The 59054-nt window shown below is 37.8% G+C and overlaps 2 protein-coding genes across 2 annotated transcripts; one reads left to right on the top strand and one right to left on the bottom strand.

The window, feature by feature from the left end:
* Positions 1-14251: 14251 nt before the first annotated feature.
* LOC102514814 (disintegrin and metalloproteinase domain-containing protein 20) lies at positions 14252-25094 on the top strand. Its single transcript, XM_032482291.1, has one exon. It carries the CDS (start codon positions 14671-14673, stop codon positions 16927-16929), a length of 2259 nt encoding a protein of 752 aa, XP_032338182.1. The 5' UTR covers positions 14252-14670; the 3' UTR covers positions 16930-25094.
* Positions 25095-34087: 8993 nt separating this feature from the next.
* Positions 34088-37050, bottom strand: LOC102515085 (disintegrin and metalloproteinase domain-containing protein 21). Its single transcript, XM_032482293.1, has one exon. It carries the CDS (start codon positions 36706-36708, stop codon positions 34552-34554), a length of 2157 nt encoding a protein of 718 aa, XP_032338184.1. The 5' UTR covers positions 36709-37050; the 3' UTR covers positions 34088-34551.
* Between the last annotated feature and the right edge of the window lie 22004 nt (positions 37051-59054).

Raw genomic sequence — 59054 nt, 5'->3', positions numbered from 1 at the left:
TTCTTCTGATTTCCTCTATCATTTCTACTTAAGATGTTACAAAGGGAGCCTATACCTTTTAATGCTCTGTCTCAGTTATTATGCCACACACTTTCCCTTGTACCTGGGTAAAGGGTGTAGACACAGCTAGTATAATGAAAGCAGTGGAACACTTTTCCAGGCTTTCCTGCTGAGACCAATTTTATCTTAAATAGAACTAAATACTAAGGAAAAGCATAAGCACAAGACATTTAATTTTGGAAGTTAAGTGCCTGCTTATCTTTCAGTTAAATGCACAGAACCAAGAATATTTACCTTTAATCAGACTTTCTAAAATAATGAACTGTGGGTCATTGGACAATGATGATGCAATGTCCTCTCTTTCCAAAGACATTTTCTTTAAATCAGTGAATATTTTGTAATCCTCTATTTCCTGTTTTATGTTCTAAGGATATTTTCTTGAGTAGGGACTCTGTTCAAAACAGCAATACTCTGATTAAAAAAAAAAAAAAAGACAAGACATTGAGGCAAGGAAAAAGGGTGGGACTAGAATTACCATGTAAAGAATTGTTAATGTGAGGGAAGGACTCTGCCACTTGGAGCAGGGCCACTGAGCTTTCTCCATAGCTCGTAAACTCAGCAGAGAAGAGCACACTCATGTTGACAGTGGCAATGTTTTTCTTCTTACGACATTTCCCTAATTTGCAGTCACAGTTGAGGGTCGAATAATTGACACAGCTCCTCATACATATCTTGCCTAGACCACACAAAGTGCTGTTTTTTTACTTTTCCAGTAACAACTATATCCCTCCCAAAGTAGTAGTCAGCTGCCCCATACTTGGTGCCCTTAATAGTGTTATCTGAATTATGGCATTGTGTTATTTTAGATTGGGAATTATTTCTATATATTCACACTGCACTCTTTCACACAAAATATTTGAAGGAAGACATCTTTTGTATATTGAATTTCCACACCACGTTGGCCACAACCATCTCCTTGCATGTTATTTGTTTTGTAGCATCTCGGGGGAAACTCCTTGCTGTTTAGCCAAAAATATATTAACACCATTTATTGTGACTGTTGCACGTTTGTGGTAACAGTAGGCAGTATCACCACAAGGCATCCCCTCCTGCACATGGAAACCTTCAGGGCTTCACCTTGAACTTCCATTGTACCAGTCAGGAAGGTCACATTCACTGATATGTGCCCTACGGAGCATTCCAGGAGAAGCAAACTTAATTTTCATAAAGCAAGGTCCAAAAGCACAGTGTGCCCAAGGTTTCAATTTACATTTAGAGCCGCAGCAAGGGCCCTTTCTGCAATGACATTCTGACCCACAGTCACACTCTTCTTTACCTTCTGCTACCTTGTTACCACATTGTTCCAACAAGATATTTTGAGAAGTTGGTGTATTCCTCAGGCAGACTCCCTTGTGGTTAAATGAGGTTAAAATGCCTTCCATAATGGCAGTTACTGAAAGCACTGCTATTTGTATGATAGGCACTCATGATGCAATGTTTTTTCCTACATAAACAGATTATGACATCTCAAGATTATGACCCAGTGCAAAATGAAAGAAATTAATTTCTCTTTGTGGAATTTATAAACTGCTGGCCCAAAATGAGGGTAGCATATTCCTGAGATCCAAGCCAGCCTAAATATATTAGAAAAATCCTTGTCCACAAACATGTTCAGAATCACATGGCAAGTAGGGATAAATATGAACACTTTTCATTCATTGAAATTGTCAAGAAGTTGACTTACGTCTTGTTGAACATTGGTAAAATTCCCCTGGTTCCAAATCTCGGTTCCAATTAAAGAAACATGAAGGCCTAGCTGTAGACAGATGGAATCTGTTACATCGATCACATTTAACATATTTTCTGTTGCCTTTGAGACATTCTCATTTGAGCAGTTGAAACCATTATTATCCACCATCACAAGCACACTCCACAAAGGGCCAATGGGTCTACCAGCCATGGGAATTTTGTGGCAGTTTTTAATTCTCTGCCTTTAACTCCAGCTTCTGACATTTATTTCCTCTTCTGTTAATCTGCCTGTCATGGGGATTGACCCTTGTTACTGTCTGTCTTATACAGTTGGGGTTCAAATAGGGTAGAGTCCTTAAGGGCTCAATTTCATAAGTGAGGCTATTTATCTGTGGCACCCTGGGAAAGGCCCCCAAATGCTGGACAACCAGGGGTTTAGGCGCCCTTCCACATAACCATGATAGTAGCAGTCATCCTGAAGGAAGGGCTGATTCTCATGGAAGGTGCCCTGCTCCATGTAGGTGTCTGGAAACCAAGAGCTTCCTAGGCTGTAGATGAATGACCTGGGTGGCTACAGGCCAGGCTCCGCGTCAGGGGTCTTTCAGGGAATCATCTTTTGGGCAGGCCCAAATATCAGTTGGGCTGGGTTTGTGAGGAGCCAGCAGAGGCCAGGAGCACGTGGAGCCTGAGCTGCAGGAGAGGGCCTGGCAGCGGGCACCTGGCCCATACCACTTCCACGATGCCGTCTTTTGGAGAGCCCTGGTGCAGCTATGTATCAGTGGTGCTAGGAAGGTGGGTGATGGAGACGAGTCTGAAAATCCTCTTCCGAGCTAAATCCTCTTCCGAGGTGGAAGCCCAGCCTCCTGGGTTCAGCGGCCGCCGTCCTGGCCCAGAGAAAGGGGGCGGTTCCTCAGTCTCCGTGGGTTGTAAGGACCTGGGGTTGGGGTTTCAGGGTCTGGAAGCTGGCCAGAGAGACTTAAGGGAAAAAGTAGAGTGAGAACAAGAGTGAACTGAGCAGGCATCTAAGCAGTTTGTAAGGGAGGAGTAAGAGGGTTTACAGTAGAGTAGAGACAGCAGCATAAAAGTTCTACTGGGGTGATGGGAATTAAATTCAGAAGCAAGAAATTTAGGGAAACTTAGCAATCTGGAAGAGGCTACGGAAATTGAGAGCCAAAGGCTGGTTCACTTCTTGGTGTTTATCCCCAAACAAAAAGGTGAAACTAAACTTTCGGTAACTTATTTCCACTGCGGGCTGATAAAAGTTTGCTAAAGCCAGCTGCTGGCTGTCCTTAAAAGGGGTATAATGCAAGTGGGTTTCCATGAGGAAGACTAAGAGGGTGTTGTTGCATTTTTGCTTAACTCCTGCATAAATAGGAAATAGGGTGTGTGTGTGTGTGTGTGTGTGTGTGTGTGTGTGTGAGAGAGCAAGCTAGTGCTAATACTCTAATACAATTTTTTAAACTTTAAAGTTTTACTTTAATAAAACAGCTTTATTACAATTTATATCATCTATAATAAATTGCATGTATTTAAAGTGTGTAGTTAGCAAAGTTTTGACATATGTGTACACCCCTGACACCGTCACCACAATCTGCTTATCCATTTTCCTGTTGATGGACATTTGGTTTGTTTATAGTTTGAGGCTATTAAAAATGAAGCCGCTATGAGCCTTCATGTATAAATCTTTGTATGGACCTGAGCTTTCTTTTCTCTTGGGTAAAAACTTAGGAGTAGAATGGCTGGATATATAGTAGTTGAATGTTTAACTTTTTAAGAACTTGCAGGACTATTTTCCAAAGTGGTCGTACCATTTTGCATTTCCATTGGTAGTGTATAAGAATTCTAATCCGTTTGTATACTAACCATCTGTTAGTATGGTCAGCCTTTTAAATTTTAGCCGTTCTAATGAGTGTGTAGTGATATCACATTGTGGCTTTAATTTTGCATCTTCCTTCGACTAGTGAGGGTGAGCGCCTTTCCTGTGCTTATTAGCCTTCAGTGTACCTTCTTTGGTAAAGCATGTGTTCAGATCGTTTTCCTGTTTCTTGAGGGGTTGTTTCTTTTCTTACTGAGTTTTGAATTTTTTATATATTCTGAGTAGTCCTTTAGCAAACATAGGTTTTGAAAATATTTTATCCCAATCTATGGCTGGTCTCCTCATTCTCTTAATAAAATATTTTAAAGAGAAGTTTGTAACTTTGATGAAGTCCAACTTAATCAATTTGTTCTTTTATGGACTTTGCATTCTCTGCTATATCTCAGAAGTCATTGCTTAAATGTTAAAAAGCTTTCTCCTATGTTTGCTTTCAGAAGTTTTATAGTTTTCAGTTTTACATGTTGGTCTGTGGTCTATTTTGGTCTAATTTTTTTTTAATGTGGTGCAAGATATGAAATTAAGTCCTTTTGTTTTGTTTTGCATTCAGTTGTTCCAGCACTGTATGTAAAAAGACTATCCTTTCTCCAGTGATTTAACTTTGCACATTTGTCAAAATCTGCCGTCCATATTCGTGAGGATCTAGTTCTAGTCTCTTTCTTCTGTTGATCTTTCTGTGTATCATTATACAAATACCCCACTGTTTTGTGTACAATAACTTTATAAGTCTTGAAATCAGATAGTGGTAGTCTTCCAACTTTTTCTTCTTTTTCAAAGTGGGTTTGGTTATTCTAGATCCTTTGCATTTCTATGTGAATTTTAGAATCAGTTTGCCAAATTCTACCAGAAAAACCTTGGATTGAACTGATCACTTTGGGAAAAATTGACATCTCAATGATATTAATTATTCAGATCAATGGATAAGATCACTCCACTTATTTAGGTTGATGTCAATTTCTGTCAGTGATGTTTACAGTTTTTAAGTTACGAGTCTCACAACTTTTGTCAATTATTAGTAAGTATTTAATTTTTTTGTGCTGGGTAATAGTATTCTTTAAAAAGTTTAATGTCTAATTGTTCATTGCTAGTATATAAAAATAGGATTGATTATTGCATATTCATCTTGAATCCTTTGTACTTGCTAAATTTATTAGTTCTAGTAGCTTTTTTTTTTTGTAGATTCCATCAGGTTTCTACATAGACATCTATAATGCTATCTCTAAATAAAGATAATTTAAAATATTCCTTTCTAATCTTGAATCCTTTTATTTCTTTTTCTTGCCTGATTGCACTGGCCAGAACATCTGGTACAATGTTGAATAGAGGTAGTGTCTACCTTGTCTGGTTTCTGATCTTAGGGGAAGATATTTGGACTTTTACCACTGGCTGTAGATTTTTACATAAATGCCCTTTATCATGTTGAAAGGTTACCTTCTATTGCCAGTTTTCTGAGAGTTATTGTTAGGAATGGATGTCGGATTTTGTCAAATGATTTTTTTGATCTGTTGATGTGATCATACATTACCAGGCTTTCTCCAGATTCTTGGAATACCATAGACATGAATACCATAGACATGAATATTGCTCCTACAAGATTCTTAGTCACGTAGTACTTTTTATTCTCTCCCTTGTGCGCAAGGGAGAGAGCGAAAGAGTGTTAACTCCCTAAGGACTTTTAGGGAAAGGCTTTTAAAGGCAGATTGAGGGAGGGGGCCACAGGGCACCTGATCAGCTTGTGCTCAATTCTCAGATTGGTTGGTATCAAAGTAAAGTTCTGAGCATCATCAGGCTTCTAGTTTCAGTTGGTCTGGGGTCTACCTGCTTGCAGTCTGCAGTTTTCCTCTGATGGGGGTCTGTTTCCTGCAAAAACAATTTAGGAATGTGTGTCAGGCCTTTATCTATATCTTTCAGGGAGCTAGAAGTTCTGTGATTCTGCTCTGTGGTTGATTTATAGCCCAGATTTTGTCCTCTGGAAACTATGTACATACTTCAGTGGAACAGAGAAAGAGTTAAGCTTTTACTCCTGTGAGTCTCTAGTTATTGTGTCAAAGACCCAAGCCTTCAGGCACTTTGTTTTACTGGGCTTCTTAGGCCTGTGTGCTCCAGGCCGTTCCCTCCATCCTTTTCTAAAATGGCTCTACTCCTGTCTTCCTGTCTCAATATGATTATTCATTTTCAGTTTGCTAATATGGTAACATACATTGATAGCTTTTCAGACCAGCCCAGTATCCGTAGGATAAACATCATTTGCTCATGATGTATTAGCCATTTTATATATTGTTGAGTTCATTTGCAAACATTTTGTTTAGGATTTTGCCATCTATGTTCATGAGGGACATTGGTCTGAATTTTTGTATCAATGTAATGTTTATATCTGACTTTCACATCAGGGCTGCAAAGAACTAATTGGGACGTATTTCCTCCTCTTCAGTTTTTTTGGAATGTTTGTATAAAATTGTTTTAATTACTATAGTTTTTGTAGTATGGTCTGAAGTCTGGGAGGGTTATGCCTCCAGCCTTGTTCTTTTTCTTCAGTGTTGCTTTGGCAGTTCTGGGTCTTTTGTGATTTTATGTAAATTTTAGGATTATCTGTTCTATTTCTGTGAAAAATGTCCTGGATAATTTGATAGGGATCGCATTAAATCTGTAGATTGCTTTGGGTAGTATGGCCATTTTTATAGTTCTCTACATGTAAGTCTTTTACCTCCTTGGTCAGGTTTATTCCGAAGTATTTTATTTTACTTTTGATAAGATTTTAAAAGCGATTATGTTTTTACTTTCCTTTTCTGATGTCTCATTGTCAGTGTAAGGAAATGCAACAGGTTTCTGTATGTTAATTGTGTCCTGCTACCTTGCTGGATTTATCAGTTCTAATCGTTTTTTGTGTGGAGTGTTTAGTTTTCTAGATGTAGTACCATGTCATCTACATACAGTGACAGTTGTACCTCTTCCCTTCCAATTGGATTCCTTTTATTATGTTGATACATGTTCCCTCTATACCCACTTAGGTAAGTTTTTATCATGAATGGATGTTGAAGTTTATCAAATGCTTTTTTTCTTCATCTATTGAGATGATCATGTGGTTTTTGTCCTTTCTTTTGCTCATGTGGTGTATCACATTGATTGATTTGCATTTTTCTTTTTCTTTCTTTCTTTCTTTTTTTTTTTTTTTTTTTCTGGAAGATTTTCATCTATTTTTTTTTAACACCTTTATTGTTCCTGTACAGCAAACTACACATATTTAAGATGTACAATTGGATGAATTTTGATAGATGTATACATTCATGAAACAACCACCACAATCAAAATAGCTAACATTTCCATTACTCCCCAAGAGGTGTAATTTTCAAATTTCCAATTTATCCCTTCCTACCTCCTTTCCCTTCTGGTAACCATAAGTTTGTTCCCTATGGCCGTGAGTCTGTTTCTGTTCTGTAGATAAGTTTATTTGTGTTTTGTTTTTGATTTTGTTTTGTTTTTTTAGATTTGACATATAAGCAATATCATACGGAATTTTTCTTTCTCTTTCTCGTTTACTTCTCTTAGAATGACAATCTCCAGGCCTGTGCATGTTACTGCAAATGGCATTATGTTATTTTTTTATGGCTGAGTAGTATTCCATTGTATAAATGTACCACAACTTCTTTATCCAGTCATCTGTTGATGGATATTTAGGTTGTTTCCACGTCTTGGCTATTGTAAATAGTGCTATTGTAAACACTGGGGTGCATGTGTCTTTTTGAATTATATTTTTCCTGGATATATGCCAGGAATGGGATTGCTGGATCATACACTTATTCTATTTTTAATTTTTTAAGGGATTTCCATATTGCCCTCCATTGTGGCTGCACCAAATTACATTCCTACCAACACTGTAGGAGGGTTTCATTTTCTCCACACCCTCTCCAGCAATTATTGTTTGTAGACTTTTGAATGATGGACATTCTGCCTGGTGTGAGGTGATATCTCATTGTAGTTTTGATTTGTATTTCTCTGATAAATAGTGATATTGAACATTTTTTCATGTGCCTATTGGCCATTTGTATATCTTCACTGGAGAATTGCTTATTTAGGTCTTAGGTCTTCCACCCATTTTTGGATTGGGTTGTTTGTTGTTGTTATTAAGTTGTATGAGCTGTTTATATATTCTGGAAATGAAACCTTTGTCAGGCACATCATTTGCAAATATATTCTCCCATTCTGTAGGTTGTCTTTTTGTTTTGCTTATGGATTCCTTTGCTGTGCAAAAGCTTTTAAGTTTAATTAGGTCCCATTGTTTATTTTTACTTTTATTTCTATTGCCTGGGTAGACTGCCCTAGGAGAATATTGCTAAGATTTATGTCTGAGAAAGTTTTGCCTATATTTTCTTCCAAGAGGTTTATAGTGTCTTATCCTATATTTAAATCTTTAAACCATTTTAAGTTTATTTTTGTGTATGGTTTGTGGGAGTGTTCTAAGTTCATTGATTTACATGCTGCTGTCCAGTTTTCCCAACACCGCTTGCTGAAGAGACTGTCTTTATATTGTATATTCTTGCCTTCAAGTTGAATAAGGCTCTGGTGAAGTCTTTTCCTTTGCTGGTTAACCTTTGTTTTGAGGACACTCTGCGTGTATTTCAAAATGGTTACTGTTACTCTTGCCATATATCAAAAAAATCACTTTTCTCTTCTTGGTCAAACACATGGTGAATTTTTTCCTGGTGTTTACTATGAGAATTTGGTAGGTTTCCAGGCAGTCAAACTTACAGCAATGTAGGGGCTCCCTTTAGAGTGGGCCCCCAAGTTTTTAACTCTGATGCTAATCTACACTTAAGCTCCAAAAATTTGTTAAAGTCATCGTTTAAGTGTCACTGGCTCCAGCCACTTCTGTTTCAGGTGAGCTTATTTGTATTCTTTGTGTTAGCCTGTCTCTCAAGTTTGCCCTGTGGCCTCATTTCTCTGATGGACCTAAGGACAGTCAGTGATTTTCAGTCTGTTTAGCTTTTTGCTTTTTGTGAGGGTGGGAAAACAAGCTCTTTACACGTCAGAGTGGAAACTGGAAGGGCAATTTGTGCAATTTGTATTCTTTTTGTTTAGGAACAAACAAAAAGAATCTTTAAAAAAAAATCCCCAAAGCAGCATTTATTTACCCATTGAATTCCAAAACATTTAACTTAGAAGTCTGGCATTTCATAATCACCCATCTTAATTGACTTGGGCCGACGCACTTGGCGCTGTCAGGATACACAAGGACAATAGCCAGAGTTACAAAAAATAAATCCGTGATTCTTAAACAAATCACAACCAAGAAACATAAGTTACAGGTATCAAAACTTTAGATGCATTGCATTGAAAAGAAAGTTTGTGCACGTCATAATTTAAAGAGGCAAAACAAAGCGCGCCTGAAACCTCACATTAAACAGTTTATTATTAAGCTGGTAGACAAAAGCCAGTGGTCTCTTTGTCTCAGCTTAGCTTAACAGTTTTCCATTAGCTGAAGAAAGAGGTAGGAGGGGGTGAATTTGTTTTCACATGCACAAGATGTACTGCTTAATAAGACACTATCAGCTTGTTTAAATGGACCTTCTGAGGACTGATGGATATGGCTACAGATTTCATCAATTTTGGTAAATGCCCTACATACATTTGAAAATAATGTGTATTCTGTGATTTTTGAGTGTAGTGTTTTATATGTATCAATTAGGTCAGTTTGATTAATGTTTAATTTATTCTCTGTCTTTACTTATTTTTGGCTGCTTGTTTTGAGTAAACATCTTCAAATATCCTAGATTTTTCATTTCTTCTTTTTAATGTCTCAACTCGTGCTTCATATATTTTGAAGCTACGCTATTAGGTGCATACGAAACACTGTGGAATAGCCCTTTTTAACCTATTAAATATGCTTCCCATTACCTTGATTTATACCTCTTTATTTCTGTCAGTACCTTGTCATCTTTTAATATGGTTTGTTTTTGTAATGTTCGCATTGTTTACTTCTTATATCTTAGGGTTCACATGGTTTATCTTTTGCTTTTGACCCTTCATAACTAACTTCATAACAGATTTGGTTATGTTGGGTTGTTTAGTAAAGAAATCAAAACTGAAATAGCCAGTATAATTACAATCACCCTTGCCTAGTTTAGGAAAATCAGTGGTAACTCTTGAAGATCAACCCACTTGTAGATGTGAAACAGGTGAGTTAAATATAGGTGTAACTGATACCATTCCTGTATCATCAAAGGTTTAATCATGGCACAAATGTTTGTAATTCCCCAAAACTCAATCAGCTGCTCTTAGATTACTATTGTTGAAACAATTAAAGCTTTATTAGTCAAGCTTGATAAGGATGTATCTCTGATTTATCATTATTCAGTCATTTTTTATTACCTCAAAAACACTTTGAAGAATCCACTGTACTAGAGGTTTTGTGAAAAGATATATTATTTTTAATTTATAGTTTTACTATAGATCCAATTTCTAATAGATAACCATTTAGTTTTCTTATTAACTTTTGTAAATTTTGTTAGTTTGGTTTTTCAAGGGATTTTCCCATATTGCTAAAATTTTCAAATTTATTGACATAAAGTTGTTTTATGCTCTTTTAAAAATGTCTTTATGAATAGATACTATGTTTTCTCAATTTAGTTCTTGATCAATATTGCTAGGTGTTTGTCAGTTCTTTACAAGGAACCAATTTTTGGCTTTGATTACCTTTTTAATATTTGTTTTTTATGTCATTGTTTTATACTCTCTATTTCTTAATTCTGCTGTTAAATATATTAATTAGTTTTTATATTCCTAGCTTTGTGACCTTATATCTTATGTAAAATACTTTGTCTTTCTCCTTTTCTAATGTATACCCCAAATCCAAAAATTTCCATGTAAGCATTACTTTAACTACATTCTGTAAGTTTAATATATTATATTTTCATTCAGAGCAAAATATTTTCAATTACATATTTTAATCATATCTGGAGCGTGGCTTATTTAGAAGACTGGCTGTTCTTTAACTTTGAAGCAAATGACTATTGTCTAGTTCTTTTTCTTTTATACAATTTTATTTTTTAATTCCACAGGTCAGGAACATACATTATGCAAATTTAATTACCATTTGTTAAGACTTCCCTTATGACCACGGGTATCATCTATTTTGGTAAATATCGTGTGCATTTGAACCTAACGAGTATTCTCCATTTTTGCCTGTAGAGTTTTATATGTGTCAGTGAGGTTAATTTGATTAACTTTGCTTAAATCTTCTACTTCTTCATTTTTTTTTTTGGATCTGATCTATCCATTGCTGAAAGGAGTGTGTTAATACCTACAAGTAGATTCTGAATTTTTCTCTTTCTCGTTTTTGTTCTGTCAACATTTGCTTTCTGTATCTCAAAGCTATTTGTTAAGTAGGTACAAATTCCTGTTGAGTTTTACCATATTAAACATATCTTTATATGTAAGTACTTCATCTTTTCTATAATTAATATAATTTGTTTCCTTTCTTTTGCCAATATAAATTAGTAAACTATTGTCATTGTTTTAGAGTAGAAGTCCTTTCCTCTCCATTCAGATGTTGAACCTGTTCCTCTGGAGCATGTTGAATTAGATTCTGATTTACACTTAGAGCCGATAAAGGGCAGTAGGAGTATGTCTCGAAGACACTAGTCATACACTAGCAGGATAATTTCCTGAGCTAATTACAATCTCTCCAGCTGGAGGTGGCTAGACTTCTCATATAGGAGAGGTCAAGGCTCCCTCCCTGGTAAGGGAGACTCAGAGATGCTTGGGAGGATTTGGATACTCAGAACCAACCCAGTCCACCTGGAATTCCTGTTTTCAAATGTCAAGGTTTTTCCTTTCTCAATCAAATTTCCTACTTCAGTTTTCAACTTATGCTGTGATTCTGTAACTCCACAGTTAAATTTTGATTTCCTTTGAAATTGGCCCTGTGGCTAAAATAAATGAGAGATTGTTTTAGGTCCACCGTTATCAGCGATCTGAGCTGAGAATTTAGAACCTTGAGCCTCATTGTCTCATTGTGCAAAATCTACATTAGAATGCAGTATGGCAATTCCACCTCTCAGTCCTTGAGATGCTTACAGGCATCATCACAGCCCTCCCTTGGTCCCCCACACACTTGGTTCAATAGAGCACTTCACAGTCAACATTAAGTGGTAATTAAATTAATTGTGATACTACTACATGCTTATTCCCCATTCAGCAGGAGTTCAGCAGTGTGTTAAGGCCATGGGCATGTCCAGGTCAATCTGAGAGTCCCATTCTGTCTGTCCCTCTTGACAGCATCTTGGTACCAGGTCCTGTATCTGTCAAGATCTAATCCAGAAAAGAGAAACCCACCAAGAATAATTAATATAGGGAATTCTTGAAATGGTATTAGAGGACTGAAAAGGTAAAAGGGGAACAACGGAGGTACACAGAAGTATGAGTTGCCAGAAGGAGTTCCACCCCTAAGATTGGGGGAACAAAGGGAAGAGGTTGGGGTTGTCATAACCTAGAAGCTCTCATAATGAGCCTCATAGATCTGGACCTGGACTGTAGAAGATAGGGCATTACCAGTCTAGGTGATGCTGGTAATTTAGGAACTGAAAAAAGGGGTAGTGTGGAGTTGATAGCTGTACCTCTTGTAAGGTAATGCTGAGCTTGTGCTGGTTCCTTAGGGACTTGGAAGAAGGTCCTCCAAAACTCGGACTCAGATCTCTGAGAGGTGCTACCTGCATGGGGCTTGTGTCAAGGAACTTTGTGGTATAACCTGGAACATCTGAGGAAGAGGCAGTGGCTAACTGGTGTGGGTTGCCCAGGGTACTATGGGAGGCTCTGTCCGTCTGGTTCTGAGACTTCTGATGAGGGAGCATTGTCCACTGGGTACCTTTGATAGGGCTTGATGGAGCTGGGTCTGGGAATGTAGTACCCAACTCCTGCCACAAGAGCAAGGTGCAGGAGGGTCACTGCAAGTAGCTGCAGGCAAACAGGTAGAGTTCCTTGTCGTCTCCTTTTGTCATTTATTCTCTCTTGTGCCCTTCTTGACAAACTCTTCAGGAAGCCAGCTAGAAATGGGGCAATGTATGGATTCTCATCTCCAGCTGCATAGACAAAGTACATTTTAGTTTTGGGGTTCGGAAAAGAGTTCATAATCAGCATAAGAGGTGTCATCAGAATGCTGCTGTAGCTTCCGTGACGACAGGTACTGTCAGGTGACAGTGATCTGTGCAAAGCTCTCTGGTATTTCTTGTTCTTTCATTTTATTGTGGCTCACTAAATTGCTTTCATGACCCTGTATGGTTTGTGACCTAAGTTTGAGAAACCCTAAATTAGCTGTGACTAAGAGTGAATGGAGACACGGTAAAGTAGAGATTTTGAGGAGTTTGAAATAGCTGCTGGAAATTGAAGAAACAGTTAATTACTGACACAGGAAGATTCTCAGGCTGCTTGAAGTGCTGGTAATGTTAGAAAGGAAGGGCTTTGGAGTGACTCTGGTTTACAAAATCAGTGGTAATGTGGTGTTCCTTCAGGACTTGTCTTTGGAGTAATGCAATAGTGACAAAGACTGGTATGCCTCAAACATTCTCTACCTTGAGCTTTTGTATTATTACCATGTCATATTTCTGATGAAGCTTAATATATTTTCCTCTTTATGATACTTTAATAATCCTCTTCAAACTCACACATTTCCATCTTAATATCCCCAAATCTGTAGGAGATACTAAGAATATCACGAAGAGACTTGGAAAGGAAATCTGGTCATTAGGCTTTTACCTGTGTCAGAGATGCTTTCCCTAAGAGGTTTCGTCTAGTATTCCTGGCTTCTGGTAGTCATCCGTTAGTTCTGGAAAAATATGCAAATGTATACAGGTGTTTTTGACATCATAATGCTGAGGATATTTCTCATGCTCTATACTGCTGATCCCATTTGTGTCCCTATTTAGAATACTGAGGCCACCAGTACATTTTCAAGTGTGTCTCCAAATTTATTTTAACTTTTGTTTTCAGATATTAAGCATTTATTGATACTGAAAGTCAGCAAATGAGCAGAATTAGCTTTTACCTGAGCTAAAATGTATGTTTTCAACAGGAATGAAGTAAGTCCATTTGAATTGTGATCTTTGAACATTTTAATGAAATGACTCTTGTTTTAAATTCCTCAATCTAGCTTTCTCACCAGCCATGTAAAATATAAAATTGAATCTATATTTACACAGCCAAAACTAGTCTTTTATGATTGAGGACATGATGCAGCTGGGCTGACTGGAGAGATGCTTCTGTAATTCGGCTGTTGCCTTGTCCCCAAAAATAGCAGCCTCATTCTCTATTACTCCATCAGAATGGCTGCCTTCCTTTGAATGCCCAGGGGTTTTCTGCAGATAAGAATGCATTATAAAATAAAAATCTGTCTTGATTGGAGAGGGCTCTCCCAAAACTAATGAGTCCCTTAAGTGAGGTTTACTTTGACTGCTAACTTCAAATAGGATGGGGACTAGATATCTATGGAAGAAAAGGGGAGATGGAGCAAAATGTCTGAATAAAGGGACAAAAAATGGTGAGTTTTTTTTGTTTTGTTTTGTTTTGTTTTGTTTTTGTGGTGTTCACAAGCTTGCTGAAGATAGCAGGGTACCAGGAAATTTTTGGGTGGAGGAGAAATTGAGAGTCAGATGTCAATCTTTTTTAATATGGAAAATGTCATGTCAGCTTTCATGTTTAGAGAAGAGTATGTAACGAATCCTCATCAAGTAGAGTAATTACCCACTTATGATCAATTTCCTTCATCTTTTTCCCTGGAAACCTGCTCTTCCCTCACTCCTTGCCCTTACATATATATGAGACAGTCTTAGGCATTTTATTGATTCAAGCTTTGTTCCAGTTGAGATCACCTTCTTTTCTCTCTCTCCCATCCTCCCTACCCCAACCACCCCATTCTAGCTTTTTTTTTTTTTTTTTTTTTCTATTTTCACTTTCAGCACTGCAGCTCTGATGGTCCAACTCTTCCAGGACACAGATCCATAAAGGTCAGCCCTGCATCCTGAACAGCTCAGAGGGAGGAGCCGGACCAGTAGTGCCTGATGCCCTGTCCTCTTCTGCCCTGGGCAGATGGCTCCATAATGGCAGTGGGTGAGGCCCTGATGCACATCAGAGTCACCCTTCTGCTGCTCTGGCTTGGGGTGTCTCTGTCCATTTCTGGCCACTCTTGGGCCAAGCCTTCCCAGCACTTCTACCAAGAATTGGTGATCCCCTTGAAGGCGCCTGGCAGGGACAGAAATGCAAAGGCTCCAGGCTGGCTCTCCTACAGCATGCGGTTTGGGGGCCAAAGACATATTGTCCACATGAGGGTCAAGAAGTTCTTGGTTTCCAGACACCTCCCAGTGTTCACCTACACAGACCAGCGTGCCCTCCGCCAGGATCAGCCTTATGTTTCTGATGACTGCTACTATCATGGCTATGTGGAAGGGGTTCCTGAGTCCCTGGTTGCTCTCAGTACCTGTTCTGGAGGTTTTCGGGGAATACTACAGATAAATGATCTTGCTTATGAAATTGAGCCAGTTAGGTTTTCTGCTACATTTGAACACCTGGTGTATAAGATAGACAGTGATGATACACAATTCCCACCTATGAGATGTGGGTTAACAGAAGACGAAATAGCACGCCAATTGGAGTCACAAAAGTTGCATAATTTCACTCTGATGCAAAGTTCTTACTTGGGCTGGTGGACCCACTTGCGGTTTCTTGAGTTCGTAGTGGTCGTGGACAATCTTCGATTCGTTCACTCACAAAGTAATGAGTCAGTGGTACAGCGTGAAATAGTCGATGCTGTCAATATAATAGATACCTTGTATGACACTCTTGACATTGATGTAACTTTAACTGGGATTGAAATCTGGACTGAAGGAAACCTAATTGCCATCGATGACATAGATACGATGCTTGAGGATTTTGCTCTTTGGAAGTTTTATGGCCTTGATGACCGACTGCCACATGATGCTGCCCATCTTCTCATAAAAAAATCATTTGGTGTAAAACTTGGAGTTGCCTACGTTGGCGGAATATGTCAGCGTCCTTTTAATAGTGGAGTTGATGTTTTTGAAGATGAGAGTCTGTATAGTTTTGCACTGGTTGTGACCCATGAACTTGGCCATAATTTAGGTATGCAGCATGATGATCAGTGGTGTGTGTGTGGACTTCAGGGGTGCATAATGTTTCCTACCAGACAGGTGACAAACAAATTCAGCAACTGCAGTTATGCCCAGTATTTGGACAATGTTATCAGTAATGGATTATGTCTTTACTCTCCTCCATATCCAGGGAATATCTTTAGGCTGCAGTATTGTGGGAACCTTGTGGTCGAAGAAGGAGAGGAATGTGACTGTGGAACCACAGAGCAGTGCACAAATGATCCCTGCTGTCTATTGAACTGCACTCTGAAGCCTGGGGCCACTTGTGCTTTTGGGCTTTGTTGCAAAGACTGCAAGTTCATGCCATCAGGGGAACTCTGTAGACGTCAGGTCAGTGAATGTGACCTTCCAGAGTGGTGCAGTGGGACATCTCATCAGTGCCCAGAAGATGTATATAGGCAGGATGGGATTCCCTGTAGTGATGACAGTGCCTACTGCTATCAGAAGAGATGTAATAACCGTGATGAACAGTGCAAGAAGATTTTTGGCAAAGATGCAAAGAGTGCATCTCAGAGTTGCTACAAAGAAGTCAACACCCAAGGAAATCGATTTGGTCACTGTGGTATCAAAAACACAGTATATGTAAAATGTAAGGTCCCTGATATCCTATGTGGGAGAGTTCAGTGTGAAAATGTGGGAGTAATTCCTAATCTGGTAGAACATTCCACAGTGCATCAGTTTCACTTGAATAACACCACTTGCTGGGGCACCGATTATCATTTAGGGATGTCCATACCTGATATCGGTCGAGTGAAAGATGGCACAGTGTGTGGTCCAGAAAAGATATGCATCCACAACAAGTGTGTCAGTATGGTTCGTACGTCACAAGCCTGTCAGCCTGAGACCTGCCACATGAAGGGGATCTGCGATAATAAACAGCAGTGCCACTGCAACCCTGGATGGGCACCTCCCGACTGCAAGCACCAAAGCAATGCAAGTAGTAATGACAGCAACCTGCCTTCTAATCCCCAAGCAGAAGAAGCAGAAGGGAAGAGGGGGACCCAGTCATTATTGTGGCTTATTTCTTTGATTTCTTTATTTTTATCTTGCTTCTTTGTGCTTTATAAGAAACTTAAAAAGGAAAAGGAGGAGGAGAAGATGGAAGAAAAAGAAATGGAAGAAGAAGAGATGGAGGAGGAAGAAGATGACTAAGGCTCCTGCTTCATTAAAAAAAAAAGTCTGTAGTTTTTCTTTTAATAGAGAAGCATTAGGGCAAGTCTGGCTGTTTAACAAGAAAAAATTTAAGGATTCCTCATGTCAGGATCATAAGCATTAATATTACACTGAAGGATTCCTAGCATGTTCTTACTTACTCTTCAGTGTTTTAAGCTATATTAAAAGTTCATTTTTTTGCCTGGAAATCATCTCTTTGTGTTTCCTGAGCAAAGTCACATTTTTAAGCTAACATCTATTCGTTGTAAACCTCCTCCCACCTTTGTACTCTTAAAATGTAATACCCAGGGTATGCTGCTACATACCTCACTTCTGTTTTGCTAGCTCTTTTCCAGGTTGCTGTGCCAAAAGGGAGAGCAGTAGTAGCCTGGAATGCTGAATGAAGGGGGAAGGGAATTTACTTTCTTGTGTGCTAAAAGTTACTCTGTCATTTTGCCAGGGACCCTCACTCTGGTAGCCGTGTTTGGTTTTAGATTCCAGTTTTGTTGACTGTTAGAACCGTCCTCGTTCTTCATTAGAATTACCAGCACCAGTTGGCCACTGACACTTTCAGAGAGCTGAACTGCAGCTCTGGGGTTAGCAGGGTGGTCCTTCTCTGAATCAACAGCAGCAGCTGGTCACTTGACCTCCTCAGAGCTCTTGTCCCTTCTCCTTTAATCATCAGTCCTTGAAAGAACCCAGCTTCTTTCCTTTGTTCTCTTGGCCCTACGGCTGCTAGGTGCTTTCAGTAGTTACTTTGTTGTGATAGTTCAAGTTCTCCAGCAGCAGACACTGAATTAGAGTTTAGAGAGAAAGGGTGAGGAAGTCAGTTGTGCAGATGAGAAACAGTACTACATCATAGCCTTGGCCAACCTGGGAGCAAGCTCTGGGATGAATATTGCCTGACAGACTAGTCTTGAATTGGGCCAAAAAGGTCTGGTCTTCATATCCTTCCCCTGCTCATTCACTGGATGTGGAGTGCCCTGGGAAGGGTGAGAGCTTGGTCATGCACCTCCCTGCAACTGAGGCTGACCCCAGAGAGCTAACATCTGGGGGCTCTCTGCTGATCAGAATCCCAGCAGCTGGTCAGCAAGACTTTCCTGGAAGGGAGGATGAAGGTGGCTCATGTGGAAATTCCTCCAGTCTGATTTTTGCATTGCTCTAATCAGCTTTTCCTGGTAAGTTCTGGAAGCTGCTCCTCCAGGATTCTGGCAGGCATCTCTGCCTGTAGGGAACCACAGAAGAGGGGCATTAGTGGGGTGAAGCACAGACCCTACTACTGTATTTGGTACTGGGGCTGAAATTGATACTTATTGTCTCTCTCCTCCACTATCCATTCTAGTTTCCCTCTTCTCTAGATGGCATTCTGATGACTTTGGTTGGATGTTAACCTGAATGTTACCCAGGCCCTTATCTTTAAAGCACCTGTTCCCATGCCTTGCTCAGGCTGGGATTGTGGAATCTATTCATTTATAGTCACAATAGAGCTAGGGAATACAAAGACGTACCTAAGGAGATCACCTGGGTTTCACACATATGTCCTGTGCCCCCATCATATAACAGTAGCCCTACCTCCTCTCAATGACTGGGCTCAGTTATGCCTATCAAGACTTTAACACCTCTGCTTGCTACTACAGGGACACAAGGAACCCAAAACACCCAGGTGGCACCTTATACTTCCACTGGGACTCTACTTTTGTCCTCTGGTGAAAATATGACCCATTTGGCAACCCTGCGGAGCCCAGAGTTGTAGGGGACAGGAAGCATAAAACACCCCAGTGAATCAAAGGGAGTGATGGTAAGTGGTGCCACTCCTACTGCCAGCCCCTGGTTCCCAGACCCACATAAAGATCTCCGGTTTAGTGTGTACAGTCCATCCTGGAATGGTACCTGTATTAGTGTTCCCCAGAGAAACAACCAATAGGATATGGGGATTTATATATTCACCCTTTCCCCAGAAGAGGAAGTAAAGCCCTTGAAAGATGTTTATTCTTCTTGATGTCCTGCTTGGATTGGGCTAGTGTAGTTTTCCATTGACCTTAATCACAGGGTATGGTAACACTAAGAGATACCCTAAGGTATTTCCTGTATTCCAGACATACTCTTCCTTGTCTCTACCAGTTTCCTCCTTGGTAATCAGGATCAGTCACCACAGCCATCACCGTAGCTCCATTCATTGCCTATTGATTCAGAGGTGTGAGGAACCCAGATTGGCCAGGTGGCTGTCCAATTAATGGAATCATTGTTGTGTCTCCTAGTGGAAGCATTCCTCCCTCTAGGAGTAAGTCCTCTAGGCCACCAAAGCATAAAGTCACAGGAACAGGAAGCAAACATTTTGCTAGTGGGAAATGCAGGTTAATAATGAGTGGTGTCACTTCCATTTCCACCTCTTGATTTCTGGATTCATGAATCCTGGGCATGGGAGAAACAGCACCATATATTGGACACTGATTCAGAGCATATACAGCCTTCTGGAGAACCTTGCCTCCACTCTGAAAGGTATTGGCACCTAGCTGGCACTGTAACAGAGTCTTCAAAAGGCCATTCCACCATTCTGTCAAGACAGCTGCTTCAGGGTGGTGGGAAACATGGTAAGACCAGTGAATTCTATGAGCATGGACCCATTGCTGTATTTCTTTTTCTGTGAAGTGATCAGAAACAATGCTGTGTGGAAAACCACGATGGTTGTTAAGGTATTTTTTAAGTCCATGGATAGTATCTTTGGCAGAAGTACTGGGTGCAGGAAAGGCAAATTTTATCCAGACTGTCTATTCCAGTAAGAATAAAATGCTTCCCCTTCTATACTGGAAGCAGTCCAGTGTAATGAACCACCTTCTGACATGCACCTACTGGCTGGCTGATCAGCTGGCTGATCATCCTAGGAAATGTTGCCATATTGAGAGCTCAGCGTTGGTCTATGCCAGTTCAGATCGGGCAGTTAGTAGTGGCTGTTGCCTGGCCATCCTTGGTGAGTGGAAGTCCATGTTGCTGAGCCCATGTATAGCTGCCAACCATTATGGTCACTTTGTTTATGAGCCCATTGGGTAATGATGGGTGGCTGGGAAAAGAGGCTGGCTGGTATCCATAGAATGGGTCATCCTATCCACTTGGTTATTAAAATCTTCTGTTGAGGTGACCCTTTTGTGAACACCCACAAGGGGCACAAATATCTTCATTTTTTTTTGCCCATACAGAGAGATCTATCCACATACCTCTTTCCCATATTTCTTCATCACCAATTTTCAAATCATGTTCCAGCCATGTCCCTGACCATGCAGCCAAACCATTGGCCACAGCCCATTAACTGGTATATAATCACAGATCTGGCCATTTCTCCGTGCAAGCAATGTGCACAACTAGGTGCACTACCTGAAATTCTGTCCATTGGGAGAACTTCCCTTCATCGCTGGCCTTCGGGGACGTCCCAGAGAAGGGCCATAGTGTTGTAGCTGTCCACATTCAGGTGGTGCACACGTATCACAGAGAATCGTCTGTGAATCAGGCCTGGGTCTTCTCTTCCCCTGTCAGCTGATCACAGGGAACTCTCCATGAGGCTGTACGTGCAGGCCCTTCAAGGCCCTTCAAGGCCCTGCTCGGGCCTGACCTTGTGTGTATCCCTTCGATTTGATGATGCAGTGTTGCTGTGCAGGCCCACTTTATAGCATGGTGGGTCAGATGATACCCACGGTGATGGGCAGCTCAGGTTGTGTGCTAACTTGGTGGCCCGTCATCAGGCATTCAGTATCTGGTATGGTCCAGTAACAGGCCAAGAGCTGCTTCTCAACAGGAGAGCGGTTATTCAAAGCCTCTGATGGCAGAGGCTTGCTCCAAAATCTTAAAGGCCTGCACTGTGACTCCCCTATAGGGGCCTGACAAAGCAGCATCCCTACCAGCCACTGATACCTCAGGCCCCATTGGATCTGAATGGATTGAATCATATGGCCCAAGGAGCAGAGCAGCGTACATAGCAGCCTAAACCTGTGGCAGAGCTTCCTCTTCTTCTGGGTCCCACTCAAAACTAGCAGTTTTTCAGGTCAGGCAAACGTACTGGAGTAACACACCCAAATGAGGAATATGTTGCCCCCCAAAGCCAAACAGGCCCACTAGGTATTGTGCCTCTTTCTTGGTTGTAGGAGAGCCAGACAGAACTTACTCTTTATCTTAGAAGGGATATCTTGTCATGCTCCACACCATAGGACCCCTAAAAATTCCACTGATGTAGAAGTAAGTTTTAATCAGACTTATTTCCCACCCTCTGACATGCAAATGTCTTACCAAAGAGCCTGGAGTAGTTACTTCTTCTTACTCACTAGGTCTAATCAGCAATAATGCCATCAATATAATGGGCCAGTATGATACCTTTTGGAAGGAAAAGGTGACTGAGATTCTTGCACACTGAATTATGACATAGAACTGGAGGGTTGATATGCCTCTGAGGGAGAACAGTGTGTGTATTGCTGGCCTTGCCAGTTGAGAGCAAACTGCTTCCAGTGGGCATAATGGACAGGTATGGAGAAAAGGCATTTGCCACGTCAATAGCTGCATACAAGGTACCAGGGGATGTGTTAATTTGCTCAGGCAATGAAACCGCATCTGCTACGGCAGCTGCAATTGGAATCACCACCTGGTTAAGCATACAATAAAATAATCCACTGTCATTCTCCAAGATCCATCTGTCTTCTGCATGGGTCAGACTGAGTTGAATGAGGATGTGGTATGAATCACTACTGCATCCTTCAAGTCCTGGATGGTGGCACTGATCTCTGGGATCCCTCCAGGGATGTGGTATTACTTTTGGTTTACTATTTTCCTGAGTAGAGACAGTACTAATGGCTTCCACTTGGCCTTTTCTACCATAGTAGCCCTCACTACACAAATAGGGAACCAATGTAAGGATTTTTCCAGCTGCTAAATATGTCTATTCCAATTATGCATTCTGCAACTGGGGAAATAACCACAGGGTGGATTCAGAGAGCCAGTGGACCTACTGTGAGATGAGCCTGAGCTAAAATTCCACCGATCACCTGACCTCCATAAGTGTCTACTCTGACTGGAGGGCAACAGTGATGTTTTGGGTCTTCTGGAATCAGAGTCAGTTCAGAGGCAGTGTCTGGCAGTCTCTGAAAAGTATGATTATTTCCTTTTCCCCAGTGTACAGTTACCCTGGTAAAAGGCCACAGGCCCCTCTCAGGAAGGCTGGGAGAAAAGTTAACTGTATAAATTTTCATTAGTGTAGTAGAGTCCTTCCTCAGGAGGACCTGTCCTCTCATTCATTCATGTAAACTGGCTCAACTCTGGGAATTGATTAAGTGGCTGTGACTGTTTTTGTGATTTGTGTTAGACTTTTGTGCACTTGACTCAGAGGCTTTCTGCATATGTAGATAAAGAATTTCTATTTCATTTCTAGGAACATCATGAGTAACTAGCAAACACCATAGGTTTGCATGAGCCAGACTATTCTAATGGCTGCTTTGGCTCTGCTGTTCATTACAGTAACCATGCCTACCTTGTCTTTGGTGGTTGAGTGCTGCCACTTGGGCCCTGCCACCCTAAGATCCATATATTCCCATTGCATCTAGGTTTCCCAGTTGAACAGCTGTGGTTCCCTACTCTAAGATCTGTCCTCCAGAGAAGGGCCATCATGGAACCCTTCAGAGATGTTGGACTCCCCTCACAAATTTATTTCTCAAAATATTAGTGAAAGGTATGTCCTCTGGACCCTCCTAGTGTAGGTAAGTGGGCCCTAAATGACAAGTTCACTCTAACATTTCAATCTCCCTAAGCTTCTGGGTCCCTTCCTCTACATTAAACCAAGGGAGGTTGGGCATTTCCAGTTGGCCTTCTTTTGGTCATGTTTCAGTTAAATAACCAACAAATTGTTAGAGCCCTTTCTAACTCCCTGAGCTACAACATTAAATGCAGGATCTTAGCTTAGTGAGCCCATATCAATAAATTCGGCCTGACCTAACTTTACGTCCCTTCACCATTATGTCCTACACCCTTAGAATCCACTCCCACACATGTTCTCTGGATGTCTGCTTGTATAAATTTGAAAACTCAAATAGTTCTTTTGGAATATAGTGCACCTCCTCATGGGTCACACTTTAGGGGTCTGTTGGCCCTTGACTCTTCAGGTCTGGAAGTGGAGAGGGGTGGTGGAGTGGGCCCTGAGGAGAACCAGCATTGTCTTGCATGGCAGCTATCTCAGGAGAGGGCATTACTGTTTTCTTAGGCAATGCAAGGTTAATTCCTCAGATGGAGATAGAAAAGCTGCTGTCACTGTGAGTGGGGAGGCTGTTGCTTCTGGGAGTGGGGAGGCCAATTCCACTGGGAGTGGGGGAGCTCTTCCCCTGGTCAAGAAGACTCATTAGAGAAGGCTGAATGTCTTCAGTTTCATCAGGGTTTTCCTATACATCCCTATCCCAATTTATAGGATCTTGTTCTTTCCTAATCAGTCCCTTCACTCTAACAGTAGACACCCTGTGAGGCTAGGAGTTCAATTTCTGTTGTAATTTAGCTAGTGGCAAAATGAGGTTCTGTATTTGATTTTCACCAATTTCAGCCCTGTGGCTCCAAGAGCTAAGGCTCTCAGGGCATGCATAGGAGCTCTTAGGTCATTTATGGAGCACTTGAGCTGGGAATTGGGATCCCTTGGTTCTTTCACCACTTTGTCCAGCAACATTAGGCAACCAATCAACGTCATTTATCCTTTAGTTTTCAAAAAATGTCCAAAAGTATCATATAAAGAGTCACTTTTCTCTCTGCTTCATATAGTAGTTCATTAGGAGTTTCCAATGCTGATACATTGCATATCTTTAATCGACAGCTCATCATGGACTATCAGTGCTCTCTTTACTACTAGAAAGAGCCATTAGAGTCTTTAATCAGATTAGAGAGCCAATTTTAGAAACCCCAGAACCAAGTCAGAAAACTCATCCTTTAAATTTAGTTCCTCTAAAACCACTCCTGGTATTAAAATCTGTGTTAGTCCAGATTCTTCAGAGAACTATAACTGATAGAGTATGTGCTTGTGTGATTATAGAGGCTGAGAATTTCTGGTCTGCCATCTGCAAGATGGAGAACCAGGAGAGCTGGTGGTGTAATTCTTTCTGAGTCTGGAGACCTAAGAATCAGAGGAGTTGATAGTGTAAGACCCAGTTCAAATTCAAAGCCTCGAGAACCAGGGGCACTGATATCCAAGGGCAGAGAAAATGATGTCTCAGCTCAAGCAGTGAAAGCAAATTTGCCCTTCCTCTGCCTTTTTGTACAATTTAGGCCCTCAGTGATTTGATGATGCACACATGCACTGGTGAGGGTAACCTTTTTTAGTCAGTCTACTGATTCAAATGCTAATCTCTTCCAGAAACACCCTCACAGACATACCCAGAAATCATGTTTTAGCAGCTATCTGGGCATCCATTAGCCCAGTCAAACTGATACACAAAATTAATCATTACAAGGGATGGAGTGTTAAAGAAGTTGCAGCCCTCTTTAATCTATCAAATGTATCACACTCTCTTAGCGAGATTATGGTGAATATAAATTCGTATACAATGCAGGTGGTAATGAGAACTGGTAGAACCTCAATGGAGTGGAATTTGCTGATGTTCAGTGAAAATACGTATGTACTTAACCTTGAACCCAGCAATCTTTCTGGAACTCTATACTAAAGATATACTTCTTAACTTTAAATTACTTTGGTATAAGCTTATTTGTGGCATATATCAGCAAAAGATTGGGAGCCACACCAATGCCTACCCATAGAGGACTACTTGAATAAAATATAGTACTTCCTCACAATGGATACTTGGCAACATTTAAAATGGATAGGCAAGATTTACTTACAGTGATATGACATGATCTCCAGGACTAGTTCTTAAGGGACACAAACTTATCTACATGAGCTTTCCTGGAGGCTGACATCTTGATTGGATCATTAGCTCCAAGAACTAGCCCCACCCAACAGCCTGTACGGAAGCCTCAGGCTAAACAACATCAGGAGACTTTCTAAGCCACAAACAACTCTAGACATGGCCCTACTCACCAGAGGTCCAGGACCAAACTTCACCCAGCAGTGGGCAGGCACTGGCTCCTCCTGCCAGGAAACCTGCATAAGCCTCTAGTCTAGCCTCATCCACTAGGGGCAGATACCAGAAATAAGAAAACAGCAATCCCAAAGGCTGTGGAAGGAATCCACAAACAGGCCAGATTGTACACTGGGACCTGCTGCACCCTGGCCTTTGGGTGACAAGAGAGGAATGTACTGCTGGGACGCATAGGATGTCTCCCACAGAGGGCCACCTCTCCAAGATCAAGAAACATAACTAACCTACCTAAAAATACAAATAGAAAGATAGACAATATAAGGCAGCAGAGGAATATCTCCCAGGCCAAGGCACAAGATAAAATTCCAGAAGAAGAAATAAGGGATGAGGAGATAGGCAATTTATCTGAGAAAGAGTTTAAAGTAATGATGGCCAAGATGTTCAGAGAACTCAAGAGGAATATAGATGCACAGAGTGAAGTTTTTAGCAAAGTTTGAAAATATAAAGAATACCCAAACAGAGTTGAAGAATAAAATCACAGAAATGAATAACACACTAGAAAGAACCAAGAAAAGACTAAATGAGGCAGAAGAACTGATCAATAAGCTAGAAGACAGATTAGTAGAAATCACTACTGCAGAACAGAAAAAAGAAAAAAGAATGAAAAGAAATGAGGATAGTTTAAAAGAACTCTGGGACAACATGAAGTGCACTAATATTTGCATTATAGGGGTCCCAGAAAGAAAAGAGAGAGAGAAAGGACCTGAGAAAACTTTTGGAGAGATAATAACCGAAAACTTCCCCAACTTGGGAAGGGAAACAGTCACCCAAGTCCAGGAAGCTCAGAGAGTTCCACACAGAATCAACCCACAGAGGAACACACCAAGGCACATAGTAATCAAATTGACAACAATTAAGGATAAGGAGAAAATATTAAAACTAGCAGGAGAAAAGCAATGAATAACATACAAGGGAAGTCCCATAAGGTTATCAGCTGATTTTTCAGCAGAAACTCTACAGGCGAGAAGGGAGTGGCATGATATATTTAAAGTGATGCAAGGGGGAAACTTACAACCAAGAATACTCTATCCAGCAAGGCTGTCATTCAGATTTGGTGGAGAAATCAAAAGCTTCACAGATAAACAAAAGATAAAAGATTTCAGGACCACCAAACCAGCTTTACAACAAATGTTAAAGGAACTTCTCTAGTCATCAAACTATAAGAAAAGAGAACAGATAGAAGAAAGAGAGGGAAAAAGAGAGAGAGAGAGACCTACAAAAGATTGTTTTGGCTATTCGGGATCTTTTTATTTTTCCTTATAAATTTTGGGATTGTTTGTTCTTGTTCTGTGAGGAATGTCGCAAGTATTTTGATGGGGGTTGCGTTGGATCTATGGATTGCTTTGGGTAGTGTGGTCATTTTGATAGTGTTGATTCTTCCAGTCCAAGAGCAGAAGATATCTTTCCATTTCTTTATGTCATTTTAGTTTTCAGAGTATGGGTAACCTCCTTGGTTAAGTTTATTTCTAGATATTTTGTTGTTTTTAATGTAACGGAAATGTCTCTGCCGGTTATAAAATTCTGGTTTTTGAAGTTAAAAAAAAAAAGTGAATGAAGGGCAGCAAATGGCAAAATAGCCTTCTTTTCTATGGGTCAGTTGTTTCATTACATACATACTGCATCTCCATTATCTATTCAACTATTGATGTGCACTTAGGATGCTTTCATATCTTGGCAATTATAAATAATGTTGCTGTTAATAGCAGGGTATATGTATCTCATCTTTTCGAGTTAATTCTTATTTTGTGCTTGGCTCTATTCCTTTGATAATTATGTGAGTTTAAAAAGCTAAAGCTCTAAACATTCTTAGAAACAATGAACAGTACATATGTGTAAATTTAAAAATATATGTGCAGTAAAACAAAAAGATCTATCAAGTCATGAAAGACATGGAAGAAACTTTAAAGACATATTACTAAATGAAAGAAGCCAGTCTGAAAAGGCTATTATAAACTGTACGATTCCAACCAAATGACATTCTGGAAAAGGCACAGCTACAGAAACAATAAGATCATGGTTTCCAGGGGTTTAGGGAGAGGGAGGGAGGGAGGGAGGAATTAATAGATGGAGCACAGGGGATTTTTAGGGCAATGAAATTATTCTGTATGATACTATAGTGCTGGCTACATGTCATTATGCATTTGTGAAAACCCACAGAATGTATATCATCAAGAGTGAACCCTAAAAAAAAAAGTGAACCCTAATGTAAACTATGGACTTTTGGTTGATAATGTGCCCATGTTGGTTCATCGATTGTAACACATATGCCACATGGATGCGGGATGTTGAGGGTAGGGGAGTATATATGTGTGAGTGGGGAGGGCTATGTGTGAACTCTGTATTTTCTGCTTAATTCTGTTGTAAGCCTGAAACTGCTCTAAAAGAATAAAGTATATTTTTTAAAAAAAAAAGCTTCACATATAAACAAAAGCTAAAAGAATTCAGCACCACCAAATCAGCTTTACAACAAATGCTAAGGGAACATCTCTAGGTGGAAAAGAAAAGGCCACAACCTGAAACAAGAAAACTATGAAATGCAAAAGCTCACGGTTAAAGGCAAACATACAGGACAGAAATAGACTCACAGACAGAGAATACAGACTTGTGGTTACCAGGGGGGTGGAGGGTGGGAAGGGATAGACTGGGATTTCAAAATTGTAGAATAGATAAACAAGATTACACTGTATAGCACAGGGAAATATACACAAAATGTTATGATAACTCACAGAGAAAAAAAATGTGACAATGAGTGTGTATATGTCCATGAATGACTGAACAATTGTGCTGAACCCTCGAATTTGACACAACATTGTAAAATGATTATAAATCAATAAAAAATGTTAAAAAAAATTAAGGCAAACATATAATAAAGGTAGGAAATCATTCACACACAAACTAGGAGGAAAGTTAAAAAACAAAAGTAATAAAATCTGTATCCACAATAAGCAGTTTGGGGAGACACAAAACAATGAAATGTGAAATATGATATCAATAACAATAATCATGAGGGGATGAGAGTACAAATGCAGGGTATTTAAAATGCATTTGAAAGTAAGAGATCAGCAACTTAAAGCAAACACACACACACACACACAGACACACACACACACACTGCTATACCAAAACCTCATGGTAATTGTAAACCAAAAATCTATAATAGATATACACACTAAAAGAAAAAAGAATCAAAATATAACACTAAAGACAGCACCAAATCACAAGAAAAGACAACAAAAAAGGGGGGGGGGAAGGATCTACAAAAACAAATTCAAAATAATTAACAAAATGGCAAAAAGAACATACATAACAATTACCTTAAATGTAAACTGACTAAATGCTCCAACCAAAAGATACAGACTGGATGAATGGATATAAAATCAAGATCCGTATATTTTCTGTCTACAAGAGGCTCATTCACCTCAGGTCTACAGATACAGATACAGAAAGTGATGGGATGGGAAAAAGGTATTCTAAGCAAATGGAAATCAAAAGAAAGCTGGAGTATCAACACTTATATTAGACAAAATGGAGTTTAAAATAAAGACTGTTACAAGAGACAAAGATGAATTACATAATGATCAAGGGATCAATCAAAGAAGATGTAACAATTGTAAATATATATGCACTCAACATAGGAGCACCTCAATATATAAGGAAAATGTTAACATACATAAAGGGAGAAACTGACAGTAACACAATTATAGTGGGGGATTTTAACACCCCACTTGCATTAGTGGACAGATCATCCAGACAGAAAATCAGTAAGGAAACACAGGCCTTAAATGATGCATTAGACCACTGGGCTTATTTGATATTTATAGAGCATTCCATCTGAAAGCAGAATACACATTCTTTACAAGTGCACCTGGAACATTCTCCAGGATAGACCACATTCTGGGTGACAGAATAAGTGTTGGTAAATTTAATGAAATTGAAATCATATCAAGCATATTTTCAGACCACAATGCTATGAGATTAGACATTAACTATGAGAAAAGAACTGTAAAAAAAAAATGCAAACATGTGGAAGCTAAATAATATGCTACTAAACAACCAATGGATCATGGAAGAAATCAAAGCAGAAATGTTAAAATACCTAGAGATAAATCAAATGGCACAAGGTTATGGGTTTGATCCCCAGTACATCAGTTAAATAAAAAATAACAATAAATAAATAAATAAATAAACCTAATTACTCCCCCCCAAAACCAAACAAACAAAAAACCAAAATGAAACATGCAATCCAAAGCCTATGGGACACAGCAAAAGCAGTTCTAAGAGGAAAGTATAGGAATACAAGCTTAATGCTGGAAACAAGAAAAATCTCAAACAACCTAAACTTACACCTAAAATAACTGTAGAAAGAAGAAACAAAACCCAAAGTTAGTATAAGAAAAGAAATCATACAGATGAGAGCAGAAATAAATGCAACAGACTAAAAAAGAGAGAAGATCAATGACACTAAAAGCTGGTTCTTTGAAAAGATAAACAAAATTAAACCTTTAGCCAGATTCATCAAGATAAAAGAAAAAGGGAGAGGGCCCAAATCAATAAAATCAGAAATGAAAAGGAGAAGTTACAAATGACAACACAGAAATACAAAACAAAAAAAAATTGTAAGAGGCTACTAAGAGCAACTGTACACCAATAAAATGGACAACCTAAAGAAGTGGACAAATTCTTAGAAAGGCACAATCTCCCAAGAAATGAATCAGGAAGAAAGAGAAAATATGAACAGACCAATTACCATTACCGAGATTGAAGCAGTAACTAAAAAATTCTCAACAAACAAAAGTCCAGGATTAGATAGCTTAACAGGTAAATTCTATCAACATTTAAAGAAGAGTTAACATCTATTCTTCTGTAACTATTCCAAAAAATTGCAGAGGAAGGAACCCTTCTGAACTAATTCTATGAGGCCACCATCATCCTGATACCAAACCAGACAAAGATATCGCAAAAAAAAAAAAAAAAAAAAAAAAAAAAAGAAAATTACAGGCCAATATCACTGATAAACATAGAGGCAAAATTCCTCAACAAAATATTAGCAAATCAACTCAAACAATACATTAATAGGATCATACACCATGATCAAGTGGGATTCAGCCCAGGGATACAAGGATTTTTCAAAATCTGCAAATCAATCAGTGTGATATACCACATTAACAAATTGAAGAATAAAAACATATGATCATCTCAATAGATGCAGAAAAAGCTTTTGATAAAATTCAACATCTATTTATGATGAAAACTCTCCAGAAAGTGGGCATAGATGGAACACACCTCAACATAATAAAGGCCATACATGACAAACTCACAGCAAACATCATACTCAATGGTGAAAAGCTGAAAGCATTTCCACTAAGATCAGGAACAAGACAAGGAAGCCCACTCTCGCCACTTTTATTCAACATAACTTTGGAAGTCCTAGCCACATCAATCAGAGAAGAAAAGAAATAAAAGGAATCCAAATTGGAAAAGAAGAAGTAAAACTGTCACTGTTTGCAGATGACATGATAATATACACAAAAAATCCTAAAGAAGCTACCAGAAAATTACTAGAGCTCATCAATAAATTTGGTAAAGGTGCAGGAAACAAAGTTAATATACTGAAATCTGTTGCTTTTCTATAGACTAGAAATGAAACATCAGGAAAAGAAATCAAGGAAACGATCCCATTTACCATTGTATCAAAAAGAATAAAATAAGTAGGAATAAACCTATCTATGGAGGCAAAAGACCTATACTCTGAAAAGAATATAGTGTCTACTGATGAAAAAAATTGAAGATGACACATGTGGAAAGATACACCATGTTCTTTGATTGGAAGAATCAATATTGTTACAATGGCTATACTACCAAAGGCAATATACAGATTCAGTGCAATCCTTACCAAATTACCAATGGAATTTTTCACAGAACTGACACGAAAAATTTAAAACATTTTATGGAAACACAAAGACCCCAAATAGCCAAAACAATCTTGAGAAAGAAAAACAGAGCTGGAGGAATCAGGCTCCCTGACTTCAGACTATACTAAAAAGGTACAGTAATCAAAATGGTACTGACACATAAACAGACATATCATCATTGGAACAGGATAGAAAGCCCAGAAATAAACCCACACACTTATGGTCAATTAATCTATGACAAAGGAGGCAAGAGTATACAAAGGAAAAAGACAGTCTCTTCACTAAGTGGTGCTGGGAAAACTGGACAGCTATATGTGAAAGAATGAAATTAGAATATTCTCTAACACCATATACAAAAATAAACTCAAAATAGATTAAAAACCTAAATGTAATACATATACTCTAAAACTCTTAGAGGAAGACATAGACAGAACATACTTTGACATAAATCACAGCAGTATTTTTTTGGATCTGTATCCTACGGTAACAGAAATAACAACAAAAATTAGCAAATGGGACCTAATCCAACTTAAAAGCCTTTGCACAGCAAAGGAAACCATAAATTAAACAAAAAGACAACCAATAGAATGAAAGAAAATATTTGCAAACAATGCAACCAACAAGTTAATTTCCAAAATATACAAACAGCTCATACAGCTCAATATAAAAAAAGCAAACAACCCATTCAAAAAATGTGCAGAGGATCTAAACAGGCTATACTACAGAGAAGACATATAGATGGGCAATAGGCATATGAAAAGATGCTCCATATCACTAATTATTAGAGAAATACAAATTAAAACTACAATGAGGTGTCACCTCACACAGGTCAGAATGGCCATTATCAAAAAGTCTACAAATAATAAATGTAGGAGAGGGTGTAGAGAATTGGGAACCCTCGTACACTGTCGGTGTGAATGTAAATTGGTACAGCCACTATGGAAAACAGAATTGAAGTTCCTTAAAAAACTGAAAATAGAGTTACCATATGATGCAGCAATCCCATTCCTGGGCATATATCTGGAGAAAACTCTAATTTGAAAAGATACATACACCCCAATGTTCATAGCAGCACTATTTACAATAGCCAAGACATAGAAGCAACCTAAATGCCCATCAACAGATGAATGGATAAAGAAGATGTGCAATATATACACACTGGAATATTACTCTGCCATAAAAAGGAATGAAATAATGTCATTGGCAGCAACATGGATGGACCTAGAGATCATGCTGAGTGAAGTAAATCAGACAGAGAAGGACAGATATCATATGATATCACTTATATGTGGAATCCAAAAAAAATGACACAAATGAACTTATTAACAAAACAGCAACAGTCTCAAAAACATAGAAAACAAACTTAAGACTACCAAAGGGAAAGAGGTGGAGGAGGGTTGAATTAGGAGTTTGGGATTAATATATATAAGACAGATAAGCAACAAGGGCACAGGGAACTATATTCAATATATTATAATAACCTATAATGGAACTATATTCAATATCTGGTAATAACCTATAATGGAAAAGAATCTGAAAAGGAATGTATATATACACACACACATATATACACACACATATGTATAGGAATATATATATACACACAATATATATGTGTATATATGTACAAAGGAATATATATATATACACACACAATATATATACATGTATATATATGTGTGTGTGTGTGTATATATATATATATATGAATCACTTTGCTGTACACCTAAAACATTGTCAATCAACTATACTTCAATTAAAAAACACATGAATCATTCTCTGATTTACGTTCTAAAATTAATCACACTGTCTTCTTGGTCCATGCTTCCTTATTTCTAAGGTTCCACTAGACACCCTTTTCTTTCTGTCTCTAGGTGATGCATTGTTACCATCTATTCTTAGAGTGCATCAAAGGGATGACCACAGAACGACAGGAGCACACAAGTAGAACACCTAGCATTTTACAAGGAAATGCTTTCCCAAAGATGTGATGTTTAATCTCTTTTGAGAGAAAAAAAGGAGTTTTCCAAGGCAAGAGGGTTAGGGAGGTGGTAAACAGAATTTTGGGAATGGGAATTGATATGCAGAGGCATGATGCAGCCAAGTATATTTAAAACAGAAAATAGCTAGAGGATGCAAAGTATGCAAAGCATAGTGGAAAACTACAGCAAAAAGATTGTTTGATTCAGTTGACAAAGAGTGGCATTTAGAAGTTATCTGGACCATACACCGAGGGCATATGATTAGACATGTTTTCAAGAGACAAGACTTTCTGAAATACTGAGAATAGACTGAGGAGATGGTAAATTGGGGACAAAAAGCTGGCAATGGACATGTATAAAAGTAGCATTACAAATACATATTCTATTGATTTTTTTTTCAATTTTTTAAAACAATGGAGGTACTGAGGACTGAACCCAAGACCTCATGTATGCTAAGCATTCACTCTACCACTGAGCTATACCTCACCCCCCTAAATACACATTTTAAATATTCAAAGTTCAATTTTGAACAAGAGCTGAAGTTGTTTTTAAAAGGAGGACTGAAGTATTCTTTTTACATTTCCTAATTAATTTCATGCAATTAATAATCCATTCAAATATTTATTGTATATCAGGCAGGTATTGGGACACAACAGTGAGCAAAATAGTTAAAACAACCCTGCCCTTGTGAAGATTATATTCTGGTGTTAAAGAAAATACTCCCAAGAGGATACCCAAACTGCCAAATTAAGGCAAAGAGAGCAGATAAGCCTGCCTAGGAAGCAAAGGGAACAGGGTCAGGAGTCTTTGTTAAATAACAATTTGTTTATACTTCAACAAGAGGTCATTATGTTCTCTCTTATGGTTACCAAATAAACCCAACATGTTGGGTGGGACAAGCATTATTACTATCCTTTTCAGATTTTAGAGCACAGTGTTACAATATGTAAGTAATTTTGCCAACTTTACTATGTCTGTTGATAGCAGTAAGCACTGTCACTATAGGTAATCCTGTCCTACACATAATCACCTTCTGGACACTGATGAAATGTCCCATTGCACCACTCTGGAAGGTCACATTTATTGACCTAATGTCTACAGAGTTCCCCTGATGGCATGAACTGCATTGCAGTCTTTGCTTGTTCTATGCATTTCATTGGGAAAACATTTCCATGATTCCAAATCCCAGTCTCAGTCAAAATCACATAAATACCCAAATGCTGATAAATGAAATCCACTATGTTGACAACAACAGATATATCCTCTGCACTTTTGAGAAGTTACCTTGGGAATAAATGAAGAGAGGTCAGACTCACCCTTTGGTGCTCAGATGTCTGTCCTCTGCTTTTCCCATGAGTCATATGTGTGCTCAAGAAACACAAAGAGGACTAACTCCAAAGGGAAATGGAGCTTTATTTGCTGCTTACAGTGAACAGTAGATAGGAAGATGTCAGGAATTACCTTTGCTTGACAGCAATGTTCCTGATACCAACAGAAGGGAAGGTCTCTGTATTTCTCTGTAAACTGCCAGAAATGTGCTCAGTGTCAGGCATGGAGTAATATTTCTAATGCCAATAGATTAAAACTTAGTAATGTATATGATATTAAATAACAGGCATGTTCTTAATCTGAAGATTGAGTCTTAGTCTCCTCGGGTCCAAAACGTTTTCGAAGGTACATAAATATAGCAGTCAAAGGTAAAAGCAAAACAGACAAAGCAAGAGTCACAAATAATGGCAAGAAAACTCTTCTGGCAGGTGCTGGGCCACTGTCAACGCTACCTCCGTTGCCTCTGTGTAGGCAGTAGGGCGGGGACCACCCATAGCCACAGTGGCAGTGATGTTGATTATTGCAGATCCCCTTCATGTTGCAGGTCTCAGGCAAGCAGACTCGTGACAGGAGAGACAGACTGACACACTTCTTGTGTAGGCAGATCTTTCCTGGACCACACATGGTGCCATCTTTCACTTCACCAACATCAGGTATATTCATCCCTAGGTGATAGTCAATACTCCAGCAGGTGACACCATTGATGTGAGTGTACTGTAATGTTGAGTGGTCTCTCAGATGGGGAATGCCTCCCACATTCTCACACTGAACTCTCCCACAAAAGATATCTGAAGTACGACATTTGAGGTATGTTGTGCCATTTATACCACAGTGGCCAAAACGGTTTCCCTGGGAATTAATTTCTTTATAGCAAATCTGAGATGCACTCTTTGCACCTTCACCGAAAATCTCCCTGCACTGTTCATCACGGTTATTACATCTCTTTTGATAGCAGTAGGCACTGTCATCACTACAGGGAATCCCGTCCTGCACATATACATCTTCTGGGCACTGATGAGATGTTCCATTGCACCACTCTGGAAGGTCACATTCACTGACCTGACGTCTACAGAGTTCCCCTGCTGGCATGAACTTGCAGTCTTTGCAACAAAGTCCAAAAGCACAAGCAGCCCCAGGCCTCAGAGTGCAGTTCAACAGACAACAGGGATCTTGTTCACACTGCTTTATAGAGCCACAGTCACACTTTTCTTCTGCTTCAACCACACCGTTCCCACAGCGTTTCAGCATAAAGACTGCCCCTGGAATTGGAGGACTGTACAGACATGATCCCTGGTTTAAAGTGGTCTTTGTAAAGTCTGCATAACTACAATTGGTGAATCTCTCTGATGGCACTCTGACAGCATTCATGATGCAAGCACTTTGCCCACACAAACAGAATTCTTCATCATGCTGCATACCCAAAGTGTGACCTAACTCATGAGCTACAGTGAGGGCAAAAACAGACCAGGGATCTCCTTTGAAATTATTAACTCCACAGTCAATAGGAGGATGACATATTCCTGCAACATAGGCTATCCCAAGTACACTTATGAGTGAATTTTTAATGAAAATATGTGCAGCATCATACTGTAGCTGGGAAAGACTGATTTGTTTCCACTGAGAGAAATCCTCCAGAACCTGTTCTATGCTTATCATTGGGAAAACATTTCCATGATTCCAAATCTCAATTCCAGTCAAAATCACATAAGTACCCAACTGCTGATAAATGGAATCCACTATGTTAACAACAACAAATACATTCTCCTGCACATTTGAGAAATTACTTTGGCAGTAAATGAAGAAATTGTGATCTACCACCACAGTCAGCTCCAGAAACCATGAGTGGGTCCACCAGTTATGAGCAGAATTTTGTCTCAGAGTTAATTTTTCGGCCTCTTCAAATTCCATCTGTTGATGTGGTTTATTTGTTAAGCCACATCTCATAAGTGAGACTTGTGTCTCATTAGTGTTTATCTTATAAATCAGGTGTTCAAATGTGGTAGAGTGCCTGATGGGCTCAATTTCATAAGTAATGTCATTTATCTGTAGCATTCCTTGAAAGCCCCCAGAACAAGTACTGAGGGAAACCAGGGACTCCAGGGCCCCCTCCACATAGCCATGATAGTAGCAGTCATCAGGAACAAAAGGCTGATCCTGGCGGAGGGCATGCTGGTCCGTGTAGGTGAACACTGGGAGATGTCTGGAAACCAAGATCTTCTTAGCCCTCATGTGGACAACATGTTGCCAGCCCCCAAACTGCAGGCTGTAGGAGAGCCAGCCTGGAGCCTTTGCACCTCTGCTTCTGTTGGTAACCTTTGAGGGGATCACCACATCTGGGGAGCTGAGGCTTTGGGAACGCCCAGCCTGGGAGAGGCCACAAGGGAACAGAGACACCTCAAGCCAGAGCAGTACAACGACTCCCATGGATACTGCAGCCTCACCAGCCACCATTATGGAGTGGCCATTATGAAACCATCTGTTCAGAGAAAAACAATGTTAGGCACTGCTGATCTGGCTCGTCTCTCTGAGTTGACCTTTAAGGATGTGTGTCCTGTCAGAGTTGGACAATCAGAGCTGTAGTGCTGAAAGTGAAAATAAAAAGAAGGGTTTGGATGGCCGGGGGGATTGGGTAAGGAAAGTAGGAAAAAGAAGTTTAATGGGGAAAAAATTACTAATAAATCAAGAAAAAGCTTTGGATTTGTTTTCAATAAATGGGGGGAGGGTGGGAAGTTAGATGGGGTATAGGTAGTACAATATTGGCCATATGTTGATAGTTGTTGGATTTGAGAATAGGTGCTTGGGTTTCAATATACAATTACCTCAATACATATAGGTGGAATAAAAATCTCTCCCATAAAAAGTTAAAGCAAAAGTAAAGGAACTTTAGAGTAGGGTGACTGTATATCTCAATTGGTCCAAGACCACATTGTTTATACCTGCTGTCCTTGTGTAACTATTGGTACTTTCCCCTGTCAAAACCGGAGAAGTCAGAAATAATCACAGTCCTTACATCAATTTGTATCAGATTGATACAAATCGATTTTCTTTAGAGTTTCTTTATCTCAAGTTATTTACTTGTCTCCTTGATGTATTCTCCTTCACCCATAACTCTATGGGACTGTAAGGTCATTGAGGGCAGGGTTTATGATTTTAACTCATTTAAGAATTCCCTATAACACCTAGTATCATTCTCTATACAGTGGAAAATGGAAATGGGGGAGGGGTGGTGAAGTACTTGGGTTATAGATGAATGTCACTTAAGATGTATTCTTATTTGAATATAATTTTATAAGAGAAAAAAATCATAAAAAACTGACATCTTCTAAAGGAATGAGGAGAACAGTGTTGTTCTCTTCAGTTACCTACAGGAGAATACCAAAGACAAGAGGAAATGCCTTAAGAAGGGAAAGTGAGAATTCATGACATTTAAAAGCTTAGGGAAAGGAACTCTGTCTTCTGGGCAAAGGCATGAGAGTGCCTGGTATTTTAGGATTGCAAGGGAAAATTCCCAATGTCTGCTTAAATATATTTACCAACAGGTTTTGAAAGTGGGGGAATTTCTATACCTGGCCTACAGTCTCTCTGGCAACACTCGTTCATTTCTTTTCTTAATTCATTAAACAATTATTTATATGTTTGGAGCATACAAAGTACAGGACATTGTGCTACATGTTAGGGAAATAAAGTAAATATACAGAGCATTAAATAAATTATCAATTTAGTACAGAAATGTGTGGCAGGGACCTATAATATTGTATTCAACATTTCATGTATTATGTGCCCTTTTCTTTGGCTGAGTGTCTATAGACATCATCACAGTCTCAGCCTAAGTGCCAAAAAAGTAGCTAAAAAGCACTGATCCTATGGAAAAATAGGTAAGTAATCAGCTTACTATAATAGGATCTAAATAATTAATTAATTTAAATAGATTAATTAATCTAAATAGATCAATTAATCTAAATAGATTAATCTGAGGCTAATAAAGTTAATGATTCAGGGATCCTCACTGTACAGACCTCCATAAACCCCTGGGAGGTGCTTAGTAATGCAGTTTATGAGAGTCATCAATATAACACTGTTCAAAATTAGGCACTACACAAGCAAATTTAAAGTGCCCTGAAATATCAGTTTATACATTAAAGACTTGATAAAGGTTTCCTGAAATTCAACAATAATTTATGTAGTATTTATTGTATTACCAATAACAAGTTGTAAAGCTGATTTTTCTAAACTATAAATAATAAAGAATAAACTTTGATTGAATATCCTAGGGATAGTCAATTATCTTCCTGTTCTCGCCAGAGAAAATGTAACAAAATAATTCTCATAAGAGAGGCAATTAAAGAGGAAGCAATTATAAAACTGTAGGGAAACATATTATAGAAGTGTATCAGGAAGTTAATATAAGTACTGGGCTTTAAAAATTTTGTGATGGTTATCATATTTTCAAACTTTTAAAATTTATAATTCATTGTGATTTCTTCCTCATGTTAAATAAATGTTCATTTTTATCCTTATTGTAGTTTTCTATTCTTTTTCTTAAAGTGGGCTCTCTTGTAGATGCTTCAGGTCCAAAAATCTGATTTCAGCACTGACTGTGATAAACATACTGACAAAGGTAAGTTCAGTTTCTTATGAGTAAACACAGGAAGAGCAACTAAGCCAAGCTAATTGAGAAGACTTGCATGGGAGATATGAAAATAAAGGTGACTGATCCAGTACCAGTTATCTCCTGGACTCTGAATCATTCCTAGTCAATACTTCCTTTACTCTGATTCAAATTCTTCTATGTCATCCCTCCATAGAACTTCCCCTACTACTTCTGCAGTCTTCATTTAATGAGAAAGGAAGAGAGAGAGAGAGAGCCAAACTCAATCCTCAACCTGTTCACAGAGCTCCCTATACCTCTTTACTTTATTAAACCTGAGCTTCTGTAGAATTTACTGCTTGCCTTAAAGCTCACTCTAGAGAAACTCACGTCACAGAAGTCATATGTGCTTTATGGTCCACAGGCTGGGATCCTGTTGTCCACAGCCCATAAAGTCCATTCAGGACCACTTACCCTGCTACATTTGACTAGACTGATTTTTAACATTTCTTTCTCACTCTTCCATCAACCACTCCCTGCACAAATTTCAAAGACTTTGACATCTGAAAGTGGAAGTCTCTCTCCACCCTAATTGTTAGCAAGTTAGTGTGTGTGCATTTCTCAAGAGAAGAGTCCAGCCTTTCCAACTCTTCTATTTGTCTTAGCAGATTTCCCAGCAGGCAAAGGGGCTCCCCAGGTCGAAGAGTCCACCTGTGTGGACTTTCTCTTCCTTATAAATCCCTCCCATGGGTGCCAGACGTGATGTCTTTTTTTCCATCCTACTTGGTTACACGAATTTCTATTTTGCAGCTTTGGTCGTACAGAAGATCTGCCAGTTTCCAATTCATTTTATGTGAGATTTTTTCCTCATACAGATGTATTTTTGACATGTTTTTTGGGGGAGGTGAGTTCCATGTCCTCTTACTCTGCCATCTTCATCTCCTCCTCACTCTGCCATCTTGATCCCTTCCTCAGGTTGTTCTGATTCAGAATAGCACTTTATAGATACAGAGCATCACAAATTATGTCCTAGAGTAAGAAATGTGGCTTTTTGGGGGTCGGGGTTGGGTTTTTTAAAACCGAAATATAAATTGATTTACAATAGTAGCTTCAAATGTACAACATAGTGATTTAATATTTTTATAGACTAAACCATTTAAAGTTATATAAAAGATTGGCTATGTTCCCTGTGTTGTACAGTATATCCTGGTAGCTTATGTATTTTATACATAGTGGTTTGTATTCTTAATCCTCTACTCCTATTTTCCCCTTCCCTGATCCCTCTCCACCATGGTAACCACTGATTTGTTCTCTATATCTGTAAGTCTGTTTCTGTTTTGTTGTTGTATTCATTTATTTTATTTTTTAGATTCCTCATATAAGTGTCTTTCTTTGCCTGACTTAACTCACTAAGCATAATACCCTCCAGGGCCAACCACGTTGTTGAAAGTGGTAAAAGTTCATTCTTAAATTTCATTAAAATTGGCTGAATAATATTCACGTGTGTGTGTGTGTATCACATCTTTATCTATCATCTGTGGAGGGACACTTGGGTGGCTTCCATGTCTTGGCTATCGTAAATACTGCTGCATCTTGATTATCCATGAACACTGAGGTGCACGAGTCTTTTCCAATTAGTGTTTTCTTTGGGGGAGGTTATATACCCAGCAGTGGAATTGCTGAATCATATGGTAGTTCTATTTTCAAGTTTTTGAGGAACCCCCATACAATATTCCATAGTGGCTGTACCACTTTACATTCCCACAACAGTGTGTGAGGATTCCTTTTTCTCCACGTCTTTGCCAACATTTGTTATTTGTGGTCTTCTTGACAAAAGCCATTCTGACAGGTGTGAGGTGATATCTAATTGTGGTTTTGATTTGTATTTCCCTGATGGTTAGCAGTGTTGAGCATCTTATCATGTGCTTCTTGGCCATGTGTATGTCTTCTTTGGAAAAATGTCAGTTTAGGTCTTTTGCCCATTTTTTGATTGGGTTTTTTTTTTTTAGATACTGAGTTGTACGAGTTATTTATATATTTCTGATATTACACCTTATAGGTCATATCACTTGCAAATATTTTCTCCCATTCAGTTGGTTATCTTTCATTTTGATAATGGTTTCTTTTGCTGTGCAAAACACTTAGTGTAATTGAGTCCTACTTATTTTCACTTTTGCTTCCTTTGCCTGATGAGACAGATGCAAAAAAAGATTGGTATGACTTGTGTCAGAGTGTTCTGCCTGTTTTATTCTACAGGTTTTATGGTTTCAGGTCTTATATTTAGGTCTTTTTTTAAAAATTGAAGTATAAATGATTTACAATATTATGTTATTTTCAGGTATACAGCATAGTGATTCAGTATTTTTGCAGATTATACTCTATTATAGGTTATTATGTGGTAATAACTATAATTTCCTCTGCTATACAATATAGCCTTGTTTCTTATCTTTTTCATACATAATAGTTTGAATCTGTTAATCCTATATCCCTAATTTGTTCCTCCCCCTTCTTCTCCCCTTTGTTAACCACTAGTTTTTTTCCCTATATCTGTGAGTCTGTTTCTGTTTGGCATATACATTTATTTGTATAACTTTTTTAGATTCCATATATAAGTAATATCATACAGTGTATCTTTCTCTGTCTGACTTATTTCCCTTAGCATAATATTCTCTAAGTCCATCCATATTGCTGAAAATGGCAGAATTTCATTCTTTTATATGGCTGAGTTATATTCCATTCTATGTATATATCACATCTTGATTATCCATTAGTCTGTGACTGTACATTTGGGTTCCTTCCAAATCTTGGGTGGCTATTGTAAATATTGCTGTTATGAACATCAGATTGCAGGCATCTTTTTGAATTAGTGTTTTTATTTATTCTGAATATATACCCAGGAGTGGAATTGCTGGGTGACATGCTAGTTTTATTTTTAGTTTTTTAAGGAAACTCCATACTGTTTTCTATAGTGGCTGCATCAATTTATATTCCTACCAACAGTGCATGAGAGTTCCCTTTTCTCCATGCCCTCTCCAGCATTTTTTACTTGTGGTCTTTTTGATGATAAACATTCTGACAGGTGTGAGGTGATATCTCACTGCTGTTTTGATTTGTATTTCCCTGATGGTTAGTGATGTTGAGCATCTTTTCAGGTGCCTATTGGCAATCTGTATGTCTTCTTTGGAAACATGTCCATTCAGGTCTTCTGCACATTTTTAGTCAGGTTGTTTGTTTTCTTGATATTGAGTTATATGAGCTGTTTATATATTTTGAATATTAACCACTTGTCAGTCACATCATTGCAAATATTTTCTCTCATTCAGTAGGCTGTCTTTTCATTTTATTGATAGTTTCCTTTGCTGTGCAAAAGCTTTTAAGTTTAATTAGGTCCCATTTTTTTTGCTTTAATCTTTTCCCCTTAGGAATGAATTCAAAAATATATTGCTATGATTTATGTTGAAGAGTGTCCTGCCAGTGTTCTCTTCTAGTTTTATGGTTTCAGGTCTTACATTTATGTCTTTAAACCATTTTGAGTTTGTTTTGTATATGGTGTGTGAGAAAACATTCTAATCTTACTCTTTTACATGTAGCTGTCCAATTTTCCTACCACCACTTGTTGAAGAAACTGTCTTTTCTCCATTGTATATTCTTGCTTCTTTTACTGTAGGTGAATTGACTATAGATTTGTGGATTTATTTCTTGGCTCTCTGTTCTGTTCCATTGATCTATATATCTGTTTTTTGTTCCAGTACCACACTGTTTTGATTAATTTAGCATTGTAGTATTCTCTGAAGTGTGGGAGGGTTATACCTTCAGTTTTGTTCTTTTTCCTGAGGACTGCTTTGGCTATTTGGGGTATTTTTTAGTTCCATTTAATTTTAAGATTATTCCTTCCAGTTCTTGAAAAATGTCATGGGTATGTGGGTAGGGATTACATTAAATCTGTAGATTGCTTTGGGTAGTATGACCATTTTAACAATATCAATTATTCAATTCTAAGAGCATAACATATCTTTCTATTTCTTTGAATCATATTGTTTCCTTTATCACTGTTTTCTTGTTTGTAGAGTATAAGTCTTCTGCCTCTTTGGTTAAGTTTATTCCTAGGTCTTTTATTCTTTCTGTTGAGATATAAAATAGGATAATTTCTCTTTCTGATATTTCATTGTTAGCGCCTAGCAACACAGCAGATTTCTATATACTAATGTTGTATCCTGCTACCTTGATTAATTAATTTATTAGTTCCAGTAGTTTCTTGGTGGAAACTTTAGAGTTTTCTATGTAAGTTATCATGTCATCTGGAAATAGTGACAGTTTTAGCTCTTCTCTTTCAACTTAGATATCTTTCATTTCTTTTTAAAATTGTTTGACTGCTGTGGCTAGGACTTCCAATACTATATTAAGTGGCCAGAGTGGGCATCCTTGCCCTATTCCTAAATTTAGTGGGACGGCTTTCCACTTTTCATCTTTGAGTGTGGTGTGTGAGTTTGTTGTAAACTGCCTTTATTATGTTGAGATATATTCCTTCAGTACCAACTTTGGCGAAAATTTTTTATCATGAATGGACGTTGAATTTTGTCAAATAGTATCTCAGTGTCTATTGAGATTATCATGTGATTTTTATACTAACTTTTGTTAATGTCATGTGTCACATTGATTTATTTGTGAATGTTGAATAATATTTGTGACCCTGGAATAAATCCAATTTGATCATGGTGTATGATCCTCTTTGTATGTTTTTGGATTAGGTTTACTAATATTTTGTTAAGGATTTTTGCATTTATATTCATCAGAGATATTGGCCTATAATTTTCACTTTTTTTTGTATCAGGGTAATGGTAGCCTTGTGGATTGAATTTGGGATTTCCCTTCTCTTTAATTTTTGGGAATAATTTGAAAAGGATAGGTATTAGTTCTTTATTTGTTTGGTAGAATTCCTCTGTGAGACCAGATGGTCCTGGACTTTTGTTTGCTTGGAGAATTTTAATTACAAAATCAACTTCATTTCTACAGACTAGTCTGTTCAAATTGTCTATTTCTTTTTGATTCAGTCTTGGGAGGTTACATGTTTCTAAAAATTTGTCCATTTCTTCTAGGCTGTCCAATTTGTCAGCATATAACTATTCATAGTATTCAGTTATGATTTTTTTGTATCTCTGTGGTATCAGCTGTTATTTCTTCTCTTTTATTTCTTATTTTGTTTATTTAGGTCCTTTCTTTGTTTTTTCTTAATGAGCCCAGCTAAAGGCTTATCAATTTTCTCTCTCTTTTCAAAAACCAGCTCTTGGTTTTATTGATCTTTTCCATCATTTTTGTTTGTTTTTTGTTTGTTTTAGTCTCTGTTTCATTTATTTCCTCTCTGATATTTATTTCCTTCCTTTTGTTCTTACTGTAATCTTTGTTCTTCTCTTTTAGATGGTAGGTTAGGTTGGTTATTTGAGGGGTTTTTTTGTTTTTGTTTCTTGTGGTAGGCCTATGTCACTGTAAACTTCCCTTTTTGAACTTCTTTTGCTGAGTCCTATAGATTTTTGGAAGTTGTGATTCTGTTTTCATTTGTCCTGTGGTCTTTTCTGAATTTCTATTTGATTTCTTCATTGATACATTATGTTTTTAGTAATACATTTTTTAGTTTTCATGTGTTTGTGTTTTTCCCTTTTTTTCTTCCTGTAACTGATTTTTAGTTTCATACCATTATGGTTGGGGAAAAAAAAAAGCTTCAGTATATTTATCCTCTTAAATTTGTTGAGACTTGCTTTGTGGCCTAGCATATGATCTATCCCGGAGAATTTTCTATGCGCACTTGAAAAGAGTGTGTATTCTGCTGGTTTTCAATGTAATGTCCTGTAGATGTCTATTAAGTCCAACTGGTCTATTGTGTCATTTAAGACCACTGTTTCCTTATTGATTTTCTTGCTGGATGATCTGTCCCTTGATGTTAGTGGGGTGTTTAGGTACCTTATTATTACTGTATTATTGTCAATTTTTCCATTTATGTCTCAGTATTTGCTTTGTATATTTACGTGCTCCTGTATTGCACGCATATATGTTAATGAGTGTAATATCTTTATCTTGTATTTATCCCTTTATCATTATATAATGCCCTTCTTTGTCTTTTTTATAGCCTAGTTTTAAAGTCTATTTCATCTGTTATGAATATGGCTATTCCCACTTTCTTGTCATATCTGTCTGCATGAAATACCTTTTTCCATTCCCTGACTTTTGGTCTGTGTGTGTTCTTAGCCCTGAAGTACATCTTTTGTAGGCAGCATATTGAAGGGTCATTAAAAAAAATCTAATCACTCACCCTATAGGTCTCATGATAGAAGCATTTCGTACACTGACATTTAAAGTAATTATTGATAGGTATGTACTAATTACCATTTATTACTTGTTTTCCAGTTATTTTTGTAGTTCTTTTCTGTTTACTTCTTTTTGTTTCTACCATTGTGGTTTTATGATTTTCTTTAAATGCAAGCTTTGGTTCCTTTCTTTTTTATTTTTGTGTGTCTACTGTAGATTTCTGATTTGTGGTTACCATGTGGTTCATATATGTTGACCCATAATTATATCTACTTATTTTAAACAGAATAGTCATTCAACTTCAAACACATCCTAAAATATTTACATTTTTTACTTTTATCCTTCACATTTTGGGCTTTTGAAATCATATTTTACATCTTCATGCTTAACCTTTAACTGTTTTATTGTAGTTATGATTGCTTTTTTTTTTTGTCTTTTAATCTAGGTACTAGCTTATTTAAGAAATCTTTAATCTTTACTATATATCTGCATTTCCTAGAGATATTTTCGCTTTCCTGTAGGTTCTTACTTCTCTTTCCATTTAGAGAAGACCGTTCAACATTTCTTTTAGGATAGGTTAAGTATTGATGAATTTTTAAAGTTTTTGTCTGTCTGAAAATTTCTTTATGTCTCCTTCTATTGGTGGATAGAGTATCCTAGCTTGCAGGTTTTTCTCTTTCAGTACTTTGAATATATCATGTCACTTCCTTGGCCTGCTAAGTTTATGCATAGAAATCATCTGATAACCTCATGAGGGTTCCCTTGTAACTGACTCTTGGTTTTTCTCTTGCTGCTTTTAGAATCGTCTCTTTATCTTCAACTTTTGCCTTTTTAATTATGATATGTCTTGGTGTGGGTCTGTTTGGGTTCATCTTGTTTGTGCTTCCTGTACCTGGATATTTCCTTTCTTCTTTAGGTTTGGAAAATTTTCAGTTTTAATTTCTGAAATACATTTTGGATTCCCTTCTCTCTCTTCTTCTTCTTCTGGAACCATTATAATGTGCATGTTGCTACATTTAATGTTATTCCAAGATCTCATAGATTGCTTTTGTATTTTTTAAAATTTGTCTTTCTATCTGCTGTTCTGATTGGGTGAGTTCCATTATTTTATCTTCCAAATCACTTGTGAATTCTTCTTTGTCACTTAGTCTGGTATTCATTTATTTCAGCTATTGAATTATCTTTTTTTTTTAATTTTAAGAGTTTATTTGAGCAAAAATCAGTTTGAATCAAGCAACATTCAATTTGTATTTTTTATTTTTATACAATGTTTAAAGGTTACTTTTCATTTACAGTGATTACAAAATATTGGCTATATTCCCCAGGTTGTATAATACATCCTTGAGCCTATGTTACATGCAGTAGTTTGTACCTTCTACCTCCCCACCCATATATTATCCTCAACCCTGCACTGGTAAATACTAGTTTGTTCTCTATATCAGTGAGTCTGCTTCTTTTATGTTATATTAACTAGTTTGTTGTGTTTTTAGATTCCACATATAAGCGGTATGATACAGTCTCTATCTGACTTATTTCACTTATTTCACTCCAAGTTCATCCATGTTGCTACAAATGTAAAAATATTGTTTGTTTTTATGGCTTAGTAGTATTCCAGTATGCGTGTGTGTGTGTGTGTGTGTGTGTGTGTGTATCACATATTCCTTATCCATTCATTTGTTGATGGACACTTAGTTTGTTTCCATGTCTTGACAATTATAAATAATTCTGATATAAACATTGAGGTTCATATATCTTTTCAAATTTTTTTTCATCTATATACCCAGGAGTGGAATTCCTGGATCATATGGCAGTTCCACTGTCAGTTTTTTGAGAAACCTCCTTACTGTTTTCTACAATGACTGCACCAATTTACATTCCTACCAACAGTGTACAAGGATTCTTTTTTCTGTACATCCTTCCCAACATCTGTTACTTGTGTTCTTTTTTTAAAACATTTTTTATTGATTTATTTTCATTTTACAATGTTGTGTCAAATTCCAGTGTAGAGCACAATTTTTCAGTTATACATGAACATATATATATTCATTGTCACATTTTTTTCTCTGTGAGCTAGCATACGATCTTGTATATATTTCCCTGTGCTATACAGTATAATCTTGTTTATCTATTCTACAATTTTGAAATCCTAGTCTATCTCTTCCCACCCCCCGCCCCCTTGGCAACCACAAGTTTGTATTCTATGTCTGTGAGTATGTTTCTGTTTTGTATTTATGCTTTGTTTGGTTTTTTCTTTTCTTTTTTTTTTTTTTAGATTCCACATATGAGCGATCTCATATGGTATTTTTCTTTCTCTTTCCAGCTTACTTCATTTAGAATGACATTCTCCAGGAACATCCATGTTGCTGCAGATGGCATTATGTTGTTGGTTTTTATGGCTGAGTAGTATTCCATTGTATAAATATACCACCTCTTCTTTATCCAGTCATCTGTTGATGGACATTTAGGCTGTTTCCATGTCTTGGCTATTGTAAATAGTGCTGCTATGAACATTGGGGTGCAGGTGTCATCCTGAAGTAGGGTTCCTTCTGGATATATGCCCAGGAGTGGGATTCCTGGGTCATATGGTAAGTCTATTCCTAGTCTTTTGAGGAATCTCCATACTGTTTTCCACAGTGGCTGCACCAAACTGCATTCCCATCAGCAGTGAAGGAGGGTTCCCTTTTCTCCACAGCCTCTCCAGCATTTGTCACTAGTGGACTTTTGAATGATGGCCATTCTGACTGGTGTGAGGTGATACCTCATTTGCATTTCTCTGATAATTAGTGATAATGAGCATTTTTCATGTGCCTATTGATCATTTGTATTTCTTCCTTGGGGAATTGGTTGTTTAGGTCTTTGGCCCGATTTTGGATTGGGTTGTTTATTTTTTTCTTATTGAGTCGTATGAGCTGCTTATATATTCTGGAGATCAAGCCTTTGTCGGTTTCACTTGCAAAAAATTTTTCCCATTCCGCAGGTTGTCTTTTTGTTTTACTTATGGTTTCCTTTGCTGTGCAGAAGCTTGTAAGTTTCATTAGGTCCCATTTGTTTATTCTTGCTTTTATTTCTTCTAGGAGAAAATTTTTGAGATGTATGTCAGATAACGTTTTGCCTATATTTTCCTCTAGGAGGTTTATTGTATCTTGTCTTATGTTTAAGTCTTTGATCCACTTTGAGTTGATTTTTGTGTATGGTGTAAGGGAGTGTTCTAGATTCATTGCTTTACATGCTGATGTCCAGTTTTCCCAACACCATTTGCTGAAGAGACTGTCTTTATTCCATTGTATATTCTTGCCTCCTTTGTCGAAGATGAGTTGACCAGAAGTTTGTGGGTTCATTTCTGGGCTCTCTATTCTGTTCCATGGGTCTGTATGTCTGTTTTTGTACCAATACCATGCTGTCTTGATGACTGTAGCTCTATAGTATCGTCTGAAGTCTGGGAGAGTTATTCCTCCAGCCTCTTTCTTTCTCTTCAGTAATGCTTTGGCAATTCTAGGTCTTTGATGGTTCTATGTAAATTTTATTATGATTTGTTCTAGTTCTGTGAAATATGTCCTGGGTAATTTGATAGGGATTGCATTAAATCTATAGATTGCCTTGGGCAGTGTGACCATTTTAACAATATTGATTCTTCCAATCCAAGAGCATAGGATATCTTTCCATTTTTTAAAGTCTTCTTTAATTTCCTTCATCAATGGTTTATAGTTTTTTGTGTATAATTCTTTCACCTCCTTGGTTAGATTTATTCCTAGGTACTTTATTACTTTGGGTGCTATTTTAAAGGGGATTGTTTCTTTACTTTCTTTTTCTGTTGATTCATCGTTAGTGTAAAGAAATGCAACTGATTTTTGAACGTTAATCTTGTAACCTGCTACCTTGCTGAATTCTTCAATCAGCTCTAGTAGTTTTTGGGCGGACCTTTTAGGGTTTTCTATATATAGTAACATGTCATCAGCATATAGTGACACTTTTACCTCTTCTTTTCCAATTTGGATCCCTTTTATTTCTCTCTCTTGTCTAATTGCTGTGGCTTGGACTTCCAAGACTATGTTGAATAGGAGTGGTGATAGTGGGCATCCTTGTCTTGTCCCAGATTTTAGTGGGAAGCTTTTGAGTTTTCCACTGTTGAGTACTATGCTGGCTGTAGGTTTGTCATATATAGCTTTTATTATGTTGAGATATGTTCCCCCTATACCCACTTTGGTGAGAGTTTTTATCATCATAAATGGGTGTTGAATTTTATCAAATGCTTTTTCTGCATCGATTGAGATGATCATGTGGTTTTTGTCCTTTCTCTTGTTGATGTGATGTATTACACTGATTGATTTGCGTATGTTGAACCAGCCTTGTGTCCCTGGGATGAACCCCACTTGGTCATGATGTATAATCCTTTTTATGTGCTGTTGGATTCTATTTGCTAATATTTTGGTGAGGATTTTGGCATCTGTGTTCATCAGTGATATTGGCCTATAATTCTCTTTTTTGTTAGTGTCTTTGCCTGGTTTTGGTATCAGGGTGGTGGTGGCTTTATAGAATGAGTTTGGGAGTACTCCCTTCTTTTCAATCTTCTAGAAGAGTTTGAGAAGGACTGGTATGAGTTCTTCTTTGTATGTTTGGTAGGATTCCCCAGCGAAGCCATCTGGTCCTGGACTTTTATTTGTAGGGAGGTTTTTTATTGCTATTTCGATTTCATTTCTAGTGATCGGTTTGTTCAAGTCGTCAGTTTCTTCTTGATTCAGTCTTGGTGGACAGTATGTTTCCAGAAACTTGTCCATCTCCTCTAGGTTGTCCAGTTTGGTTCCATATAGTTTTTCATAATCTCGTATGATATTCTGTATTTCTATTTTATTTGTTGTAGTTTCTCCATTATCCTTTCTTATTTTGCTAATTTGTGCTCTCTTTTTCTTCTTTGTGAGTTTGGCCAGAGGTTTGTCGATTTTATTTACTTTTTCAAAAAAACAGATTTTGGTTTGATTGATTTTTTCTATGGTCTTTTTAATCTGTATTTTATTTATTTCCTCCCTAATCTTTATAATTTCCTTCCTTCTGCTGCCTTTTGGGGTTTTTTTGTTCTTCTTTTTCTAGTTCATTCAGCTGGTGGGTTAAATTGTTTATTTGAGATTGTTCTTATTTTTTGAGGAAGGCCTGTATCACTATAAACTTCCCTCTTAGCACTGCCTTTGCTGTGTCCCATAAATTTTGTGTGGTTGTGCTTTCATTTTCATTTGTCTCAAGGTATTTTTTAATTTCAGCTTTGATTTCCTCATTGACCCATTGGTTTTTTAATAACATATTGTTTAATCTCCATGCTTTCCTTTTGTTCTCCTTTGTTTCTCTGTTGTTGATTTCTAGTTTCATGGCATTGTGGTCAGTAAAGATGCTTGAGATAATTTCTGTCTTCTTAAAATTGCTGAGGTTTCTTTTGTGCCCAAGTACATGATCAATCCTGGAAAGTGTTCCATGTGTGCTTGAAAACAATGTATATCCTATTTTTTGGGGGGTGTAATGCTCTGAAAGTATCCACCAAATCTAATTTTTCTATTGTATTATTTAATTCTTCTGTTGCTTATTTATTTTCTGTCTGGAAGATCTGTCTAGTGATGTTAATGCGGTGTTAAAATCTCTAACTATGATTGTATTCCCATCAATATCCCCCTTTATCTCTGTTAGTAGTTGTTTTATGTACTTAGGTGCTCCTATATTGGGTGCATATATATTAATGAGTGTAATATCCTCATCTAGTATCACTCCTTTAATCATTATAAAATGTCCTTCTTTTTCTTTCTTTAGGGCCTTTGTTTTAAAGTCTATTTTGTCTGAAATTAGTACTGCAACACCTGATTTTCTGGTTTTTCCATTTGCATGGAATATCCTTTTCCATCCTTTCATTCTCAATCTATACGTGTCCTTCTCCCTAAAGTGGGGCTCTTGTATGCAGCATATTGAAGGTTCTTACTTTATTATCCAGTCTGCCACTCTGTGTCTTTTGACTGGAGCATTTAGTCCATTAACATTTACAGTAATTAATGATAGATGTGTGTTTATTGCCATTTTGAACTTTGCAGTTGATTTGGTATTTCCTCTTTGTTCCTTTCTTCTTCCTTTTGTGGTTTGGTAATTTTCCTTTGTATTATCATGGCTTTTATTTAGTTTTTGTGACTCCCTTGTAAGGTTTTGGCTTGTGGTTACCCTTTTTTGTAAGTCTATTAGCCCATTAGTATAGCTGTTTTTATTAAAGTGATAGTAACATGATCTCAAACCCATCCTACCGAGAACAAAAAATTTAAAAAAGAAAGAAAAAAGAAAAAGAAAAAAATTCTATATTTTCCTGCCTCCCTCTCCCACTCTCAATGATTTGAATGTCTTCTTTTATAATTTCGGGTTTATTTTATTTGTAATTCATGAGTTATCACCTTTCCAGTTGTGAGTTTCTCATTTCTGTAGCATCCTGCTGCTTTTCTATTTAGAGTAGACCTTTCAGTATTTCTTTTAGCATGAGTTTAGTGTTGCTAAACTCTTGTAGTTTTTCTTGTCTGTGAAATTCTTTATGTCTCGTTCTATCCTAAAGGATAGCGTTGCTGGATAAAGTATCCTAGGCTGCATCTTTTTTTCATTCAGGACTTTGAATATATCTTGCCACTCCCTTCTGGCTTGTAGTGTTTGTGTAGAGAAATCAGCTGAGAGCCTTATGGGCGTTCCCTTGTAACTCACTCTTTGCTTTTCTCTTGCTGCCTTTAGGATCACTTCTTTATGCTTGACTCTGGCCATCTTGATTATGATATGTCTTAGTGTGGGTCTATTTGGGTTCTTCCTGTTTGGGACCCTCTGAGCTTCCTGTACTTGGATATCTGATTCCTTCTTTAAATTTGGGAAGTTTTCAGTCATGATTTCTTCAAAAACCTTTTCAATCCCCTTTGATCTTTCTTCCCCTTCTGGGACCCCTATTATGTGAAGATTGGCACGCTTTATATTATCCCATAGGTCCCTTATGGTATTTTCATTTGTTTTTATTTGTTTATCTTGTAGCTGTTCTGATTGGGTGCTTTCTATTGTCCTGTCTTCTAGGTCACTAATTTGTTCCTCTGCATTATCTAGTCTGCTTTGCACAACCTTTAGATCATTCCTCATCTCAGCCAATGAGCTTACCAATTCTACTTGGCTCTTCTTTATAGCTTCAATTTCATTTTTGACATACTTTATATCTCTAAGCACTATCTCTTTTAGTTCCTTCAGTACTTTGATCACTCCTTTTTTGAAATCTTGATCTAGTAGGCTATTGATGTCTATTTCACTGATCTTTCTTTCAGGAGATTTCTCTTGTTCTTTTAATTTGGAATGGTTTCTCTGCTTCTTCATCTTGCTCATACCTCTCTGGCATTGTGGTTTATGGAGTATCAGTTATCTATTGTGGTCCTTAAGGAGTTTATCTGTCTAATGCCTATGTAGGAATAAAACTTAGGAAAAAAAAGAGAGGGGGAGAGAGAGAGAGAGAAAGAATTTTAAAAGAAGGGAGAAAAAAGGTTTGAAAACAGTGTATAATGAATAATAGAAGAGCAAGTTGAAGCAGAATTTTTAAAAATAATAAAAAATTTAAAAAAATTTAAAAGGGATTAAAACTGGGGTATATATAATTGTTTAAGAAATAAAAATTAAAAGGGTAATACAAAGTAGAACAAGTAAAAGCAGATTTAAAAAATAAAAGGGGGGGGGGTTGGTGTTCTCCTGGAGACTTTGTGCTTTTAATATGAAGTCTTTCTGTCTTCATCCTGTTTTGGAAGCTCAGCTTGCTGTTTCCAGAGGCCCTCCGTTGGCGCCCTTGTCTATGCTGCTCCCAGTGCCTGTTGGCAAGCAGATGGCGTCTCCTCCCAACACTGGGTCAGGTGCAGCTCTCCTTTGCTGTGGGCAGGCGGGTCACTGCCCCTCCCGATGCCACAGTCAGATGTTGCAGACTGGCCAGGTAGGAGAGGGGGTCGCGCCCCCTCCCAGCACCATGGTCAGGTGCTGTGTTCCTGTCTGAAAGGTGGGGGGCCGCCCGCCCTCTCCCGGAGCCAGTCACTCCGCTGTTCTCTGCCACTGTGCGCTCCACCTCTGGTTGGTGCTCCGCAGGTGGGCTCGGGGAAGACCGAGGAACAGTCCTGTCCCCACTCTATGCCAAAACCCAGCTCCTTGTTTGTCTTGGCAGAGCAAGTTCTCTGAGGGGCCAGGACAGAAGGATCCTATCTGCCTCGGGCTGTAGACAAGTCTCCATCTGGTCTTTGAGGCTGCTAAGTCCTTAGGTGTGGATGCAGGTTTTGCCCCCGCCCCCGCCTGGATGCTAAGCTCCAGAGGATATGGCGGCCGTGCCTGAGCCCCGCCTCTCTTCACCTGAAAACTTTCCGTGGGTTTTCAGAGATGGGGGTATGCACCCTTCTCCCCAGGGCACATCAGCCGTGTTGTTTTATGGAGGGCCCCGGTTGTTCTGCCCTGTGCACCCACAGCTATGGCATGCAGCCCCCTGCAGTCCCCTGGGGCTGCCTCAGTGCAGCTGTCCTCATTCTCCACCCGGCTCGGGCAGCCGGGCCCTGCCCCCAGCTGCCAGGCCGCGTCTTGGGCTGGGTATCACAGGGACCCTCTGTGCCAGTTTAACTTAGTTCTGTCGGTCAACGGCTGCTCTGTGCAGATCCAAGCCTCAGAGGCTCCCCCTCCATCCTGCTGGCCTCTCAGTTGGAGAGGGGAGACCCAGCGAACAAGTGCCACTCCTTCTTTGCCGCTCCTTCCCTGCGGGACCCGTCCCGCCCTGTTTTGCCTTTTCTTCTTTCTTTTTTCCTTTTCTCCTACCAGATTTTTGGCGTCTCTATCTTTTGAAGAGGACGATGTTCTATCGGAGTTCCGCAGGTGCTCTGGTTGGCTGAGTGGGTCTGTGGATGTGAGTCTTGGTGCATTTGTGGGAGAGGGTGAGCTACAAGTGTCCTTCTACTCCGTCATCTTCCTTTGCCAAGCGTTACTTGTGTTCTTTTTGATGATAACCATTCTGAATGGTATGAGGTGCTATCTCATTGTGGTTTTGGTTTGCATTTCCTTGATGATTAGTGATGTTGAGCATATTTTCATGTCCCTGTTGACCATTTGCTTTTCCTCTCTGGAAAAATGTCTATTCAGTTCTTCTGCCCATTTTTAAATTGGGGTTTTTTGATGTTGAGTTTTATGAATTGTTTATATAATTTGGATATTTATCCCTTATCAGTCATATCATTTGCAAATATTTTCTCCCATTCAGTAGGTTATACAGGAATCTTTCTTTCACTTTCCAGTTAGTGTTCAGTGAAAACTGTTCCAAATGTAGATATATTTTTTGATATGTTCATAGGGGGAGGTGAACTTCACATCTACTTACTCTACCATATTGATCTCTTCTTTTATGTCCTTAATCCATTTTGAGTTTATTTTTATATATGGTGTGAGAAAATGTTCTAATTTCATTCTTTTACTTGTAGCTATCAAGTTTTCCCAGCACCATGTATTAAAGAGACTATTTTTCCTCAATGTACGTTTGTGCTGCCTATGTTATAGATTAATTGTGAGGGTTTACTGCTGGACTTTATTCTGTTCTATTTATCAATATGTCTGTTTTTGTGCTTGCACTATTTTTGATTACTGCTGCTTTGTAGTATAGTCTGAAGCTTGGGCAGGTGATATCTCCAGCTTTGCTCTTTCTTCCCACGACTGCTTTGGCTATTTGGGGTCCTTTGTGGCTCCATATAAGTTAGAGGATTACTTATTCCAGTTCTGTGAATAGATATTTAGATAGGGTATTTAGATAGGGATTGCATTAAATACATAGATTGCATTAAATATGTGGACTCATTTTTAAAATACTAATTTTTCCAACCCAAGAGCATGGGATATCTTTCCATTTCTTGGTATCATCTTCAGTTTCCTTTATCAAGGTTTTGTAATTTTTCACAGTGTAGATTTTCACCTCCTTGCTGAAGTTTATTCCTAGGTATTTTATCCCTTGTTACAGTTTGACTTTATCCTAATTCTCCCATTTTTAATTGAAGTATAGTTGATTTATAATGTTTATATTAGTTTCTGGTATACAGCATGGTGATTCAGTTTTTATATATTTAAATAAGTAAATAAACATTATTTTTCATTACAAGTTACTACAAGTCATTGAATATAGTTCCCTGTGCTATATAGTAGAAACTTGTTGTTTATCTATTCCATACATAGTAGTTTGTATCTGCCAATCCCAAATTCCCAGTTTACCCCTCCCTCCCCTTCTCCCCACCCCTAGTGACTATAAGGTTTTTTTTGTATGTCTGTGAGTCTGTTTTATAAATAAGTTCATTTTTAAAGATTCCACATATAAATGATATCATATATTTGTCTTTCTCTGAGTTACTTAGTATGATCATCTCTAGGTCCATCCATGTTGCTGCCAATGACATTATTTCATTCCTTTTTATGGCTGAGTAGTATTCTATTTTGTGTGTGTGTGTGTGTGTGTGTGTGTGTGTTTACATTTTCTTTATCCATTCATTTGTCAGTGGACATCTAGGTTGCTTCTATGCCTTGGCTATTATAAACAGTGTTGTCATGAAAATTGAGGTGCATGTCTCTTTTTGAATTAGAGTTTTCTCTGGATATATGCCCAGGAGTGAGATTGCTGGACTTATGATGCAATTTGAAACAAGATTATTTTCTTGCTTTCTCTGATAGTTCATTATCAGCACATAGAAAGGCAACAATGTTCTATATGTTAAACTTCTATACTACAATTTTACTGAATTCATTTAATAGTTCTAGTAGTTTTTGGTGGAGACTTTAGGGTTTTCTATATTAAGTATCATGTCATCTGCAAATAGTGACAATTCTATCCTTCCTAATTTGGATAACTTTTATTTATTTATTTTTTGCCTGATTGCTATGGCCAGGACTTCTAATCCTATGTTAAATGTAAGTGGCAAGAGTGGGATCCTTGTCTGTTTCCTGATTTTAGAGGAAAGGCTTTCAGTTTCTCACCATTTTGTTTGATGTTAGCTATGTGTTTGTCATAAATGGCCTTTCTAATGTTGAGATATTTTCCCACTATATCCACTTTTTTTGGGAGGGATGTCATCCACTATATCCACTTTGATGAGAGTTTTTTTTTTTTTAATCATCAATGGATGTTGAATTTTGTCAAATATATTTTTATGTTTATTGAGCTGATCATGTGATATATATTCTTCATTTTGCTAATGTGGTTTATGACACTGCTTGATTTGTAGATATTGAACCATCTTGCATCCCTGAAATAAATCCCACTTGATTATGTTATATGATCCTTTTTATATATTGTTAAATTTGGCTTGCTTATATTTTGTTAAGGATTTTTGCATCTATACTTATCAGAGATATTGGACTGTAATATTTTTTAGTAGTGTCTTTGTCTGTTTTTAGTACCAGGGAAATGGTGGCCTAGTAGAATGAATTAGGGAGTGTTCAGTCCTCTTTCATTTTTTGGAATAGTTTGAGAAGAATAGGTATTCTTTATTTGTTTGGCAGAATTCCCATGTGAAGGCTTCAAGTGCTGGACTTTTGTTTGCTAGAAGTTTTTGGAATAGTAGTTCAATTTCACTACTAGTGATAGTTCTGTTCAGATTATCTTTTTCTTCCTGATTCATTCTTGGAAAACTGTATGTTTCTAGAAATATATCCATTTCTTCTATGTTGTCCAATTTGTTGGCATATACCTATTCATAGTATTCTCTTATGATTGTTCGAATTTCTGTGATATCTGTTATAATAATTTCTCCTCTTTCATTTCTTATTATTTGGGTACTCTCTCTCTCTTTTTTTTTCTTAATGAGCCTAGCTAAAGGCTTATCAATTTTCTTCACTTTTCAGAAAACCAGCTCTTGGTTTCATTGATCTTTTTTTATTTTTACCTCTACTTTATTTCCTCTCTGATCTTTATTATTTCCTTCCTCTGCTTCCATTAGGTGATAGGTTAGGTTGTTTATTTGAGGTGACTTCTTTGTCTTTTGTTATAGACTTTGTTTTAAATTCTACTTTTCTGCTATGTGTATTGCTACCCCCAATTTCTTTTCATTTCCATTTGCATGAAATCTCTTTTTATTCCATCACTTTCAGTCTGTATGTTTCTTAGTACTGAACAGTGTCTCTTGTAGGTAGCATACAGATGGGTCATATTTTATTATCCACTCAGTCCACTCTACTTCTTTTGACTGATTGAAGCATTTAGTCCATTGACATTTAAAGTAATTATTGATAGGTATGTACTTATTGCCATTTTGTTAACGTTTTCTGGTTGTTTTGTAGTTTTTCTATGTTTTGTTCTTTTCATTTCTTCCCTTGTAGTTTGATGATTTTCTTTAATGGTATGTTTGTGTTTCTTTCTCTCTAGTTTTTATGTAGTGATTTGTGGTTACTAGTGGAGTTCATGTATGTTGACCAATAACTATATCAGCTTGTTTTACACTGATAGTCATTTAAGTTCAAACACATTCTAAAAGATCTATATTTTTACTCCCCTCCCCCATGTTTTGTATTTTTGATATCACATTTTACACCTGCATATCTATCCCTTAACTGTGTATTATAGTTATCACTGACTTTATAATTTTTGTCTTTTATCTTTGTGCTAACTTATTTAAGTGATTGATCCACAGCCTTTTGTATATGATTGGTTTTACTAGTGGGGTTTTTCCTCCCTTATAAATTCTTACTTCTTGTTGTAATTTTTCCTTTTCTACTCAGAGAAGACACTTTAATATCTCTTGTATGGTTAGTTTAGTATTGATGAACTCTTAGTTTTTGCTTGTCTGAGTAGTTCTTTAATTCTCCTTCAATTCTGAATGATAACTCTGCTGGATAGAGTATCCTAAGTTGTAAGTTTTGGGGGGGTAGGGTATAGCTCAGTGGCGGAGCGCATGCTTAGTAAGCATGAGGTGCTGGGTTCAATCCCCAAGGCCTCCATTAAATTAAATAAACTAATTACCCCCTCCAAAAAAAATAGTAATAAAAGATACTTTAAAAAAGTTTCCTATACCTAAGTTGTAGGTTTTTCCATTCCAGGACTTTAAATATATCATGCCACTCCCTTCTGGCCTGTACATTTTCTTCTGAAAATTCAGTTGATAGCCTTGTGGGGGGTTCCTTGTGTGTTACTCTTTGTTTTTCTCTTGTTGCCTTTAAAATTCTTTATCTTTAATTTTTGTCATTTTAATTATGATATACCTTGCTGTGGCTCTCCTTTGTGTGCATCTTGGTTGGAACTCTCCATGTTTCTTGTACCTGGAAATGTGTTTCTTTCTTCAGCTTTGGGAAGTTTTCAGCCATAATTTCATTAAATACATTTCAACCCTTTTCTCTCTCTCTTCTCCTGCTGGCACCCCTGTAAGGCAAATATTAATACACCTGATCCTGTCTGAGAGGTTCATTAAACTATCTTCATCTTTTAAAATTTGTTTTCCTTTTTCCTATTTTGATTAGGTGATTTCCATTATTCTATCTTCCATATCACTTTTACATTCTTCTGTATCACCTTGTCTGCTGTTAATTCCTTCTAGTGTATTTTTCATTTCAGTAATTATATTCTTTAACTCAGTTTCTTTTTTATATTTCTAGTCTTTTGTTAAAATTCTGTTTTCACCTATTCTTTTCTCATATTCATTTATCACTCTTATTGTTAATCCTTTGAGATCTTTATCTGGTAATTTATGTTTTACTTTAGTTTTTTTTTTTTTCAAGTTTTTTCTTGTTCTTTCATTTGAAACAAATACCTCTGCCTTCTTATTTTGTTTAACTTTCTCTGTCTCTATGAAATTAAGTGTAACATTTACCTATCCTGGTCTTGAAGGCATGTCCTTGTGTGGGAGCATCCCTCTGCAGTCTGCATGTGCCCATTGTTTTCCCTGGG

This window comes from Camelus ferus, chromosome 6 (assembly GCF_009834535.1).
Source record: "Camelus ferus isolate YT-003-E chromosome 6, BCGSAC_Cfer_1.0, whole genome shotgun sequence".
Taxonomy (NCBI): Eukaryota; Metazoa; Chordata; class Mammalia; order Artiodactyla; family Camelidae; genus Camelus; species Camelus ferus.
This window is presented reverse-complemented; position numbering and strand designations above follow the sequence as displayed.

What these genes read in the sequence shown, in the direction of transcription:
- LOC102514814 (XM_032482291.1), top strand. Translation starts at nt 14,671, where the DNA reads ATGCCCTGTCCTCTTCTGCCCTGGGCAGATGGCTCCATAATGGCAGTG.
- LOC102515085 (XM_032482293.1), bottom strand. Translation starts at nt 36,708, where the DNA reads ATGGTGGCTGGTGAGGCTGCAGTATCCATGGGAGTCGTTGTACTGCTC.